The 69,285-nt window shown below is 54.6% G+C and overlaps 2 protein-coding genes and 3 long non-coding RNA genes across 8 annotated transcripts in view; 1 reads left to right on the top strand and 4 right to left on the bottom strand.

Moving 5' to 3' along the window:
* The window catches only part of LOC125148131 (basic proline-rich protein-like), an 18,256-nt gene extending 17,674 nt beyond the window's left edge, over positions 1–582 (bottom strand). The window contains exon 1 of the mRNA XM_047825903.1: positions 1–582. This exon is cut by the window's left edge and continues 762 nt beyond it. Within this exon, the coding sequence (XP_047681859.1) occupies positions 1–402 (402 nt within the window). The 5' untranslated portion in view covers positions 403–582.
* Positions 583–8,848: 8,266 nt separating this feature from the next.
* Positions 8,849–15,698, bottom strand: TLX1 (T cell leukemia homeobox 1). Of its 2 annotated transcripts, none has more exons than XM_047825581.1 (3): positions 14,377–15,698; positions 12,166–12,403; positions 8,849–9,968 (listed from the first exon to the last, which is right to left on the bottom strand). In XM_047825581.1, the coding sequence occupies exons 1-3, from the start codon at positions 14,957–14,959 to the stop codon at positions 9,746–9,748; spliced, it is 1,044 nt and encodes a 347-aa protein (XP_047681537.1). In that variant the 5' UTR covers positions 14,960–15,698; the 3' UTR covers positions 8,849–9,745. The 2 variants fall into 2 exon arrangements, with proteins under 2 accessions (XP_047681537.1, XP_047681538.1); XM_047825582.1 differs by having other exon boundaries at positions 12,166–12,367; positions 14,377–15,692.
* LOC125147986 (uncharacterized) lies at positions 15,596–35,755 on the top strand. Of its 3 annotated transcripts, XR_007145373.1 has the most exons (4): positions 15,627–15,747; positions 18,939–19,088; positions 33,072–33,202; positions 35,537–35,755. It is a non-coding gene; the product is annotated as an uncharacterized LOC125147986 (long non-coding RNA). The 3 variants fall into 3 exon arrangements; XR_007145374.1 differs by lacking the exon at positions 35,537–35,755 and having other exon boundaries at positions 15,596–15,717; positions 33,072–33,913; XR_007145372.1 differs by lacking the exon at positions 35,537–35,755 and having other exon boundaries at positions 33,072–33,913.
* LOC125147987 (uncharacterized) lies at positions 18,437–45,449 on the bottom strand. The gene is made up of 4 exons (XR_007145375.1): positions 45,319–45,449; positions 43,499–43,599; positions 33,048–33,215; positions 18,437–18,718 (listed from the first exon to the last, which is right to left on the bottom strand). It is a non-coding gene; the product is annotated as an uncharacterized LOC125147987 (long non-coding RNA).
* Positions 45,450–51,373: 5,924 nt separating this feature from the next.
* Positions 51,374–64,571, bottom strand: LOC125147988 (uncharacterized). Its single transcript, XR_007145376.1, has 4 exons — positions 64,508–64,571; positions 62,537–62,603; positions 61,520–61,661; positions 51,374–51,592 (listed from the first exon to the last, which is right to left on the bottom strand). It is a non-coding gene; the product is annotated as an uncharacterized LOC125147988 (long non-coding RNA).
* Between the last annotated feature and the right edge of the window lie 4,714 nt (positions 64,572–69,285).

The raw sequence follows: 69,285 nt of genomic DNA, 5'->3' as shown, positions 1-69,285 counted from the left end.
CTGAGTGTCCTTTGCCGTCCGGGCCCCCACAGTCCGGGTGCTTCTGAATCGTTTGACTACCCTTCCCCACCGAGCCTTCCGCGGAGCTTTGGGGCCGGGGCAAGTCTGAGGCCGCCCGCACGCCGGAAGTAGAGCTTTCCCCACGCCCCCCGGCTGTCGCGAGCGCACCGCGGGCCAGCTCAGCGCAGGTGGCCGCTCTCTGCGGTCCTGTGGACGGCTGGGAGCTGGGAGTGACGCCCCGCACAAGTGAGGGGGCCAGACTGCCGGGGGTGGGGGGGCAGTGGAACCCACTCCAGGGCGCCTCCTTCGAACTGAAGGTGCTGCTCGGTTTGTGCAGCCAAAGGGCCCAGGCCTCCCAAGGATCTGCTGTTTCAGCCGACCCCCGATGGAGAAACATCGCATCTCTCACACTCCGCCACCCCTCATTTTCTCTAATCGAGAAGGCTCTCCCGCCGCGTCTAGGCTGGCTCTGTCACCAGCGCTGTAAACCGCCCGTGGGGCGCCTGCGCGGGCCAGGGCCCTGCGTGCAGCGGCGGGACGGCACCTCACTCTAGCGAAGGGCAGTAGATAAAAACGCAGAGTTGACTTGGGACTTCTTTGGGGTTAATAAACTGTCTTCTCCCCCTCCTCCTGCCCACCCCTCCGCTGAATCCGCCCCAGTTCAGTAACGATGCCGCTCCGTGCTGACCTGAAAAAGCCCAATTTCTGGCCTGCGGTAAGAAAGGGAAAGAAGTCAAAGCTTGTGGATACAAAATGGGCTCAAGAGTATACGGCTGATAGGGCGCCTGGATGGCTCAGTCGGTTGAACGTCTGACTTTTGGTTTTGGCTCAGGTCATAATCTCAGGGTCGTGGGATCGAACCCTGCATCAGCGCCGTGCTGAGAGTGGAGGCTGCTTGGGATTCTCTCTCTCTCTCTCTCTCTCTCTCTCTCTCTCTCTGTGTGTGTGTGTGTGTGTGTGTCTGTGTGTGTGTGTGTCTGTCTCTCCCCTTCCCCCCCCCATCTCTCTCTAAAAAAAAATTAAAAAGTGTATGACTGAGCGTGAGCTCGCAGGCCCAGGCTCCTGAACAAGTGTGCCAGCGTGCTGGAGCTGGCTTTCCCCGATGACAAGTGAACTGGTGAAAGACCCTGCGAGGACCTCTTAAGCGTTCTATAAACTTGTGGCACCCACCCCTGATGGGCCACCTGGAAAGAGATGGGTGAATGCATGCCACTCTGCGTTTCCCTGGACTGGAGGCAAATGTGAGGGTGAGATCTGGGACTGCAGCCCGTGTGTAACCAAGACATCTGTGGGAACAAGGAGGTAAATGTCTAGACACGCAACAGGACTGTCGCCCTGTGCGGACACACGGTTTCAGCCTGACACCGACAGAGTGAAACTGTGCACACTTTCGGAGGGGTGTGTGAGGGGGCCGGTAAGCCCTGCTCTGCAACGACCCCACCTCTGCCGGGCGCCTGGGGGCCGGGAGGGCTCCAGGGTTGGGTGGGTCTTCACTGAGGTTCCCTCCCTAAGGTCTCCACCCAGCCTGGCAGGGTCAGTACCGGCTTTCTCCCCACCCGCCTGCCCCCCCCCGCCCCCCCCCCCCCCGACAGTTGGGCCCCGTGAAAGCCAGAACTCGCTCATTTGCTCCTTGCTGGGAGGAGGGGCGGGTAAAGCACCTAATACACAATAGCCTCCCTTCCCAGCGCCCAGGAGGGCCGCCACTCTACTTTCTCCAGCAAATCAAGGGTCTGGGAATGAGGTGGGGAGGGCGGGGCCCGCAGTTTGTAGGACCCGCCTCCTACCGCCTGCACCCTGCCGGGTGGGTAGAAAAAATCAGGTCAAGCCACTCTGGGGTGCCCTGCGCCATTCCAGGAGTACCTCCCAAGAGACGGGCGTTTTTATCTGCGTTATCTCCTTAATCCCTTTGGTAATCAGGGGAAGGGTTGGCCCTATAATTTGGGCTAGGAAACGGTAGGCTCCTAAAATTTAACTTGCCTGAGGTTAGAAAGCAGAGAAGTCGAGCTCAAAACCTAGGCTGATGTCCAAAGTCGCTTCAGCAGCCGCCTAGGTGTGAAAGAGGATTTTAGAAAGAGGGACAGGTGCAGATGGAGAGGAAATGGGGGCTCCGAGAGGCCCTAGTCAGTGACAGGGAAGGAGCAGGACACAGGATAACAGGGATGGGTTCGGCCTGTGGTATAGGGGAGAGTGTATTTTAAAACATATCAGAAGGGGCATCAACTGTGTCTACAGATTTCATTTCTTTTTTTTTTAAATTTTTTTAACGTTTATTTATTTATTTTACTTTATTTTTTAAATTTTTTTTTCAACGTTTATTTATTTTTGGGACAGAGAGAGAGACAGAGCATGAACGGGGGAGGGGCAGAGAGAGAGGGAGACACAGAATCGGAAGCAGGCTCCAGGCCTACGCGGGGCTCGAACTCACGGACCGCGAGATCGTAACCTGGCTGAAGTCGGACGCTTAAGCGACTGCGCCACCCAGGCGCCCCAGACGTTTATTTATTTTTGAGACAGATATCGCTTCTCGGCCTTTTGGCTAAGATCAAGTGTATTTTTGAGACAGAGAGAGAGAGCATGAACAGGGGAGGGTCAGAGAAAGAGGGAGACACAGAATCCGAAACAGGCTCCAGGCTCTGAGCTGTCAGCACAGAGCCTGACGCGGGGCTCGAACCCACAGACCGCGAGATCATGACCTGAGCCGAAGTCGGACACTTAACCGACTGAGCCACCCAGGCGCCCCCAGATTTCATTTCTTTAAATAAAGTGGAAAAATGCTCTTGGGCAATAAAATAAGGCTGCAGGCCATATGTCACAGGCAAGTTTGAAAACCCAGGATTAGATCTCAGACAAAGGGTGTAGTTTAGGATTTTGATCCTCTAAGCAACATCAGCAGCATATGAAGTTTGTTCTAAATTCGGGATCCAGACCCACCCCAGATGTAATAAATGAGAATCTGCGTTTTAACAAGATCCCCAGGTGATTCCAACATGTTCAAGTTTAAGACATTGGCAGGAGCTATTTATATACAAAGAAATATACCTTTGTATGTAAGTAAGTAAGTAAATAAATAAATTTATATTTTTTATATATAAAATATAAAAAAATTAAAAAAGAGAAGAAAGAAAGAAAGAAAGAAAGAAAGAAAGAAAGAAAGAAAGAAAGGGCCCTGGCTGTCTCAATAGTAGAGCATGCAACTCTTGATCTCAGGGTCATGGGTTCAAGCCCCAATGTCGAGCTTGGAACTTACTTTAAATGAATGCACCTTATAATGTATATAAAAGAGCATCCCCTGGGACACTCCCCCTACACTCCTCCCCACTCCACAACTCTGGAGGAGGCAGAGAAGAAGGGAAGGTTGCGTTCTCTTTTCATACTCTGTCTGAATGTCTAACTGGTGAAAATAACCCCCTCTCTGAACTTCAGGCTGCACCCTCCTACCCACCCCAGCCTGTTCCCCCACTCTCCAACCCAGAACTATAGGCTTTGCACAGAGCAGATGTAAAAAGAGAGGAGGAATTTTCCTTCCTGGTTCTCCATTCCTTTGTCTAATAAAGGGTGATTCATTTGCTTCTATTTTAAATTTTTTTACCTCTTTGAGTTCTCCCGCCCCCACTGGCTCAGACGAAGGGAGGGGGATAGAAGTGCCAAGAACCTCCTTCCAATCCCGGAGGGCTCCTGGAAGGTGGCAAGCCCAGGCTGGGAAGGCCCAGAGGGTGGATGCCGGCTAAGTGTGGGGAAGAAGGAGGAGAAGGTCTCACAGGTCTGGCAGTGCTCCAGGGTGGGTCCTAGAGGGGTGGAGGGGACAGTCAGAGATGGAGGGGGCCCAGCGGACCGGAGTGGATTGGAGGTGATATTTCCAGAGCCCTAGAAGGCAATGTCCCAGCGGATCTCTGGGCGAAGAGCTCCCTCCACCATACGAGAAATCCCTTGAGAAGGCTCGTGGGGGTCTCATCTCCAGTTCTCCTCAAATGCACCGCTCCCCTGGACTCAGCCATCCCTCCCGGAGACCCTGGCTCGGGTTAGACCCTGGGTTGGGATACCGGCCCCATTTAGCAACTTCGTGCTCTCAGGCAAGTTGCTTAACCTCTCTGGACCTTCATTGTCCTTGCCTATAAAGTGGGATGATATACCACGTAACTCATAGGGTAGTTGTTAGGGCTGTATTAGTACTTTTAAAAACTAGTTCAGTGCCCTGAACAGAGCAAGCACTCCACATGGTTGCTGATTAATATTATTATCGTTACACTATTATAACGGCGGGGGCAGGCGCCCCAGCACTCCCAAGGGTCCCTCAGACCACCGGCTGGCTTCCAGGGCCCTGGCTCAAAGCGCCTCTCCCCGCGCGGCCCCTAGAGGGCGCCCGGAACTCACTTGTCCTGTGTTTCCGTGTTGAGGCCTCTGGTCCCGCTCCCACTTCTGGGTGGTTGTTAAGTCGCCGCCGCCTCCAGCTTTCGGGTCTTGCGACTCCTCCCGAAGGAACGGAAGATACGTGGGCTCTGGGACTAAAGGGCTGAAAACCTGAAGGGGAAGGAGCAGCTTCCACCAAAGCCCTCCTTAGGGTGACACGCAGCAGTGGGGGGGCCTGCGCCCCCTTTGTCCCCCAGCCCTTAACAGCCGTCTTGCACACAAAGGGAGGCCGGATTTCCATAGGCTTCAGGGAGGCAGCGGCGACCGCTGGACCTTCTGAGCCTGGCTAGGGTCCTCGGCTGGAATCCCGGGCGGCCCGCGGGCCCCAAGCCCAGCCTCAGCGCTCGCTGGAGCCCGGGGGCGGGCGGCGGAAGCGCGGGCCTAGGAAATCCCCACCCCCAAGCCGCCGGCAGTCAAGTTAGGCCCTCCTCACTCCGGGCAGGGGGAGGGGGTGTGGGGAAGGGGAGTGCCCTCGACGAGGTGGGGTGGGGTGGTGGTAACCGCGGGTAGGAGCCTCTTGGGGTCGGGACCGCCGCGAGTTTGAGGGAACTAAGAATGCCAGCACTAGAGAGTGTGCGTGCCCAGCACCCGCACACCTGTAGCTCCCTGCCCTGGTGCCACATCGCACACCCCAGGGGTCGCGCAGAGGGTGGAGGTATGTGAGGTTGTCCACAGCGATGCAGGCTGTGACCGAGCAGATGAGTCCGTAGGCACCCCTCCCCAACACGACATGAGCACCCCACCGCCTCCTCCACTCACTCACCCACCACCACCCTCTCCATCGAACACACTATCTTAAGATTCTGCTCTGATTTCTTTGGAAAATCCGAACCGGATCTAGCCCTCGCTCAGCTTGTTTCATCGGGCTCCCCAGGATAAGGAGTCCAGGCGTGGGTGCAGGGGAGCGGTGCCAGGGGCCTCCCTGGGCTGGCATTGGGCAAAGAATTCGAGCCACGCGGGAAAAGCGGAAGTGGCTCGCGTTAGTTGCCAGGGCAGCGGCCTGGCCGTGAGGCTCCAAACTCTGAGCTGATTAGGGAGCAAGACTCCAAGGACTGCGTGGGAGTGAGAAGTGTGTGAAGATGGGCACGAGGGGGGAGCTTGAGAGAAGGGGTTTCCTCCCGCATCTGGTCTGAGGGGCCCTCAAGGCAGCCCCGGGGCCCCAGCTCTGCACCTCCCACGGCATTGCCTCCGATTCCCAACTGCTCCAGCTCTGCCCAGCCCGGAGGGAGGTCCCTCTTAGTAGTAGTCTCATACACCTGGAAACACCTTGCCCTCCTGCAAGCACACCATAAGCAGGATGCCCATCTGGGTCCTGGGCCCAGGGCAAACCCCACACCTGCCACCACAGTAGGGACGTCACAAGGCAGTGCTCAGGCCGTGCCCACACAGCCCCCAAGCGCAGATCGGCACAAAGCCGCTATTATAGTTAACAGGTTGAGCCAGATTCTCTGTGTACCACCGGCGGCACAACACAGGCCTCTAGGACCCCAGCCCTGCCTGGGTTTCTGGGCCCCACGGGCCACCACCCACTCAGCCACCCCGCTGGGCTGCGCCTGGTCTGAGCCGGAGCTCAGGGCTCACTCGCCGCGCAATTTGGTCCGGGCAGTGAGCTCACTCAAGCCAAGGAAGGAAGCCGATCTTTCTGCTCAGGCAGGTTCGTTAATTCCTCTTCTCTTTCCGCACCTCTCTTCACAGTTATTCGGACACTGAGTTCCATTTCAATTTCTGAACAGAGACGACCATTTCCGGCAGGCGCGGTGGCCAGCCGGGAGTTGTGAGCTTTCTGCTGCGGGTCTTTGGCCCTGACTGTGACCCTCGCAGCCCCCTCTCCACCAGCCTCCGCCCCGCCCCCCCACCAGGGGCCGGGGTGTGCGGGTTCAGCTGCCCCCGGCGGGCCCCCGAGCCATCCGGGCCTTTCCCCGCTGCCGCGGCCTCGGCCGATGCGGGATTCGCCGGAGATTCGGTCCCAACGAATTCCCGGTGGAGACGGGGGAGTCTTGCGCGGCCCCTGGGCTCCAAGAGCCTCGGTGCCCCTGGGAGTCGGGCACCCCAGGGACGTCTCCCCCGAGGGCCTGGGCGCGTGGGAGGGGCCCCTGGAGAGAGCGCGACCCTGGCCTCCCGCAGCCAGCCAGCGCCGAGAGCCAGCGCGTACCCGGGAGCCGGCGCGCACGGAGCCGGGCGACCTCCAGGGCCGGGAGCCCGGCATGCGGGATGCCCACTTCCACGCGAGTCCCCGACAAGCTGGACGGGGTCGGAGAGCGGTAGGGCGGAGGGGGCATACGCCTGCGTGGTTATGAGGGTGAACCCTAGCTGTTTGTGAAGATCAGGGAGGTAGAAGGTATTTCGGGGAGGGGTGTATAATGCCTAATTTTGCAGTTTGTTTTGTAAAAGGGGGCGAAGGGTTCTGGGGAAGAACCTGGATTGGAGCCTGCTGGGGAGGTTGTGTTTGTTCCGGGCAGAGGCTCCCCACTCCTGACTCAGCTGGACAGTCTGTGGCCAGAAAATATCCGGTAGCCTCTGGGGCTAGCAGCCTCTTGAGGGGGTCTCCAGGATTGGGAGGTGGGAGGAAGGCCCCAGTCTGCGCTGAAGTTCACAGACTCTGGAATCTGACGGGGGGGGGGGGGGGGGGGGGTGCACTGAAGGTGTGTCTTACAGACATAAATGGAGAAGATACCTCGCCAAACGGAGAAGGTATGGCCTGCCAGCTCCAGTCCCTGCAGGACAGGAGGGATCAGCTAGACCTGCCCAGGCAGAAGGAAATGAATTTGGTGGTTCCGGGAGGCCATTTCCGGATTTCTCCTGGCCAGGTCCTGGGTGTTTCAGACGGTGCAGGCGGGAGGGAGGCGGGCTGCAGACCCCGTGTTGTGGCCAGAACCTTCTCCCCAAGGCAAACTGCATGTCAGGGCCCTGCCTGGTCACCCAAAGGACTTGGGGGGCGGGGCGGGAGGGCCAGCCTTAGTCCTTTGGACCCAGAATCCTCTTCTCCTGAGGAGATCAGGCTCCAAGGGGGCCACGGAAGAGGGATGGATAAGCACGGCCCCACCCAGTCAAATTTATCCTTTGGGCCTACTAGGCTGGGAGGCTGGTGGGCTTTGTCCCCCACCCCCGTGGCATGGCAGGTCCAGGATGGCGGCCTGGGCAGGGATGAAGGAGAGTGTCTCCGAAGGTTTCTGTGACTCTGCACCCTCCCCCCAACATAGCTCTGTATACCTGAACAAGTCCCACGCCCACTCCCTTCTAGTTTCTAGCCACCAAGTTCTGTCACACTCCCATCCCAAAGAAAGAGCCTATCTCCCCCCCCCCCCACTTAATTCCCCCAGGATGGCATGTCCTCAGGGCCTCCACCACCTAGCTTCCTTCAGAAAAAAACAAGTCAGTTTTGTGCACCTGAGATTGGTCTCATAGGTAGGGGGACTGGATGTTACAGGGAGTGTTGGGTCCCATGGCTGCTGTCCTGGCTGGAGTGGGTGTGGGGCCCCCTGAAGGTCCCCAGGAAGTCACTTACTCAGATCTCTACTAGGCCAGACTAGTGCTGGGAGCCAGGAAATCCTACTAAGAGCACTACAGGATCCTGGCCCAATTACTGACTCACTGTGCTCCAACCTGTGGGGCTTACTGAGGAAGGGCCTAGAACCCTGGAACTCCTAGCAGATGTTGGTACCCACCCACCCCCGTGCATCACACACCCCCCACACCAGCAGTGCGCAACTACACCCACTCAATCACAACCAACCACACGCACTCACCGACAGGGACAGTCACCCACGACGATCCACACTACTTCATTCCCCCATTATATACTGTCACACACAAGTATATATAGTAAAATACACATCTCATATATGATTACATGTCACACATGATTACATATCACACACAAGTGTATTCACACCATTACGGGTGATTCACGATTACAAACATTCGCACATTTAACACAAAAATGGATTCACGAGGAGAAACTCACATGTACTCTCACACACACTGACACGGGAGTCATACACAGTCACAGATTTGGGTGGGTGGTCACCGGTACCCCCGGAAGACACAATCCCATTCGCACATGGTCACACAGACCACTGCAAGTTCGTATGTATGATGCTAGTTTCGATTTGCGACTTAAGCAGAGACAAGCACTTAACAATAGTTGCCAACACAATGACACGCTTAAACACTGTTACATTCACGATCGGTTACAGCCTGAAGGCCCATGCCATCACAAACACACAATGCACGCACGCGCAACCCTCACACCCAAAGACAGTGTATCTTCTCAAGCATCCGCGTCCCAGGAGAGCCTGTCACTCCTTCCTTTCCTCAGGTCTGTTTCTCTCTGTCCCCCTCCTTCCCTCTCTCCAGGACCTGCAGGTCCTGGCCCCCGGGTGTCCCTTATGCCCAGACAGCAGCAGCTGCCCCAGCGGCACCATTTCACACCAAACCCAAGTAGCTGCAAGGTGCTGGGCTCAGCAAGGAGCAGGTAGCCCTGACTCCGGATCCGGAGGGTTTTATTATTTTTTCACATAAATTACACAAGCACTTTATAAAATGGTTACACAGAAAACACCTTATAAGTGCATAACTTAAGCTCCCCGTATGAACAGGATCTGGAGAAGCAGGCTGAGTCTGTGTGAAAACCTGCCTGTGCGTACCTGGGTGCGGCTAGGATGTGTGATGGGGGCCTGGAGGGCCGTGACGCTGTCGTGTGTGGGGTAGTGTGTCACAGTGTGTCACAGTGTGAGAAGTGCCATGCTGTTCACAATGCAGCTGGGTCACCCCTAGCTTATGCCTGACAGTGAGAGCCAAGGGTGTGAAGGCGATGGCCCTATGTGTGCATGACACTCTGTCGTAGGTCCTCTGTGTTTGGCTCTGGGTGACACCACCAGAGACTGTGAAATCGCCTCTGTGTGGGCCTGCGGGCGTCCACGTGTGATGGGGAGTGGAATACAGAGGAGTTCTTCCCAGAGCAAGTTCAAATGACAGCCCCTGCTGTCCTCTGAGGACCCCAGAAACTTCTTCCCCAACGTCCTCTGCCTCTCTCAGTCCCACGTTAAAAATCAGAATAAAATAAAATAGACGTAAACCGAGAGGACTCTGAACAGTTCCAGGGGGGCGCGGGACCACTTAGGCGTCTGGAACGAGGTCGCGTGTCCCTGTCTCCCGCGCTTTTTTCCCCCCCACCAAAGAGAAAACAGCGTCGGCAGGAGCTCGGCCGAGCGCAGGGGGCACCGCGTTCCCCTCCCGCGCACAGTCTGAAGCAGGAGGGAGTGGGAGAGAGTCCCGGCTCTCAGCCTCCGCGACCCCTCGGCTGGACCCGGGCTCTCTCCGGGCAGAGCGGGCAGGCTCACTCGCAGGCGGACGCCACGGACGTGACGCTGGTGATCTTGGTGGAGTCGTCAGACCACGGCTGCAGATTCTGCAGGGCGAAGAGCGAAGAGTTGTGCACGCATAGCGGGTCGGCGGGCAAGGGCTGCGCCAGACTCTTCTGGAAGGCCTCTTGCTGCAGCTGCAGGAGAATGCGGTTCGCCTGCTGCCTCTCAGCCTCACGCTCCTCCGCGGTCTGCCGCCTGCACCGGGGACAAGCCGTTACCGACGTTACCGACGCTTCCAGCGCGCTCCCGGGAAACAGCCTGGACGAGCACTGCTTCCTTCACAGCCCCCAACTCCAGCTTGGGCCCCTTTAACACACACCCCAATCTTGAGGGTCCTGACTCCGAGACAGACTGGAAACCCCACAAGTAAATGGAGCGCAGGAACCCCGGGGGAGCTGTGGGGAAATCCGCCAGGCCCAAGCATCTGGAGCTTCCCGTGTCCCACTAGCCTCGGAGGGCGCAGCCAGGGGTAGGGTGGCATCTCGCCTCTCCCCAGCTCTGCGGTGCCAAGCCTGAGGCGCCTCACCCTCGCCACCAGTCCAGGGCAGAGGCGGGAGCCGGTGGATTGCCTTCGAGCTGCTTTGCCAGACCTCTCTTCTCTGCGAAACTCTCCCAGCCTTCCTACCTCCTGGGCCGAGCCCTGTGCCCTGCCGGGACTCCCGCCGGACCAGCGCCTTTCTCCGAGGCGGTCCAGGGAGGCGATGACTCACTTATTCCATTTAATGCCTCCCCTCCACCCCGTCAACTGAGATCAAACGTCTGTCTCTAAGGTGGACAGACCTAATGGGAGTCCCGGGGGCCTCCAGAAGCAATTTGTAGGCGATCGATGAAGCCGCGCGAAGCCGGCGAGGGCCTCTCCCAGCGGTGGACGCCGGCCTCCTGCCCGCCGCCCCTTCTTGCCTTTAGCTCCGCGCATCTTTCTGTGTCTCGCCTTCCCCTTCTTTCCTGCATTTCAAACTGCCTGAGCCTTTCTCTTCCTTTTCGGCTTTGTGTCCTTCTCTCTTGTTGTCTCTCACCCCACCCTCTTCGTTCTCTCAGAATAAGAGAATTTGTTTGAAACGAAAATGAAGCTTTAGTCATCCATTGCTTTCTTTTATTACCCTAAGACTTCTTCAAGCTGCCCGGTTTTTCCTTTTCTCCCTGGGGTGGGGTGTTTATCTTTGCCCCTTCCCTTCTCTTCGCCTGACACTCTCGGTGATCCCAGAGCCCCTTGTCTTCCAGGGACCGGCCTCGCTCCCTCCTCTCACCCAGGCTGCAGCCCTGGTGGGGCCTCGGGAACACTAGTGCCCACACCCCTACTCTGCCAGCCCTAGCTACCTCTTTAACTAGATCCCAGAGGTCTGAAGCCATATACTCCATTTCTTCCCCAACGACAGGAATGGGGTGGAGGCAGAGTCGTGGGGGCAGTGGCTTCCTGTGGAAGCCACGCCGGTGGAATCCCGGGCAGATCCCTCGCCTTCGTTCAGAAAAAGAGGAAACTCCAATTCCTTCCTCCAGCGCTAGGCCCACTGGGCCACGGCACCGCGGACGTCGCCCAGACTCTCCTGCGCTCTCCCCCCTGAGGCCTGAGCTAGTGAGAAACTTCTGGAACCAAACTTGTGGAACCAAGTATGCGGGCCAGATGTGCGGGAGGGGTGCGAGTGGGTACAGCTGGTGAAAGCGCCGGGGCTTGCGGTGAGTAAGGCTGCCTAGGAGTGTGGGATGTTGAGAGAGAGACAGAGAGAGAGAGATGTATGCGTGGGGGGGGGGATTTTAGTGTACTGGGTGTGTGACAGGAGAAGGGTAAATGTGTGTGTGGCGCGCGCCCGCACACACACAAACACACACACCCATCTGCTCCTAATTGATCCCCCTTTCAGTGGGACTCTCCAAAACCCCGCTGCAGCCGGTACGGATTGATTTTCCTCTTCCAGGGTGGGAGACCGGCTGCGTGAGGGCCTGGCTGAGTGTCCGGGGAGGAGGGAGTCAGAGGGGCCCAGGCTCCCGGTTTGGGGCCCGGCAGCTCCGCCAGGAGCCCTCTCTGGGGCGGCAGAAACGAGGCGCAGGCCATGTCTGTAAGCGCTACTTTGTGCAAACAAAAAGTCCCTCAGCGTTCACTGATTCCCAAAGCCCGGACTGCAAGGACTGACTGTGCTCTAACCCCGCAGGTTCCCCAAGCAGCGGCGGTGACCAGCCGCGTCTACACCAGCATTGAGCGTAACGGTCAGAAAGCCAAGAAGCCTCCGGTAAAACAGAGCGGGGGCTCTCCAGCCCCACCTCGGGCATCGGCCTCGGCTGCTCCCGGTTCCTGGCGAGCCTAGCAGGGAACCGATCGGAAGCCGGAGAGCGTAGGAGGTGAGCGCCCCAGGAGAGACCCCGGGGGCTGAGAACTGCCCGCCCCGCGCGCGCTCACCTCCACTTCGTCCGCCGGTTCTGGAACCAGGTTTTGACCTGCGCGTCGGTCATTTTGAGCGCCTTGGCCAGGGCGGCGCGCTCGGCCGAGGCCAGGTACTTCTGCCGGTGGAAGCGCTTCTCCAGCTCGCAGATCTGCAGGCGCGTGAAGGACGTGCGCGGCTTCTTCTTCTTGGGGGGCGTCCGGTTCTGATAGGGGTGACCTATACGGCGTGTTACAGTGAAGGGTGAGAGGGCCACTGGAGCGGGAGACAGACAGACGGCAGAGGCAAGCGGCAGAGCGTCAGGAGGCGTCCCAGGCCCGACTCCCCGCGATCAGCGAGCGCAGAGGCCAGACCCCAGGAACGGGGCCGCGATCCTCCCGTCAGCCCTCAGCTCCAAGCCCGCGGCGGGAAACGGCCCCCTCCCGCCCGCCAGGCGGACGCCGCCGCCGCCGCCGCCACGGAGGCCTCCCTAGCCCCGGGCTCCCTCGTACCCAAGCCAGTCTCCTTGAGGGGCTTGTCTGAGGCGAGCTAAAGGTCGAAGCCCCCCACTGCTCCAGGAAGCTGCCCAGCAGCTTGAAGCCGCACCTGATCAAGGCGGGGGTGGGGGTGGGGGTGGGGGAACCCTGGGTCCTGGCCTGAGCCGCCACCAACACAGCAACATACACAGACACATCACATACCAAGGGACAAATTGCCTATCTATACACCCGGCCTGACAGACAGGCACACAAGCAGACACATACAGGACACAGGGCAACACAAGGTGACAGTCATTCACTCCCTCAGAACCTTCTTGGGGCCTGAAGCCAGATTAGGGCGGCCGGTGGCTCCCCTAGGTAGGGCCTGTGTGGAACAGCTTTCACCAGAGACCTAAGACCAGTGGGTTCCAGGCTGAGGGTTCCATCAGGGCCCTTCAAGACTGGACTGGACTGGGTGGGCAGGGGGAATGGAATGGCCAGCAGGCTCTGCCTCCCCAGGCCTGAGAGGACTTAGGTTGGGGTCCTGGGGTCCCTTGAGTACAGGGTCCTTCCTGGAGGCCCAGGGCAGAATGGCTGTATTGCCTCTGCTGACCCCCTAACTCCTTTCCACCGTTGGGCCCTGGAGCCCGAGCCCCATGGGAGTCCCACCTCGCCATCGCCATCGGCAGCGGCCAGTACCTCCCACCGCCTCTAAGGCCCAGCCGGGAACCCAGGCTCAACTCGTGGCTACTTCTCAGCGGGCTTGGGAGCTGGGCTCGGCGGGAGGATCGAGGATCCTCGCCTCGGATCCCAGGAATGCTAAGGGGTAGCTGGAAGTGAGGCCGAAGCAAGGAGCCCGCGCGTGAGCGAGAGCTGAGTGCCGAGAGCGGAAGCGAGAGCGGAGGGAGCCGGAGCGAGCGGAGGAAGGCGCGGAGCAGGCAGCGGAGAGGGCGGCAGTCGGCCGCCGCGGAGTGCGTAATCGTCCCAGGAGTTGTCCTTGGGCCGCCGCGGATCGATCGCCGGTCAGGCCGGTGCATTATTCACACTGGAGGGAACACGGCTGGGCCCAGAGGGGAGGACGCCAGGCCGGGACCGAACGAAAATGAACCGGGAGGCTCAGCCTCACGCTGCCACCGACCTGGACGAAGCCCGCAGTCCCGGAAAGAGGGCCCACCAGCTCTGCTGCTTTACTCGGGCTTCGGGCCTCTGCCGGCCCGGCAAGCGCAACCGACACTGGAGCTCGGAGCGCGAAGTGAAGTGGGGTGTGTGGTGTGTTTGAGAGCGTGTGTGTTTGTGTGTGTGTAGGGGGGGACGAGAGGTGGGGAACCTGTTCTTTCCTAGCGTCTGATTCTGTGGCTCTTCGCCTCAGCCAGAGAACATTGGCCCGGACAGAAAAAAACAGTTTGTTCACATCGGGCCCCTTTCTCCAAGATTCCCGAGCCCCAAATGCCGGGGTGAAAGGTAGTCCCGAAGCTACATCCCCCTTCCCTCGGCGACACTGAACCCAGCGACTCCGAGAGGGGATCAGGGAGCGCTTTTCAGAGTAGGGGTCCTGCGGGAGGGACGGAGAGGGGCCCAGGACGGGAGAACTCTTCGAGCATGACGATTCCGCGAGCGTGGAAAGGTGGCAGGCGGCTGAACTCGGGGGAAGCACCGAGAGGAGCTGGGTAACCTGGTGCGTAGAGGGGGCTGCGGGGAGCCACCGGGCAGGGGAAAGGTAGCGCAGAGCCCGGGCCGCGGCCAGGCGGGGCGCGCGCCGGCCGGACTCACCTGTGAACCTGTCCTTTGTGTATCTGCGGTTACTCTCCATCCAGGGGAAGGTGAGCCCGGTGAGGTTGTTGACACCCGGCACAGCAGGCACGGAGGGAACGGTGGGCAAGCCGGTAGCCAGAGGCTGGGGGTGGGCCACCGCTCCAGCTAGCGGCCTATGAGCCGGCACCCGGATCACCCCTGCAGCGCTCAGCGCCCCCCCGCCGCCGCCGCCGCCGCCGCCCCCGCCGCCGCCGCCTCCCGGACCGGGGCCGCCCGCCAAGGCCATGTTCACGTTGTAGGAGCCAGCCAGCGGGCCCATGCTGCAGGCGCCGCCGCCGCCGCTAGTAGGGCCACCAGGGCCGCTCGGGCCGCCGGCACCATAGGCCCCCGCGCCCCCGGCCCCCGCCCCGGCCGCGGGGCCCCCGCCGCCGTAAGCGTAGGCTCCTCCAACCAAACAGCCAAGGCCGTATTCTCCGTCCTGGAGGCGCGAGGCGGGCCCCATGCAGCCGCCTTGGTCCGGGCTGTTGAGGATCTGGTCGATGCCGAAGCTGATGGGCTCCGCATGGCCGGGGTGGAGATGGTGCGGACCCAGGTGCTCCATGCTGGCCCCCGGCCCCGGCCCCGCGGGGGGGGCCTGGGCGGCGGCGATCGCTGTGTTTGGCTCCGGGGGCAGCGCGCAGGGGCGCGGAGGCGGCAGCCGCTCCCGGCTGCGCGGAGACTTGGAGGCGAAGTGCGCAGAGCGCTAAAGTAGGGGGGGAGGGGAAGGAGAGAGGGGGCGCCGTATTCTTCCCCTCTCAGGCTGCTCCTTCCCCTCTCCGTCTGCTAGCTCGATGTTGACTCTGGGACATCAATCACCGGGCGAAAAAGCCCGGTGCAAGCGAGCCTAGCCGTTTCGGCCGGGTCTCTCCATTGGCTGTGCGTGGAGAGGAGCGGGGTGAATGACAGCGCGGGGGAGGGGCGGAGAGGGGGAGAGGGAGGCCGGGAGCCGAGACTGATGCAGGAGCCAGAGACAGAGGGACGGAGACCGAGGCACCGAGAAGTAGTTCAGGAAGAGAGAGAAGAGATTCAGAGACTTAAAAGGAGAAAAGGAACAGGAGGCGGCCATTCCCAGAGACCGATAAACAGACGGACCCAAGGAGGTGGAGGATAGAGCCCTCTTCCCGGTCTGGCAGGAGTCTCCCCTCACTTTGAATGGGGCCAAAGAGGTCCAGCCCACTAGGCCTCTGGGGAAGGGTGTCCCTGCGCTACTGGAGAATCTCCCCAAGGGCTCAGCTGGGAAACACCTGTCCTTCAACAAGAGGATTTACTGCAAACTTCAAGTCTGGCTTGTTAGAAAGTAGAAGACTGTCTACTTCCCAGGTATGGAGCCCAGGCCCCTGGGGCAGGAAGGTGAGTTCAGGCTTGCCCTTTTTAAAAACACAGGCCTATGAACAACCGGCTGTAGGTTGCTGAAAAAATCAACAACCACCCCAACCCAGCCTATTTAGAGAAACTGAGGAAAGGAAGACTTCCTGAGAGGAAGGCAAAAGTCAAGAGAGGTGGCTTGGGGCTTGTTTCCAGGGGGCCCATGCCTCCAGATACCCCTTTCCTTTGAAATAAACATGCCCCAAAGAAGCAGTACCCACAGTATGCGAATGAATTCAATCAGATTGTTTTCACCTAGCAACTAGCACAGGGCTGGCTATTCCAAGCAAGAAACCTTTGGACTGTGGTGAGGAGAAGGAGTTACTTTCTTACTTTTGGAATCCTGGGAGGGAGGCCTGGGGACTTAAGGCAGTGGCGGGGGTGGGGGGGTGGGGGGGCTAGGGTTGGTGGGACCAAGATCAGGGAAGTGCATCTGGACAAATTTAGGCCTTTTAAAGTTTTGACTGTGGCTGACTGGCTTACAGCCCAGGAGAGAAGGAGGAAACTCCCTTTTTCTGCTTCCTCTCTTTCCCCTCTCCAGTAGGGAAAGGTTTGCTCCCTGCCAGGAGCCAAGCTCTGGGACCGGAGCACGTTGGATCACTTTGGATCTATTTCTGGTCTATTTCAGATTCAACAGGTCTTCAGGGAGGGACTGTCTCTATCAGGCAAGATGAAGGTGCACATTCTATTGATCAAGTCTCATTACAGTCTATTTGCTTTGGTCACGTCTGTTATTTCCACTTGAAGAGACCTCCTTGGAAGCAGGGAACTCATCTCAGTTTCCCTCCTGTGGAGTGTAGCCCCAAACCACAGGATATACTCATGTTGGGTGAAAAATGAATGAATGAACCTCCTTATTCAACAAATATTTATTGAATACCTACCATGTGTCAGGCATTGTTCTTGGCACTGGGAAAACAGCAGTAAACAAAACCAAGGTCCTGCCCTCATGGAGTTTACGTTCCATAGAGGGGGTTAGACAATAAACAAAGAAGCAAATACAAGAAGTCAGATCGTGGTAAGTATTATGGGGAATGCTATGAACTTCACCAACTCTTCAAGATGAGTATTATCTCTTTTATAGATATAGTAAGAAATTATACTATTTTATAGATGTAAGAAAGTCAAATTTCAGAGGCTAAGTGACTTGGTCAAGATGGAGAAGCTGGATTTGAGTTGCTTTTATGGATTAGCCTGGAAACCTGGAGAAAATCTTGTCTGGGCTCCAGGCAGGTGGACAAAGGCCCGCTCAAGGCAAGGCCATGTGTGAAATAGGTGGTGGTTTGTAAACACTGAGCAGAAACAGGCGAGAGCTCTATTCCCTTGCCAGTTCACTCCTCTTCACCCGCCCAATCCAGGTTCTACAACCTTACCCAGCAGTTGTTTGAACTTAAATTTGTCTCCTTCCTGCCTCTTATCTTAGAGGAACTAAATAAAGCAGAGATAAACCCAAGTGTTTTACGGAGAAGCTACTATGTGCCAGGCACCTCACCACACCGATGTCATTTAAGACTCGCAACTCTGTGAAGTTAATAGAAACACCTCCAAGTTTTAAGTTAAGTACGAAAATTAAATGAGTGTTCACTGCAGTATTATTTATAATGGCCAAAAAGTGGGAGCAACTCACATGTTCATCATCTGATGAATGGACAAACAAAATGTGGTGTATCCATACAACAGAATATCATTCATGCTACAACACGGAAGAACCTAGAAAACATGATGCTAAGTGAAAGAAGTCAGGCACAAAAGGCCACTTATCAAATGACTGCATCCATACGAACCATCCAGGATAGGCAAATCCATAAAGGCAGAAAGTAGATAATGGTTGCCAGAGGTTGGAGGAGGAAAGGTTGGAAGTGGCTGCAAGTGGATACGAAGTTTCCACTTGAAGTGATGAAAATATCCTGGAATTAGTGGCAATGGTTGCACAACTATGTGACTATATTAAAAACCACTCAATTGTATGATTTAAAGGGGTTATCATAGTAGATGAGTTATATTCATTTTTAAAAAGAAAAAACAAAAACCGAGACTTGGTCAGATGAACAAACTTGCCCAAAGTCCCACAGACAGAAGAAGGTTGATCTGGTTGCCCAAATCTGAATTGTTTTCCCTGTATGAGGCTGAGAAGTATGGAGAGGGGTGCTTCTGCTTCCTTTGAGGCTGGACTGCAGTGCCTTGATCCTTTTCGTGATTAACTACAGTTCTGTCTGCTGCAATTAAAACCCTCTTATCTTTAGGACAACTTACCTTTGCCACCCTCTCTGGCCCACGCAGGAACCTCCTGAGTGTTCCTGACACTCTCCCCGTTCCTCCCTCCTTCCTCCTCTGGCTGAATCTTTCCAACAACCTATGTCTTTCTGACCTTTCCTATTCCACCATTTAGGCATCTATCTTACTCACCTCTTGGACTCCTCAGATTGGCACCGGTTGGCCAGAGTCCCTGGCGGGAGACCTCACCAGCCGACGGTTGGCAGAGGTCACAGCTGCCTAGTGGCCTCTTCAGACTGTCAGGAGGCTCTTCTCATCAAAATCCTGCAACCCAGGGACATCTTGACTTTCCCTGGCCCTTACAGGTGTTTGCCTCACTGATCTTTTCCATACCCCCCTTCAGCCCCCCCCCCCAACCTATCAGAATCAACTTTTATCCCAACCCAGTTCTGCATGCTGGCCTTCCCCAAGATGGGGTTCTCTGTGTCCAACTTGTTTTCCAATAGGGTGGTTGTTTCCACCTTTGTTTTCCAATAGGGTAGTTGCTGAGGGCCAGGGTACCCTTTCAGTCCCTTCTTTTCCTAGGAAGTTGAGACAAGAGGGTCAGGAGTTGCTGGGTTCTGGCCCCCACCCCTCCCAGAAGCAGTGTCACCTGAGGTCAGAAAGTTTTCCGGAAGGGGGTGGGGAGGAGACATGAGGGACTTACCTTCGGTGCAGCTTTTGTGTTTCCCCAGTGTCGGCCCTGTTAGGAAAGAGGAGGAGAGAAACCAATTTGACTATAAATTGTATACACACACACACACACACACACACACACATACACACACAAGGAAAGAGGAGGGGAGGGAGAGAGAGTAGGAGCACACAGCGCAGTGATGTCCCGGCACCTTCAGTCACAGTTATTATCTCACGTCATCCTCCAATAACCCTGTGATGTGGCTTTTGTTATCTCCATTTCACAGATGAGAAGGCCGAGGCACTGAAAGCTGGGAAGGGACACAGACTGGACTCAAATGCTGTTTGTCTGACTCCATTCATTACGAGCTGATTTCTCAACACCAAACTCGGTAGCTGTGGCCCTCGCTTTGCAGGAGTATCTTGTATGTGTCTAGGTGAGTTCCGGCCCTAAGCCACCTGGTAACCACCCCCCAAGCGCCTTCCGCTCCCCTCTCCCCTGCCTCCCCTCTCCCCTGCCTCCCCACTCCCCTGCTTGCAGAATGAAGAAGTGCCTCCAATTAAAAGAGAAGCAGCTGGGGCTGGGGCTGGGGCTGGGGGAGGAGGAAAGGGAGGGCTCAGCCCTAGAGGGCGGCCCCTTTGGATCCCACACGGCTCCCTCCCCCCTCTGGGAGGGACCCCTGGGCCAGGGGTTGTACTTTAGCTTAGGGGTGTGTGTGTGATAACTTAATTACTTTGTGTTTGTGGGACTGTGTGTCCATGAGGGGAAAGCCAGATGTGAAAGTGTGCGTGACAGTGGGGGCATGATAGCCTGGGCATGTCTCTGAGGAATACTTTTTAAAATCTACCCAACAAATACGTATTGAGCGTCTATTATGTACCAGTGTTAGGCTGCTGGGATTCAAATGCAAGCAAAATGCATGTCTGTGAGGGGACTAGGGGACAGGAGGGGAGTCTAGGTCATTTTTACAACTGTATTTGCCTGTGATGCCAGTGAGTGTGTTTTTTGTAACAGATAAGAGTGTGTCCCTAACTGTTCCCGTATAACGGGGCACATATGATGGGGTGAGAGCATCCGTCAGCTACTGTGTGAAAGTGAGGGTGTGATAATGGTGTGTGTGTGTGTATGCATGCTCGTGAGTGTGTGTATCTGTGGGAGAGATGTCTTATTTTCTAGTGTAGTTGTCTGGGAAATGGCCATATTCGGGCCTGTGGGTGTGGAACAGGGGAGACAGGATATGCCCACTCGATAGTTCGCAGGGAAAGGGTAGAACAAAATGAGAAATATGTAAGGGGATGTGTAACATGGAGTAGTGGCAGTGGGGCCATTGGGATCTGGATTTCCAATACGGAAGTTTCTGCCTTGCTCACCTGCCTCACGGAAGTGGGGGGGGGAATGGAGGGGCAGGTGCAGCTGGTGACTTGAGGACTTAGAGACCCAGTAAAGCGCACTCCACCTCCAAGGTGTGTGGGAGGTTGTTATCTCTAGGTTAGGGAAGGAGGGAGTGAGCAGGTCAGGCTGGTTCCAGCTACACGACTCAGTGATTTCTCAGGGTTGGGGGGGGGGCGGTCTGGGGCCAGCCCCAGGTGTTCCTACCCAAGTCCTTACAGGAATAGGGACTGAGGATCTCTCCAACATGGAGGGACAAGCGTCCATTTATTCATCAGTGGAGGGACCACAGACAGATTGAAGACAGAGAAAGATAGACCTGTCCTGCTAGAAAACATACCTCAGCTGTCACCTGGGTTAGGAGCCAGCTCCTTACCCCAAAGCCTGCTTGAACAACGGGGTCTTAAGTCTAGGCCCTGCACTGTAGGGGTCCCCTTCTTGGCCTCTATACAAAGGCAGCTGTTGGCCCATCACCTCTGGGCATGGAGCTAGGACCTCAGGCCTCTCTCTGACCAACTTTCCCCCAAAGGAAGCCCAGAGACCCTCAGGTCCCACCATCCAGACCCATGCCCGTGGCAGAGCAGATCTTTGATGCTAAGTCTTCTCTCAGAATGCCAGGATAGGGAAAGGGTTGGGCAGGGTGTGGGCTGAGGTTCGGGGCAGAATAGCGCTCTGTGACCCTGCCATCCATTGACAGCTCCTGAAGGGCTCCCTGGGCACCAAGTTTAGCTTCCCACCACTGGACCCAGTAGAGCACCCCAGCCTGGGACCCAGGACCACAGGTACACCCCAGCATGCCGATCCTCGGCCTCCGTCCTTGGCCCTGCCCAGCCGACAAGTGGGTCCATGCTGTTCCGAGGAATTTTGGGAGGCAGAGGGTCCTAGCCAGTCCCTGGGTGTGCTGAGTGTGGTGTGGGGGAGGAAGAGGGAGCGGGGGAGTGCCAGCTTGCTGAATGGGAGGCCTGGGGGGGGCACCACCACCTCCTAGAAACCTACTCCCTGCACCCCAGGGCAGGGAGCAGAGGGGGACAGGGTGGGGTCTGGCAGGCTCTTCAGGATCGGTGGGCCAGACCTCTGGGTGTTCTGTCGCTCCAGCCCCTCAGTCAAGCTGAAAATGGCGGGGGGGGGGGGGGCTTTCCGGCTGGGCCACGAACCTGTAAGCGGTCAGATCTACCCAGATTTCTGGCCTCAGTTCAGGTCCTCAGCCCTCTTGGGGCATACATTTGGGCCGCAGAGGAAGGGCGGGTGGAGACCTCCCAGCTCCGGAAACCCGGCCCCCTAGAGGGGTTCAGTCCTGGGCTGCGGCGGGGAGGGTCTTGCGGTCACCCATAGGAGCTTGGGCCACCTCGGCTTGGACAGGTCTGGACATTTCCGCGGGCGCTCAGGGCACGTCGGAAGCTGCAGGTGCTCCCTGAGCCGCAGCCACACTGCGCTGCGAACGGAAAACCTGGCCAGTGACGACGCCGCTCCCGCTGAGAAGCCCTGGCCATGGCGCCTCTGCGCACCTCCGTCCGCACCTCTACCTCCGCGCTGCGGCTGCGCCCAGTGGGCGCCGCAGTGTCCTCCGCGTAAATGAGTTGAGCTGGAGTTGGGGTTTGAAAGGAACTGGCCAAGCTCCTCCTCCATCAGAAAACCCCGCTGCGGGAGGCAGGGGAACGGATTCCGCCTGGGAGACCCAGCTGCTGTCGAGGAAATGTGTTCCACGCTCTGTCCCGACTGCATATGGCCCCCGCATATACACGAATGGTCCCTGGCAGACACAACCAACACCCGAGGCCTTCCAGATTCAGCGTTGGAGCAGATCCAGCACCCTCTCTCTCAGGCTCACGCTCACAGGTCCACACTCACCCTTGCACACACACACACACACACACACACACACACACACTCCTGTGTGCAATTCTGGCAGCTGCTCGCAAGGCCTCCTTCACACGGCTCCACACTCAAGTACACATGGTTGTTACAAACACCGCCTTCCACCCAGACTCGGGGCTCAGATAAAAACCACCTCCCTCCCTTCGGGCGCGCACTCTGCCGGCCACCTTGGGCCCACAAGCAGCCACACAGCTTCCCAACTTTTCTGGGGAGGCCAAAGGCAGGGAGGGAGGGGGCGGGAGAGCCGCAGGTGCCAGGAGTTGGGGTGGGGGTGGCTAAGGGGGAGGGACTGTATCCATATGTATGGGTTCCGCGCACAAAGAGCAGCTGCCCTAAGCTGAGCCCCCGCGGGCCCAGAGTTGCTCCGAGGCGGCAGCGGCCCCGCTAATTGAATTAGACCGGCCAGGCCCTGCCACCCGCGCGCCACCCGCGTCCGCTCTGCCACACGTCCCTGGCCGCCGCAGGCGCTGGTTGGGTGCCGAGGGACGGGTTGAGGGAAGGAGGCACCGCCGCCTGAGCCCCTGCCCGAGGCGTCCTCTCCCCCCGGAAATAATCCCATTGTTCTTCGGGCTGCGTGTGGCACTGGGCGGCAGGGATCCCCAACTGGACTGCGACGACGCTGTGATTAATGGGACAGCGGGGAGGGAGCGGACGCGGAGGGGGGGCGAAGCCCTCCGCCCAGCCCACCCGTCTCCCTGGTTCTCAGCTGCCTTCTCACTCCCTGGTTTGAGGGCCCCTTCCCCACTGGAGTCTGGGGTCTGGGGAAGTGAGCGCAGAACCGGGAGGCAGGCCAACGGGGCCACCGGAAATTAGACCAGTTGGATGTCTTAGTGAGGGAGGCAAGGCGGTGTGGGCAGGCTCGGCTGCATGGGTGTGTAAGGGCATTGAGAGCTGTGAATCCCTCTGCACTGAATGGGGTGCTGGGGGGCGGTGTATGAATGTGGCTGAAGTGTTGAGTGTGGGGTTGTGAGATATGAAAGGGGTGTGCTGCTGCCTCTGGGGGCCATCCCAGCCCCAAGGCCAGGGAGCTGCGCTGAGCCTCTGGCATTTCCCAGGGTCCCCAGGAAGTGCTTAGCTGGGCACCTGCCTTCTCTCATAATGGATTTCCAGAAGCAGCCTCACCCGAGACCCCAGCCCCAGCCCCACCACCAGCAACTGATGGGGTGGCTCCTGATCGAGGCCTCCACCTCCCTGCCCCCACCTTTCTGGATAATGCCTTCCGAACACAGGCATCCTTTCGTTTCGCTCTTCTCCCACTCAACGTCCTCCGCACCTCCGCTGATCGGGTCTTTTGAGGTCTGGCTCATAGCGCCCTAACCACAGAAAGCTTCCCCACATGTGGCTGGGAAAGAACTCCACTGCCCAAGATGGCCCTCACATCCCTGAGGTAGGAAGCACGTCTGCGTGTCTGTCCTGCTCTAAACTGCAAGTGCCTGGAGGCGCACCAGAGTCCCAGCTTGTCCCCCAGCACTCATACACGCCCACGGGCGCTCTCAGTACCGGTGAGTCCTCCTGGTTGGTGAGCTCCGCCCAAGAGCTGTGGAGACCGGGGGGCACACGGCCATGCTTCTGAGGTCATGGCGAAGTTCACCTCCTTGCCTCCTTCACCCAGAAGCAGGACACACGGTCCTGGCCCCAAGTGGGTGTCGGGTGGGGGTGCCCTAGGGACCGAGCCATGGATTCCTAGGAGGGTGGAAGAGGACCCCCACCTCAGGGAACCGAGGGTTGCAGCAGGCTTTGGCCACCCAGTGATCGGCACTGATACTGAGACCCTGCCCCGGCAAGGACCTCTGGCCCTCAGGCTTCCTGCCTGATGTTGCCCTCCGCCTGCCCACTGAGCTCTGCCAAGCCACCCAGGTTATGCAGTCAAGGCAAGGTCCCCTAGAAATCCAACGAGGGTGGGAGCGGGCCAAAGCTGGGGCTTCAAGCTCACCGGAAGGGCTCAGTGCATCTGGCAGGGACCAGGACCCTCTGGAGGAGTAACACCAAGGACAGCGGTGTGGCTGGCGTCTCCACCCACACCCCTTTGCTCTGATCCTCAAGGCTCTGGAGAGGCGGTGGGGGTGGGGGCTCTGGGCCTGGCTGGGCATCCTGGTAGGTCACCCTGAGAGCGCTAGGCGCCAGCACTGCCCACCCTCTCAGGCCCAGGGCCAGGCCTCCGCGGCCCTTACTGTATTTCCCGGGACTTTTACTGCAGCGCCAAGATGAGCAGTGACATCCCCTCTCCCCTTTCATAAATATTGCATCTTTGCAATGCAATTACAGGAGACGGAGCGGCATGAGCATTTACTAAATAAGATTATGGGGTAATGCTAATGCAGTTTATGTCTGCGCTCTGACACCAGACAAACTCCCTATTAATAACCTCTCAATGAGGCGCGAGGCTCAGAAAGCAGAGCCTGGGGCTGCCCAGGGCTGTGCACTAGCTCGGCATGGTCACAGCATGGCCACTCCATGCTGGGGGCGGTGGGGGCTCCCGTGGCTCCCACCCTCCTCTCTGGGCCTCTTGGCTTGGAGTTCCTTCCACACTCCTTTGGAGGCAACCTTACTTACCCTCCACCCTCACGCCCCAGAGTCTTACTGCCACCCCAGCTTCCTCCACTTCCCTTCTTTTTCCTGGCTGGCACCTTACCCCTCTCTTTGGAATTCACCCTGCTGGAGAGGCCCAATCCCCCCCACCCCCTCACACCCTCACAAGGGACATGCAAGGCACATTCTTCTCTGGCTTAGAAACCACTCGCCATAGCCTATAGGAAAATCCAAGCCCTTTAGCCCACCATTCAAGGCCTTCGACTTGCGGCTTCATTGGTAGTACCCTCCCCCAATCCCCGGCTACCATTCACCATTTTGTATCAGTTGAGACAAATTCTCTCACACCTTTCCACTGACCGCCATCTCCTCAGTGCAATGCCCTGGCAACATCCATTTCTCTCCTATCCCAACCACACACACACACACACACACACACACACACACCCTACTCCCACTGTATGTTGGGTTCTGTGCTGGGCGTGCTGCCTGCTTAAGATTCTCTCTCTCCCTCTCCGTCTGCCCCTCCCTTGCTTACACATGCACATGTTCTCTCTCTCTCTCTTTCTAAAAAAAAATAAAATCCAAATCATACACATGCACATGTTCTCTCTCTCTCTCTTTCTAAAAAAAAAAAATAAAATCAAAATCAAAAATAAATGTGTAGCAGAACAGATCGACTAACTTCTCTGGCCCTTACTTTTTTTGTTTATAAAACGGGCCCAATGGGCTCTGCCTTCTACTTCAGCAAGCCATTGTCGGAATCTTCCTATCTCATTGGCTGTAGCTCTGCTTTACCATCTTTCTTACTGTATTAAAATTTGTGTAAAATGTTTCTCAGCCCTACTTGTCTGGGAGCTGTTGAAACTCAATGCTGTCGGCCCTGCTCAGCTACCCGAACCAGCCGATGAGCGCCTGGGACTAGGAGAAACCCTTCTCCTTGCCTCCTCAGTTTTCCTCCTCTTGGGGCCTCTTTAAGGTCCCGTTGAGAGGATAGGGCTAAAGCAGTAGAGACAAGTTCTGGAAAAATAGAACATCAGTGCAGCAGGAAAATGTAGGCAGGATTTCAAGGTCAAGGGAGCCAGTCCCCTGCCTCAGGCCCTGGTGCTGGCTGGTCATTAATGCAGCCCTGGGTTCTTTTTGGCCTTCAAATAAAAAGATATTTCATGCCCAAGGGCCTCAGTAATGAGGAACCAGGGAGGGGCTGGGTAGCCTGCAGGTTCAGCAAAACCTTCCCCACCTCAGAGGCCTCCCCCTCCTTCCTCCCTCCTCCTCTGTCTCTCTGAAGTCAGCGAAACCTTTCAGCAGCTTCGGGAGGAAGAAGGTTCCTTTGCCTTTGGAGCAGGGAGAGGGATGAAGGGTACCGGCACGGCCTAAAGAGGCCTCCTGGAGCCTCGCTCCTCTGCCTCCACCTCTCTACCAAGGACAAACCATCTTTACCTAGAGAGGCCAACCTTTGGGGAAAGGCTGGGGCCCAGGGCCTGGAGGATGGGAGCGGTGCAGTGCCTTACCATACTTTCCAGTCCCTCACCCCTGAGAACTGGGGCTAGCGCATACTTACCACTAACTCTAACCTGCCATTCCTGCCCTGGGCTACAAATGACTTTGCTGAGTGCTGCAAACCTGTCTGAATCTGTCTGGGGCATTTCGGACTTACCGCAACATCCCTTTGCTTATTTACGAAGCATTAGGCTTGACTCTTTTTTTCTGTTTTCCCTTTCTCTCTTACCTGTCCTGTCCAGTCTCCCTGCTGAGTGTTTTCTTAGTGCTCTTGGTCTGGGAAACTTCCTAACCAGCCCCTTTACCCAACTCGTAGGTTGTATGCACACAAACGCACATGCAAACTGAGAGGTGCGTGCAGACCTTTACTCTCAAAAACACACGAACAAAGTCCTGAGCGTAACATTAACCCCCCTCTCCCATGAAGTCCCGGATCCACCTGTGCAGACAGACATGCACCTGCGCTGTCCCCACTGAAATGCCGTCTCCCACTGTCTCCCATGCAGAGAAGTATACAGCCACATAGGTTAGCATGTTCATGCAAACACAAATACTCAACCAATCAACATGCCAAGCACAGTTTCTGAAGTTGGTGCTGCCATTGAATCTTCCAGAGTTTGCCGGGGATCAAACTCTGGAAGATTTGATATCTATTTCATTCTTTATTTTGTTAAGTTTATTTTTGAGAGAGAGAGAGAGAGAGAGAGAGAGAGAGAGAGCTCGAGTGAGCGAGGGGCAGCGAGAGAGGGAGAGAGAAAGAATCCCACGCAGGCTCCCAACTGTCAGTGCAGAGCCCAAAGTGGGACTCAAGCTCACCCGATAAGGGGCTTGGACTCACAAACCATGAGATCATGACCTGAGCCGAAGGTGGATGCTTAACCAACTGAGCCACCCAGGCACCCAGGAAGTGCCTTCTTTTATCCTGGGTGGGAACTCGGTATATCTAGGATAATATATGCTCAAGGGTATCTGGGGCTTGTAGAATTGTATGGCGGTATTGGTAAAAACCACTCCCCACAAGGTACCTGAGCTATGAGTCATTCCGGAGGACCTGAAAAAGTAGGAGGAGCACACATCTGAACAGAGGGATGTGGTCTACTCATTGGAATCCGAACCTGTCCATCATGTGCACTCTGTAAATCAGGTGCGGATCCTGAGACAGGAAGTCGGAAGGAACCCGGTGGGCGGGCTCCACAGGGCGTGGACTTTGAAACAGGAAAGGAAGGAGCTATCTGGGCCTCTCTCAGGGAGTGGCCCTGAGTTCCAAGAAGCACAAGGTAAAGCTAGCACTTATCTTGGGGGTGACTACTTAGGCCCTGGTGAAGCCAGGCCTCACCGTGGCCAGGAAAAGTAGTGGAGCTGTACCAAAAGGGTTTGTTTCCACCTCAGCGTACGTGAAGAAGGCCACTCGTGGCAAAGAAAAATGGACTAGGGTAAAAGGTGGGGGCTTCAGGAGGCTGGGGAGGAGGGAAGTATAATGGAAAGACCAAAGACACTGATGTTGGAACAGGATTCAAATTGTCCCCGTGCTCCACTAGCCGTGTGGTTTGGGGCAACATGTTTAGCCTCTCTGATCTTCGGTTTACTCCTCCATAAAGTGAAGATACGCCACCTACTTTGTTTGATTGTGGTGAAGAATAAAGGAGATGAAAATACCTAAAAGTGCTCAGCCCAATGGCTGGCACAGGGCAGGATCCAACGGATGGGGGCTGTATGTGAGAAGAAAGTAGTTAGAAGGCCAATGTAAGAAAGACTGAAACGCAGGACCAGAAGGTTTAGGGCCTTCCTTTCCTGAAGGGGATTGGGCTGCTGGGGCCAAGGCAGGACCCAGAAAAAGAAGGGTGGCTTCAAGTTGAAGTGCCTGTACCTGGTCAAGTGAGCAGAGCACAGTGGTTAATAATCCAATGCCAGACGGCCCGAGTTCAAGTTCTTCTAGCTATAAGACCTACAGCCAATTTCTTTATGGCTTGATTTCTTTATAAAACGAGCATCATAATAATAACAGGATCTAGCAGGGTGCCTGGGTGGCTCAGGTGGTTAAGCGTCTGACTCTCGATTTCTGTTCGGGTCACATCTCAGTTTTGTGAGATCGAGCCCCACATGGGGCTCTGCACTGACAGTGAGAAGCCTTGCTTGGGATTCTCTCCCTCCCTCCCTCCCTGACCCTCCCTCTGTTCACATATGCGTGTGTGCCTGCTCTCTCTCAAAACAAATAAATAAACGTTTAAAATAATAACAACAATAACAATAACACCTATCTTGTGAACTTGATCTGAGAAGTAAATGAGTTATTACTTGTAAAGTGCTTAGAATGGTACCTGACACAGAATAAATGCCCTACGAATGTATGCTCAGTCAATAGAAACAAACCAGGCTCACGTGCTGACGGGGAACCTGGTCCCGGGGACTCGGTGGGGCAGGCCACACACCAGAGGCAGCCTGCCTCTTTGGCTGCATGATCAGTGATCTTCAGAACCCTGTGCTTTCGAACTCCTGTTTTTGTCCTCCCGTGGCTGTGGTTTGTTTACTTTAGGAACAGGTTACCCTTTTAAGTTTTCAAGGTGCTTGAGGGTTTGTTAAGGGAAGAGTAGACATTTCTTTATATGTTGCTGGTGGTGCTGTAAATTAATCCCGTCCTCCTCGAGTGATGTAAAAACCATGATACTGTTCATATCCTTTGATCAGATAATCCCACTTTTGGGACCATATCCCAGGGAAATAAAAAAAGCAATTTGTACAAAGATGTTCATAGGAGCACCATTCATAACAGCTCAACCTTGGAAGCAGCCCAAACACCCAACACGAGGGTAATGGTTAAGCCAGCTAGAAAGCTGCTTCACAAAGGAATAGCACACAGCCATTAAACTGCTAACGAGGGCGCAGGTAAGGAGTGGGACGTGCCGTATTCCTAGGGGAAGATGCCAAACTGTAAAAATGTCAGAACTCCCTAAGAAAATGTACAGGCTCAATGTCCTACTAATCAAAAATCAAAGCAGACATTTTCTTATATTAAAAGAAAAAAAGATTCCGACATTCACATGAAAGAGTAAATAGGTGGACATATCAAATGTTTCTTTTTTTTTTGTTATTTTTTAGTGTTTATTTTTGAGAGACAGAGACAGAGCGTGAGCGGGGGAGGGGCAGAGAGAAGAGGGAGACACAGACTCTGAAGCAGCCTCCAGACTCTGAGCTGTCGGCACAGAGCCTGATGCGGGGCTCGAACCCGTGAACCGGGAGATCATGACCTGAGTCGAAGTCAGACGCTCAACCCACTGAGCCAGCCCCCCGGGTGCCCCATGAATACCTTCTGATCTGACTCCTGAACCTGGCCCTGCTGAACTTCCCTGCCTCCAAACCAGACTGAGACACCTCCTACCAACTCCCTAGAGGCCAGACTGCCTGGGTTCCAATTTCAGTTCTCCACTTAAAAACTGGGCGATCTTGGACCAGTAGCTTAACCTCTCTAGATCTCAGTTTTCTTATCTGGAAGGTGGAATAAGAGTAGTACTTATATAGAGAATTATTGCCCTGATTTAATCAGTCAACTTACGGAAACCCAGAGAACAGTGTCTGGCCTAGAGTAACATCTCAGTAACAGTTGGTCATTCTTTGGGTTGGGTTTGGGGGAACTCTAAAGGGAGGAGGCAGAAAACTGTTTAATTTCTCTGATGCTTATGTCTTCCGGGTCTCTGGTTGGTTGTGAAGCCTAGGGCACCTGGCTTTCTCCTTCATCTCAGCTGACGAAGCAAGAGAGTCTTAGCCAAGAGGGGGCCCTCTGTGCAGACCAAGAATCCAGTGCTGACACACAGGGCTCAGCTGCCTCAGATTCTTCCAGCCTGCGTGCCCTCCCTACCCCAGCCGGGGAGTTTAGCCCTGTCCTGCCCCCAGGGACTAAGACCAAGTCAAGTCTCTGTCATGGATTTGGGGAAAATGGGCTTTGTGCTTAGGGGATAAAGAAGGGCCAGGTTCTGAGCGCTTGGCTGCAGGCGATGTCTCACTGACCGGAGGGAACTCCCCCAGCCGAGGACTGGCCCCCATGCCGGCTCTGACCTCCTTTTGCTCAGCTTCCTCCACAGATCACTCCCTCCAACTGAAGACTGGAGCTCCCGCCAGAAGTTTCCAGGCTTGCAGGAAAATGGGGGTGCTTTTCTTGAACTCTCTCTGTGTATTTGTCTTGCTAAGTCAGGCCCAGATGGGGTGATAGGGCTGGGAGGTGGAGTGGGTCTATTTTCTGTCATCTTTCCCTATACGTCCCTCACACACAAACCTGGGAGTGTCCTCATCTTGTGGTGAAAATTTTGTTCATTGCCCTGTTTGACTACACTTGATCTTAGCCAAAAGGCCAAGAAGCAATGTTTATTGCTCTGTTTTCATGTTATCGTCACTTTTGTTGTAATTAGCCAAGGTGAGACTTCCCAGAATCGACTTAGTGGCCACTTAGTGGCCCCTAGGAGGAGCAAAGGAAGTGACTACTGGGTCTGTACAGGATAGAGAGACATGAGGGCAGGGATCTTTGAGAGCCAGATTGAAAAACACTTTCTTCTTCTAGGGACTAGACCAGGTGAACCTTTAGTAGCCAAGGTGGCTACAGAATGAAGTGAGTGTCAGCCCTAGGGAAGGGGGGTTGCCCAAAGGGTCAACTGCAAAGAGTAAACAAGGAGGAGGCCTGGAAAGGGCTGAGGATCCTTCCTGACTCCCCAGTGAGACCAGCCCCACGTATGTGCTCGAAGAGTTTTGAACCCACACAGAGTCGGGAGGTTGACTACCAAGAAACCTTCCTGCCTTCACCTAGCCATGCGTGTATTCACTTATCTATCCATGTAGCCCACTTCGCTGACCTTTGTTCTAAGCCAGGCACCGTGCCTGCTATGTGAGAGCTAGGCAGGCCCCTTGGGAAAGGGGTTGGGGGGCCTGGGGGGCAGGCCCAGCAAGTCCCTTACTTCTGTCAAAGCCAGAACCAACCACTTCTCAACCTTTCTGGGATTCCAGTGACTCTGTAGTTTGTCTGTGTTTGTTTGTTTTGTTTGTTTTTTGTTTCTGCTCATCCCTGTTTGCCTGTAGTTCCTGGTGATTAGAAAAACAAGCAGGGCAAAGCCTTAAACATGAGAAAGGGGACCTGTGCTTGTTTCAGAGTCCAGGAGCGGAAGAGGCCTGGGAGGGAGAACCCGAAGTCAGAGCCTTCTTCCCCATCCCACCCTCCCCAGTGTCCCCCACCCCACCTCCTTCCAGATCCCCGGTTCCTCTCTCTACACCCCTTTAAACATCCCCCGGCATCGCACAGTTTCTCATGTCCCCTCTCCCTCCCCCTCTGGAGTCTGGCTTTGAGCCTTGGGTGCTGGAGGACTTGGGCTGGGCCTGAGCACCACCCCCCCCCCCCCCCCATGATCATTCGTCCTGGGATGAGCCCTGGCCTCCAGGGGTCAAAGGTGGCAGCTTTATTTACTCCCAGTCAAGCTCTCACTGCTCGGGTGCTTTCATCATTTTGTTATAATGGAAACAGCCCGATGGCCACAGGCGCCTTGGGAGACCGTCAGCCACCTCCCTTCTCCCCCCAGCCTCCAGACACACAGACACTTGTATCCCTCCAATAAGGGCTCGGATTTCTCAGCAAAGTACAGCTTTGCTCTTACGACAGTTTTCAGCTGTCGGCGTGATCACATTCCTCTGTCTGTTTAGAGCCTGTGCCGGAGAGGCTGGGGGGCTGGCCCGCGTGTGAGAGTGGGCATGAGTGTGCGAAATGGGTACGGTGCGCGGGTCTGAGAGTGCGTGGCGTGAGTGTGTGTTTGTGTGTGAGAACTTGCACGAGTGTGTGGACGCGTGAGGTTCTGGGTGTATTTGTGTACACGTGTGTGTGTGTGTGTGTGTGTGTGTGTGTGTGACAGTCACGTAGGTGAGCCTAACGGGAATGCGCATATGTGCGTGAGAGCCCGGGCATGTCCGTGCTGTGCGTGTGCATGCTTGTAGCAGAACCTTATTCACATAAGCCGGCCCGTGTGCCAGCTCTTACAAGTGTGTGTGCATCTCCACGTGCAAATATCGTTTAAGGATGTGTCTGCACAACATGGATAGATCTCAGAACTATAATGCTGGGCAACAGAAGACAGACAAAGAAGGTAACATACTCTGTGATTCCATTCATATAAAGTGTAAAAACAGGAAAATCCATGTTTGGGGTAAGAAGCCGGAACAGAGTATTGTGCCTGGAAAGGGGGCCTGAGGGCATTCCTGGGTACTAATGATATTGTACTTTTTTTAAATTCATTTTTAAAAAAATATTTTTTAACGTTTATTTATTTTTGAGACAGAGAGAGACAGAGCATGAACGGGGGAGGGGCAGAGAGAGAGGGAGACACAGAATCCGAAACAGGCTCCAGGCTCTGAGCGGTCAGCACTGAGCCCGACGCGGGGCTCGAACTCACGGACCGCGAGATCACGACCTGAGCCGAAGTCGGACGCTTAACCGACTGAGCCACCCAGGCGCCCCTTTAAATTCATTTTTGAGAGAGACAGAGATAGCGTGAGTGGGGGAGAGGCAGAGAGAGGGAGAGAGAGAGAGAATCCCAAGCCGGCTCCACACTATCAGCCCAGAGTCCGACGATGGGCTCGAGCTCACGAAACCACGAGATCATGACCTGAGCCGAAACCAAGAGTGGGATGCTTAACCGACTGAGCCACCCAGGTGCCCCAATAATATTCTACTTTTTGATCGGGATGCTGTTTACATGTATACATGTATGTGTCCGCTTTGTGGAAATTCACTGACCCCTATACTCATATATAATGAGAAATCATAAAGTACATATATAATTTTACTGGCTGAATATGTTATAATTCAGTGAAACATTGGTCCAAGAATATCTAACCTGAAGACCGTCCCCTGCACACCCCCCCGGCGTCCCTCCCACATGCCTGCGTTGCTCACCTTCTCCAACTGGCCCCTCGGCCTGCTTTCCCCCCTCACCCCCCCCCCCCCCACTGGCCTGGCACACACACTGTCTGTTTGTGTAAGAGGCCTATGTCTCTGGGTTACCGAGATGCCTGCTCGGATCCCAGCTCACCTCTGGGCTTCTCCCCACAGCCCTCCTTTTCACTCCCATCTCACCTCTTGGTCTCTCCCCGAACTCAGTGACTCCCTTGGAAGGCAGTGTCCCTGAAGGCAGAGCGAAGATGACGGAAGATTTGGCTTCACCCTCCGGGAGCCCCCAAGCTGACGTTCTGGGTCTGGACAGGCCTCCAGCGTGCACACCAGTGTGGAAGGTCAGCCACGCTCCTGCAGGACAAACGACACATGGGAGGGAGTGGGTGACCGCAAGGCATTAGTTAAGGACGGCCTTTTATGAAGGAAAAACCTTGAAGGTCTCTCTCTGAAGACCCCAAAGGTGAGCCTTGGCTGCACTATTTAAGCTCCCAGAATCTGGCTCGTTAATCTGTAAAGGGAGAGAAAGCACTCTGGTTTCCAGCACCGTCCCTGTGATTATCTGTGCCTGAGTGTCTCTTTGTGTACAGGACTGTGTGCACATGCCCGCAGGTGAGGCGTGTGACTGTGGGTATGCTTGTGCCTGTGTCACCAGATGGGGTCCTGTAAGATTTCATAGGGAGTGTGCTCCTGTTCCATGCAGGAGGCAGGATAATCGCATTCCAAATCACTTTGCCCCGTGATTCTCACAAACACGTCCCTGCCACATGTCTCAATTTGGGGTTCAGAACTTCTGATAGAAATCAGAGCCGGGACATAGGGTCTACACTGGGAAGGGGGTTATGGCTCCAGAGAAGAGGGGGAGCCTGGCTCAACTCTCTCATCTTTCTCCAGGTTGGGTTTATTCACTCCCTCCCAAGCTGGCGCCTGGCATGGCACCCTGAGAAACCTGGCCCTGTCAGCTCCTTCCCTGGCCCAGGGCCCTCCCCCAAGTCAGAGCTCCTCCCACCCTCTCCCAAACCTGCTCAACCCGCCTGGCAGGCCAGCGTCTCCCAGAGGTGCCTCTGGTGCCCCCTGGGCGGGGGGGTGGGGGGGGCGGTGGGCAACAGGCATCCCACCATCATCAGGAGAGCCAGCAAGAGTAGCAGCAATGGGGTAGGTGGGAGGGTAGGCTGACCCCTTCGGGAGGGGTTGGGGAAATTAGGCTGCCAGAAATTGCCTCAATCCTTCTCCTGACCTGAGCTCGCTGCGCCCCCTCCCCCATGGTCCCTGGTCCCTCTTTCCTGCCGGCCAGAATTTTCCCGCTCTTCACCACCCACCCTCAAGGGCTCGGTCCTCCCTGCTGGCTCAGCTAACATCCAATCTGAATGACCCAGGGGGGCAAATGGGGCATTGGCCTGGAATGTCCTAGAAGCACAGAAAGCATGAGAGCTAGATGTGAGTCATCCCATCCCTCTCCAGGGCCCCCTTGAGGACAGGCCTGGGCTCTGGATCTCAGGATCAGCAAGCACCCTAGATCCCTGCAGTAGGTGTGTACAAACAGACCGGAAGGGGAGACCTACCCAGCCGTCCCCCCTTCCTTGATGGAAGACAGGCTGAGACGGTGGCTCTTCTTTTAAGAGGCTCTTCTTTTAAAGAACAATTTGTTGAACACTTACTATGTGCCAGGGGCTGTTCAAAGAGTTTTATAGAACTCAGCTCATTTTAACCTTCGTAGCAATCCTATAGAGCAGCTACATTCCTTATCCCCCTTTTAAAGATAGGAAGACTGAGGCATGGAGAGGTCGCATAACTTGGTCAAGATCGTATCTCCAGTAAACAGAGGATTTAAGATTCAAACTCAGGCAACAGGGCTGCTAAGCCTGTGCTGTTAACCATCCCCTTATAACATTTGCATAATTACCCTTAAGTATATACACACCCCCTCATACTTAGGCCGTCTCACATACATAATTGTGCATAGAAACATATCATTACCCAGACGCTAATCACACCTAACATCTATACAGCAATTTATTTACAAATCGCTTTTACACCTAGATACAATGCCCACTGAAAGAGGGATTGTTGCCCTCTTAACCGTTAACAGACGTCAATTAAGGCTGCCACTTACTGACTCAACTTACCACTAACTGGCTCGGTTATTTGGCTGGAAGCGGTTTATCCTCTCTTTCTTTCTTTCTTTCTTTTTTTTTTAATTTTTTTTAACGTTTATTTATTTTTGGGACAGAGAGAGACAGAGCATGAACGGGGGAGGGGCAGAGAGAGAGGGAGACACAGAGTCAGAAGCAGGCTCCAGGCTCCGAACCATCAGCCCAGAGCCTGACGCGGGGCTCGAACTCACGGACCGCGAGATCGTGACCTGAGCCGAAGTCGGACGCTTAACCGACTGCGCCACCCAGGCGCCCCTCTTTTTTTTTAAACCAAAGTAAAATAGGCTCAGTAGGAAAATTAAAACAGGGCAACGGGAATAACGCGAAAAGTAGAAGATCCCCCCCCCCCCTTTTCCTCCCGATATTTCTGTTTCCAGAGGTAACTGCTGCTGACAGTTTCTTTGTAACCCCTCTGGAAATGGTCAGTGCACATGTAAGTAAACAGTATTGGAGATTCTATTTGGCTTCAAATCCTTGCAACGTCTCACTTGCGAAGAAGCCCTGATTCTCCTCCTTTTACAGATGGAACTCGAAAGCAGGTGGCTCTCCGAAGTCACTCAGGTGTTGAGTGGAGAAGTTTGCTGCCCATCCAAGTTTTCCTGGTCTGGAACCTGATCCAGGTCTGGTGTCGTCACTGGTTCCTGGTTCCTGGTCTGGTGTCGTCATCGTCATCTTCTTTTCTCCTCCTCCTCCTTCTTTCTTCTTTCTTCTTCTTCTTCTCCTTCTCCTCCTCCTCCTTCTTCCTTTCCTTTTTTTTTTTTTAATGTTTATTTATTTTTGAGAAAGAGAGAGTGTGCATGCAGGCGAAAGGCAGAGAAAGAGGGGGCCAGAGGATCCAAAGTAGGCTCTGGGCTGACAGCAGACAGCCCAACGTGGGGCTTGATCTCATGAATGACACTATCATGACCTGAGCCAAAGTCAGATGTTTATCCGACTGAGGCACCCAGACGCCCTGGAACCTGTGTCTTCTACACCCTCTGCCCCAGGGTTCCTTGCCTCCTCCATCTCACGCTGGCACCGCGATGGGCCAGCTGAGGTGAGAGCCCCCTCATTCCCATGGGCAGGCCGGGACTCTGCTGCTCTGTGCTTTTAGGGCAGGGTGGCCCCCTCTGACGACTCAATCTAGGAGAGAACTTGCTGATGGGAAGGGCAAGGAGCAGGCCCAGGAACTTGACTGAGATGACCGTGGGGTCCACATCCGCGGAAGGGCCCATCCCAGGATGCCCTCTGGGGTCCGTATTGGGTTTCGCTGAGGCCTTGAGGGTTACAGAGAACTACAGGCCTCAGTGCCTGCAGGACCTCCCAGACAGGGACACAGGATCGGGGAGGAAAGTGGTCCGGGGCTCCCAGGGAGGAGAGGGACATTTAGATGAGAACTCCAGCCCTCCAGAGGGAAGAGGCCGAGCAGGAGCAAAGACAGTACTGTTGCTCCTGGCTGTGAGGAGAGGCTCTGGAAGGCCCTGCCCCCTGGGTAAGCTTTCAGAACGACTCCCAGACCCGTCCTCAAGTCCTCTTTTGTACAGAGACTTCAGGTTGGGGCCTTAGGAGATGTGAGTTGCCAAGGTCCAGCCATAGTCGCTGAGGCCTCGGAGGAGACTCTCCCAAGGGACTGGGTGCAGGGGGCATCTGACCCTGGCCGCCTGGGCTGTCCCTGCCTGGGCCTGCATGCCTCAGGCCTGCGTCCCAGTTCTCACACTCCCTATCCTCACACGGAGTGTAGACAATGGGCCAGGCTGGCACCTACCCCTTCCCAGTCCTCGTGGGACGCTCTTTGGGACAGGATCCTCAGTGAGGTGCTCCTTCCTATCTGTCCAAGACGGAGCTTATATCAGGGATCCCTGAGGCCAGTACTCGGAAGGGAGAGCAGTCTCGACGAGGCTTGTGAAAGCCCGAGGAGAGGCTGAAGGTGGACCCATCTCTCTGCAATTTCTGGGCCAGACTGACTCCAAGGGACCAGGTAAGCCTGCCCGAGGGCTCAACCCTCTCCCTCGGCACACGGCAGAGGTCCCCAGGTCCCTGTTACCCCCAGGAATCATGTCCACGTGCCTTAACGTGGACTTATTACTCGTGAAGTCCCACAGCTCTGATGTGTACCAGGTGGACATTTGTGGGACAGCCCGCTTCTATCTGTTGATAGTGACAGTGCTGGACTGGGGGTCTGAGGACATGGGTCTGTTCCCAGCTTGCCTTCTAACTGACTTAAGTGCCTGGGACAAGTCACTTCCCCACTCAGCCTCAGTTTGCCCATCTGTGAAATGTGAGAGCTGGACCGAGTTTGGAATCGTGGAAATCCGGGAATGAGCTGGCGTGAGTGGGGTTGGCAGGGGGAGTTCTGCTCGTCGAATTGAGGAGGATCTCTGTCTAGGGAGCTGGGGAGCACTGTGCAAGGTGGGGACCCCTAAAAGGATATTATTGGTCATGAGGAAAGAATGTACGTGTGTGTGCCATCGGTGTGTTTATAAGTGTGCATGCGATGTGCATATATGTACACCGGAGCATGAGTACATGTGTAGGCGAGCATGTGTTCGCGTGTGTACGTGTGTGTGTGTGTGTGTGTAGCAGCTAATTGATCCCTCCCTCCCAGCTGGGGTGGGGGAAGGGGCCAAGAAGGCACTCACTCATTAGGAGGCAGCTAATGGGCCCAAATGGCCGTGTCAGCAAAGGCTGAGCTCAGATGAGCTTCCTCCCGGAGGGGGGCAGGGGAGAGATGTGAAATAGGAAAGAGCGGGGAGAAGAAAGCAAAGAAGAGGGAGAGAAAGAAGGGGAAAGGATGAAGCTTGCTTTCCCAGGGGGAACTGTAACGTTTGCCGGGGGCCTCACTTGGGCCCCGTCAATAAATACTCCCACCTGCTTGGAGAAAACGCTCCAGTACCCGAGAAGGGGAGGGGGAGAAACGGGATAGGGGACGGTGGAGGAAAGCGCGCCTATGTTCCTGTGCCCCAGGCACAGTATGTTCACGGACCCGCCCATGCCTATCGTGCACGCCTATCCATGCACGCAGGAGCCACGTGCTCACCCAGGGACACACCCCTCGGGCACAAACTGAGCACACAAAAGGGCAGGTGCATGTGTGCATGAGGGTGTATATGCGCATTCACCCCAGGATGCTGGCTCTGTGTTAGGTGTGAGGGAGATCAAAGTGAAGAGGACAGGTCCCTGCCCCCTGGGGGCAGACATTTCAGTGGGGGTCCATGCTAATGAAACAGACCATCATGTGGTTTGACACAGGTACACAAAGGTGGACTTCTCAGGACCCCGGGGGGATCACCTGCCATTCCTTTGCCTGGGGCCATTTTCATACTGAGGGGTGGGAAAGGGGGAACCAAGGCCAAAGTCTGTACCTCAGTCAGCTAAGCCCTAGGAGGATGTGACCCTCGTGTCACATCCATTTCCCCCACACCCTTCCTTCACCACACCAGACCGTTGCCATTGCTTACAAAATCTCTCACTTTCAAATTGTGAAAACACTAGCTGCATGCATTGATAATAGCAAATCAGATTCATAGTCTGGATACCTGGCCGGGGAATTCTCTAAACTTGACTTTACAAGAGGATTATTTCTATCTTGCACCATTTACAAACTAGATTCCAGAGGAAATAAAAATCTGATTCTTAAAATGTTAGAAGACAATATGAGCTAAAATGAAATAATTTCACATTAGAGAAGGCTGTTTAAAATAAGACACAGGGGCGCCTCGGTGGCTCAGTCAGTTAAGCGTCAGACTTTGGCTCAGGTCATGATCTCGCGGTTCATGGGTTCAAGCCCCATGTCGGGCTCTGTGCTGACAGCTGAGAGCCTGGAGCCTGCTTCAAGTTCTGTGTCTCCGTCTCTCTCTGCAGCCTCCCTTGCTCGCCCTCTGTCTCTCTCTGTCTCTCTCAAAAATAAATAAACATTAAAGAAAATTTAAAATAAGACACAAACTATAACAGCCATCAAGAAAAGCATTGAAAAATATTCATCTAAATTTAAAACTGCTTTCTGATAAAATATTGAAAATGACATAGAGAGAAAAGCAACCAAAGCATAACAAATACTAATATGCAGCATAACGAATACTAATACACCAATAGGAAAAAGATTTTAAGAACCTACTTGAAAAATGGGCAAAGTATATGAACAGGCAGTTTATACAAGAAATACACAATATCCAATAAACTTAATAAAATATGTTCGACATTAGAGCGATGCAATCATAATTAGGAAAATGTAAATTAGAACAAAGATAAGATTTATTTCTGCTTGATCCATTAGATTAGCAAAACTCAGAAGACTGCTATTATCCAATACTGGAGAGAGTGTATGTAAAGTGGGTTGTCTCATCAGCAACTGGAAGCACCATAAATTGCTCCAGTCCAGTCTTTTGGGAAGGTACTTTGGCAGTTTCTATTAAAATTAACAAGGCCCATCTTTGTCTTAGCAGCTCTATTTCTAGATATCCATTATCCTAACGAAATACTCATGTCTGTCCACAGAACCACATACCAGGGAGTTCACTGAGCATTTTTAATAACAATGAAAAGCTGGAACTAACCTCCCGGTCCACTGGTGGGGCAATGGCTAAACTAAATAACAATGGCAACCTGTGCTATGGAATGCTTAGTATGTCGCAGTTAAAACTAATGAGGCAGATCTATAGGTATTGAGTCAGGACATCTCTGTGCCATATTTTTTTCCGAACCATATTTTTTTAAAAATAGAAACCTAGCTTATTTTTAGTGTTTATTTATGTGTGTGTGTGCGCGCGCGCGTGTGTGTGTGTGTGTGTGTGTGAGAGAGAGAGAGAGACAGACAGACAGAGACAGAGAGAGAGAGACAAGCGTGACCAAGGGAGGGGCAGAGAGAAAGGGAGACACAGGCTCCAGGCTCTGAGCTGTCAGCACAGAGTCTGACATGGGTTTGAACCCACGAACGGTGAGATCATGACCTGAGCCGAAGTTGGACGTTTAACTGACTGAGCCACCTGGGCGCCCCCCCCCTCCCAAGCCATATTTTTAACTAGAAAATCAAATTGCAGAAAAATAATGTGTACACAAAGCTAAAAACACACCCCAAAAATCTGTATGTTTTTTCATGTAAAATATTTACATATACATGTAAACTCATAGGAAATTGTCTAGAAGGATACCTAGTAAACTGACCACAGTAGTGATCTCTGGGGAGGGTTCTGGAATCTGAAAGGGTGCTTCATAGTTATTTCTTACAACAGGAATGTATCCAGGCCGCCTGGCTGGCTCAGTCACTAGAGCGTGCAACTCTTGATCTCGGGGTCTTGAGTTTGAGCCCCACATTGGGTATAGAGCTTATTTAATAAAAAAAATAAATAATGAATGGACAAAAGAATGCGTCCATGGCTTACTTTTGAAATTTAAAATAAAAAGTTAACTGAAGGCATTTTGAATGACTTCCTGAATGACGGGGGCAGCAGTGAGACCCGACATACACACGCGAGGAGGCACCAAGAGTTATTATCCATTGAATGAAGAGTGGAGATCCTCTCTGGAAGCCATGATGCCTTGGCAGATGTCACAAGGATTCACCTTCCATTCCACTCCTGGGATGTTAACATTGGGGAGCTGTCCAGACTGACTGGCTAGAACCCCTCATTTTACAGAGGTGAGAGAGATGGCCGGGGCCCTAGCCAGAGCTGCAGAAAGATCACAAAAGGTTAATGGAAGGCAGAGGGTGGCAATTTGACCGTACACCTGTTTGACTCGTCATTTGTTGTCTCCGAGACAGATCCAGGCCCGGGGGCTCCTGGATGTCGCCACAGGCACTGCCTTTTGTCCCAGCGATTCAAAACAAATATTGAGTGATGATTGGTGCTAACAGTCACTCCCAGCAGCCTTCTGCAGTTGATAGGATCTTGCCTTGCACATGTCCTCATTTGTTCTCGTCATGGCTCTGAAAGGTGGATAGCCCCAGATGCACCAGGGCTCTCTAGCTTAGCGAGCTTGAGCACATGCCTCAACATTTTTGCCTCTGTTTCTTCATCCATAAAATAGCAATAATATGAGAATCTCGCTTGAGGATGTGGCGAACATACACTGAGATAATACACAGAAAGGCCTTGGTTTGGGCCCCAGCATTTTCTTAGCTCTCACTAATACGCTGAAGGCGCTGATGGCACACATTTATGGTGGGATGGCCCTTCCGCCCAGGTAAGCACGACTTAATCTCGGGTTTAGTGCACACTTGCACTACAGAAGGAGCTACGTCAGAGAAAAGTGTGACGGCAGCCTGGGAACTCCGGAGGAGCACCTGAGGCCGGGAGAGGATGAGCCGGTCTCCAGCTGCCAACAGGGAGAAATAAACCCCCAAACAGGAAAACAAGCCCCGTGTCTTTAGAGTGGATGGTCTGAGAGGCAGTCAGAACTCATTGTCGGGGGAGGGCGAGGGGGAGGGCTGTGGTCAAGGGCAAGACGGGGCCAGTATGCCAAGCAAAGATGCCAGGAGGATGGCCGGGGACAGGTTTTAGGGGTACTTAGGATCCACAGTGAGAGTCAGCCAGATAGGATCCACAAGCCAGGGTGGGTCTGGATTTCCCTTCCTCGGGGCTTTTGGGTCTAGAAGGAGCCAGAGAGGGATAAAGTAGAGGGCCGAGGGACTCAGAAGGCTGAATACCCAAAGCAGTCTCCAAGTCTTCTTGGCAACGGCTGATAGGGGACATCCAGAGTCATCCAAGGTCAAGGAGAGGGGCTCTCTGAGACAGTTCCATAACATTTTCCAGGCTGCTTCCTGTTGCCTCTCCCCAACTCTTGTCCCACAGGAGCCTAAGGCCAAACAGTTACCAGACTGTGGGGGCAGCCAGTGTGGAAGGAAGCGGCCTAGCCCAGCTGAGGTGTGGGGCGCTCTCGTTCGCCAACTGCCCGTCCAGGGGCCGCTCTCGAGCTTCCTCCCCCTCCCCCTCCCTCCACATCCACCTGATCATGAAACCCTCCCTAGGATTTCTAACGTCTCCCTTCCTTCTCCCTGCTTTCCCTGCCCAGGCCACCACCTTCCGCCTGGACAGAGGCAATGGCCTCCTCGCTGCTGTCCCACCCTCCCATCCACCGCTCGTGGCCACAAGAATAATCCTCCTAAATTATCTATCTGAACAAACTACGCCTCTGATAAAATCAAAAACAACAATACCCTTCAGTGATTCCTCATTGCCCTGGAGGCCAAGTTCAAGTTCAAGGTCCTTATCAGGGTTGGTGAGGTCCCTGCTCTCCTCTGTGGTGTCATCGCTTATCATTCACCATCTCATAATTTATGCTCTGGCTGGATGGGACCGCGGGCTCTCACCTCAGGACCACTGAACCAGAATCTGCGTTGGAACCAGCTCCCTAGGTGATTCTCACGCACATCAAAGTCTGAGAAGACAGCTCTAGGCTCGTGTGTCCCAAATTCTCTGATAATTAGAATCTCCTGGGATGTTTATTAAAAATGCAAATCCCTGGGTCCCACCCTAGCCCAGCCAAATCAGAAGTTCCATGGGAGAGGCCTGGGAAGCTGTGTATTTAACAAGCCTCTCAAGTGACTCTCTTCGTCAGGGAAGTTTAGGAATCATTATCGGTGGTTCTCAATCTTGGCTGCACATGCGAATCACATGAGGGAGCTTTAAATCTATATAACCGATTGGGGGTTGTTTTCTGGGGTGCAGCCTGGCTGGGACCCAGAGCCTCCCTGTATGGGCTGTGGCCGTGGGATAACATCCCACTGCAGCTTGGAACCGACTGGGGTGAGAGCAGGGAGAGAGGCGGAGGGTGGAGAGAGCGCGCTGGCTTCCGAGGATCACAAACGGCACTGGAGCCTCAGGATTACTCCGGAAGAAGGTTTTCTCCCCACGTGCAGGTACAGAAACAGACTCAGAGAAGTCACGTGTCCATAGCCACAGAGCTGATCAATGGCAGAGCTTGGGCTCTGGGTCTTCTGGGATTTTCCCTCTGAGATACACAGGCAGTGACTGCCTTCCCCACTCACGTTTGCGCTGTCACACCCAAGCACAATCATTTACACTCAGAAGCACCCACACATGTACGCAGACACACGCCTACACACAGTCACACACATGCACACCGTCAGTCCTCCAGCATGCACACTCACGGACACGGACACAAATGCATCCATACCCGCTCTGATGAGCCCCTGGCGGCTCTCCCTCTTTCCCAGAGGCCGACTCTCTAATCTTCACCTGGACCTCATTCAAAGTGTGTATTGAGGGGTAGGTTTGGGCCTCAGAGGAGTGGCAGGGAAGCAGATGTCTGGCCCCAACAGCCCACCTCTCATCCCTCCGCCTTACGAATCGTGCCTCCAGCCCTGGGTCAAGGGGCTGACTGTGTTTGGGCACAAACACAGTTCATTCTTGAACGACCGAGAAGCCAGAATGGAGATCAGGATAGAAATCCACCATCAACCAGAGCCCCCTCAGGCCGTTCTGAGCCTGGAGCGAAATCCTGGGGCTCAGAAGTCAGACCGAATTGGGGTTTGAATCCTGTTCTTACCACTTCCTAGTGGCGTGGCTTCCAACAATTCACTTCCACGTCTCTAAGTCTCAGCTTCCTGGTCCGTAAAGCAGGGCTGTGAGTTCTGCCTTCTTGCAGCACTGATAGGAAAAGCAAATTGCAAGGGCGTCTGGCACAACACATGGAAAGCATTCCATCCATTGAAGCTGTTTTTCACTATCCTTGCTATTATCGTCATCAAATATCATCATTATTACAAACGCCCCCGCGGGTGGCCCGTTGAGGAGATCAGCCAACGGGCAGATGGGCTGAGGTGGCCTTTCCAGGGCAGAGCAGAAGGGCAAGGGTAGGGGTAAAACAGGTCGTGGGGCAGAAGCTAGAGAGGGCCGTGAGGGGGCTCCTTCCGGGCGGGAGCAGGTACAGCCGGAGAGGGTGTCGAGCATGGACCCAGCTGTGTCCCCCGGTTCATAGGGCACTTCCTGCCCTATCAGAGAGGCAGAAGGGAGCTGGGGGCCCTTCCCTAGGCTTCAGTGCCTGGTATCCCATCCCTCTGAAGCTCTAGATAGAAACCAGGGTCTACCCATCAGCAGTGGGTATCCTCCTCTTTATCTCTGCTATCAGTGCCTCGAGCCAGCACCACCTCCTGCTTACCATTGCTCCCCGAGAAGCTTCGCTGCATTCTCCAGGCACCCCGGGGAGGCTTAGAGGGTCAGGAGTTTTCTCCTTCACGGAGAGTCAGACTGGGAAGCATTTTCTGCTAATTGACCTTGAGGTGGGAAATTGAGACACAGGACCCCAATCCGAGCCACAGGGAGAATTCAAAAAAGCTGGGGCTGGAATCCTTGACTTTTACTTCCTCCCCCAGACAGTGACCGCCAGGGCTGGGAGGGGATAAAAAGGTCACCCCGGGCCGGCCTGAACTGAAGGGTCAAGATCTCCATCTTCTGGAGGTAAGGCCAGATTTAGCCAGTAGCTGGGGAGCGGCAAGACTTTTCCAAGGCACCCCCAGGCCTCTGCCAAATAAGACGGAAGGGAAGCCGAGATGGGTTGGAGGGGGGGGGGGGTATTGCACTGAGACCGGTACTGCCCTCTCTGTGGCCGGAGCCCAGCCGAGGAGGCCAATTACCCACGAGCCCCTGCTCCCCAGGGCCCCATCACCAGGAGCTCTCATCACCTCCAGGCCCAAGCGGATCCCCCTTTATCAGCCCCCCTGGCACCAGCCTGTCTGAGCCTCCCGCACCTCTGACGCCCAGGACATTTGTTTTGGTATCTGTGGTGACTGTGGTCAGAACATAATTGGAGCTGAAACACCCACTCGGACCCCCTGAAGGATAAACAAGCTAGGCTGGGGCAGCCCTGGAACCGACGTGAAGACAGACATAAAGACAGTGGGCTGAGGAAGCCAGGCAAGCTGGGTGTGGAAGGCCAGGCGGGGAAGGGAGAGGGCCCAGGTGGGGAGACAGCCATGGGCCTGCATGCATCCAGGGCAGGGAAGTCAGGGCCCAGGTGCACCTGCGAAAGCCTCCCCACCCCCAGCCCGCCCGGGTCCGTGGCTGATCCTCAGGAAACTCTGGGCCTAACCAGGGTTTCCCCAGCCTCCAAGGAAGTCCGCTGTGCAGACTAGAAGCTAGCTAACAGTTCCGTTCCCTGGACCCTGTCCCCACAGCCTGCAGCTCAGTGGGTCTTCAGGCCCAGGAGTCACGCTTGGAAAAACACTGGCCTTCATTGAGGGGGACGTCTTGACCTTCCCTTCAGGGAACCTGAGAGCAGGAGACTGGGCCCTGCCTGGGGCTGGGAGTTCCCAGCCAGACCCAAAGGCCCCACAGCCACGAGGGGCACTCCAGGATCCCAGCTAATACCTGCAGAGAGCTGGGGGGAGGAGATGACGGCAAGGACAGCTAGGCAAGATCTGCCAAGGAGACGGATGGTTCCAGCTGTTTTCCTGGGGCTCTAGTTGAGGCAGCTGGGGCTAAAGGAGGCCTGGCTGTCCTTCAGAGTCCGGCTCTGCCAGCTCCACCCTTGGGGCTCAAGGCATTTAAAGGGCCAGAGCCCTGCGTCTCTGGGGGAAACAGCTTGTTGGCTAGGTGGTGATGCAATGCCACGCGTGCTATGCACACCATCATACCGCAGCTCTGCCCGGCCTCGGGAGAGGCCAGAAGACCATACCCTTGCGTGGGATGTGGGGGTTGAGGGGCTTGGAGAAGGGTCAGGCTGGGGGCCTCTGGCAAGCCCGTTGTTGAAGCCACAAGTCTCCTGAATCTTACGACTCATTTGTGTCTCTGGGCACCTCACTATTTACATGGAGGAGGGAGAGGGAGGAGGGGGCGGGTCTGTGGGGGGCCAGGGGTCCTTGAGTGGAAAGGGTCCACGCAGCTCACAGGCCCGTGTGTCTGAACGATCCTTTTGAGGGCCAGCGAGCCCTCCAGATGCTGAGGATGGGCTTGGACCTGGGAAGGAGAGCCTTAAGAGCCTGGCCACATTTCAGGGGAGCTCGGCCCCAGCCAGTGATGTTGGGACTGGCCACGTCCTCCCCGGCTCGGGTCCCGTTGCTCACACACGCCTTCTGGGACCCCCGACTCTTCTGAGACGATCCCATTGGAGGATGGCACCGGGTGTGGTCTCATGTGTGAGATGGGTCCTGTCTTTTGGTCCCACTGAGGCTCGGGGCTCTTTCCCTCAGCAAGACTCACATCTCCACCTATCCCCCCCCACCCCCCCACCCCCCCACGCGTCTGTCTCCTGCCCAGCCCACCTTTTCCAAAGGCATTTCCTCCAGCGCTGCTGTCCTGGGTTTTAGGTCTGCCCTCTGGTGGACACTGCCATAACTACTGCCACCATCTTCTGAGGCTTTGGCCTTCTCAGAGGTGTGGCCAGAGAGAGCGGCACCGACCCCAGAGAGACAGGGCCCTGGGGGAGGCAGGCAGGACTCCACGTCCATCCTCCATCCGTCCGGTGAGCACGCCCACATCCTGCTTCCTGGGACGGGGCGCTCCCAAGAGTTGGGCTTCTTTGGCAGCCGAGGCTCTTAGGTGCTGGGCAGGAACCTCCCAGGAAAGTCTCCCTCTGCTCCACCCACAACGGCCTCAGGAAGCCCAAGGGGCCAACCACGGGCCTCTCATTCTGCCCCGTTTCTCCTGGCCAGGACTAGAAAGGTCCCGGAGGCCACAGCCCCATTTCCTAGAGCTGAGAAGTTCCTGTGCGTGTTCGCAGGCGGAGCAGACACTCACTTGCTAATGGGGCACTTCTCCCTACTATCCCCTCAATCCCTTTGCCTGGGGCTCCTTGCCTGGGCCAGACCAGTGAACACCCACAGTCCTGTAGAGCTGCTATGAGGACCCAGAGGTCCAATGATCCACCTCACAGACGCAGACGGAAGGACGGAAGCCCTCATCACAGGATTCCTCCACGCACCCCAGCAACGGTGAATAATTTATGTACAAGGCGGAGAAGACAATAAATCAGCAGCAATGATTAACATGAGCTATTTTATGTGTGAGAAAGATCTATGGCAGGAGGCTGCCAGGTTGCTGGTGATTAATGCTGCTGTTTGCACTGGCTTCTGGGCCTTTATATTCAATTATGGGCCTGGAGTATGTGGGGGGTCCTGGGAATGGCATGGGGGAGACCAGGAAACAAGGGTGGAATAGTTGTTGCCTAGGACCGAGGTTGAGATGACAACAGGTGGCAGCCTAGCCCCGTGGACACCTTTACCGATGAAAAGGCTGTTAGTGGGACAGAGAAGTGGCTATTTCTGTGATGGGAGTCACTTTGCCCCTGGGATCCCCTGTAACTACTGGTGAAAAGGGTGCCCCGGCAAGGGGGCACAGATGGAAGGAAGTATCCTTGGGCAAATCTGACCCTTCTAGAGTCCAATGTTGGATTTCTGAGTCAGGAATGGAGTAACATCAGCCAGTCAGCTTGGGGTTGGGGTCAGCGGTTAATGCTGGGAAAAGCTCCCTGTCAGCAACAGAGCCAGGGAACCAGGGCCTAATTTCACATCCTAGACGTGGATGGCGGCAGGGGGACAGGCCGGGGAAGAACTCTCCGGGTGCCCTCGTCCCAGCTGACCCAGGAAGCCCTGGGAGGCCCCCTCCCTGCATTCCCACACTCGGCCTCTCTTTCTCAGCCGGCTCCAGCTGGCCCCTGTCAGTGCTGGGAGGCGGGGGGCGGGTTGGGGGGGGGGTCCAAAGAACAGTGGCGGCTTTGGGGTTAAATGATTTCCCCCTGCCCACCCCCTCCCAGCCCTGGCTCCTATCAGCTCCTTCCTCCTCTTCCTCCTCCTCCTCCGCTCCAGTGACCTCTGTGCAGTATGGCCCTGCCTCCCCTTAGAACCCAAGGCTTGTCATGAAGGGTGGGGGTGGGGAGTCTTCTGGGGGCTGGGCTGACAGCTGAGCACTGGGACCCTTTGGAGGACCCGGACGTGCAGGAAGAGCTCCCTCCCTCCCCCCAGCCTGGCGTGGAGACTTCTGTAAGTCATTCTATCCACAGGCCAATGCTTCAGAATCGCAGGTCTGGGGTGGGAGGAGGCTTGAGGGAAAAGGAAAAGGGAACATCATCACCCTGGTAGGGGATGGGACGGGGCACCAGAGGAGGCTGGTTTCGGCAGGCCAGAGTTTCTGGCTGGAGAGAGAGCTGTGGCTCATCTCCCCCAAGCCCCCGCCCCTTGCACACCCTGCAACTTCGTGGGAAGTGGTCCTAAGTCATAATGCTGTATGTCTGTGTGTGTGAGCCTATGTGGGTATGAAATTCTGTGTGTCTGCCTCTAGAAGTCTCTGGGAAGCGTCTGGGTCCGTGGCCGCGTGTGCCTGTGTTTCTGAGCACCTGTTGTGGCTGTACGAGGGCCCGTGTGGGGAGCACATGAACACACACGCTTGAGGCTGACCCCAGCCCGGGCCTCGCTCACAGCCCCATCTGACCCACCATTCCCCGACAACTGTCTTCCTCGGCCCCTAATCCCCTGCTTGCCCAGCTCATCCCCTGGACTCCTTGGGACTCCATTAATGAGCCCCGGCCGCCCCAGGACAAGCTCCAAATTAACCCCACTGCTGACCCCGACATGGACACCTGTAATTAGGCCAGGAGTGGCTGAGGCAGAGAAGGCCCTGGGGCTGAGGGGGGTGAGGGTAAGGCTGGGCTGGGACAGGGAGCCTAATGCCCAGGAATGCTCTAAAAGCTGCGCCTGGCTCCAGGGCCCGCCGCCTGGCTCATCTCTAATACCTCACAAAGCCTCCCAGACGGGGCTCCGGGGGGATTACCCCCCAGAGAGGCCCTGGAAGTGGGCAGGGCTGCTCAGTGCGCCCACCCTGCTGGCTCTGGGCTGGGGAGGCCTTACGGGAGGGGAAAGCCGCCCCCGCCCCCGTGGCCTCAGAGCCCAGCAGCTAGCCCCCAGGGTTTCGGCAGCCCAGAGCCTGTGTTCGTGAAGGCAGCCGCCCAGGGGAGAGCCAAGTCCGGGCTGGCTGGTGCACCCCCCACCCCAGGGCCAGCCCCTCCCTCCCCCAACTTGTTTTGTTTGCTCTGTGTGGCGTGTCCGGTAGCCCCACCTGCATTAACCCCTGACCCCAACCGTAACTCTTCCTCCACGGTCTGACAACTGTTTATCCAGTTCCCCTTCGAGCCTTTCCCCTCCTGCCGGGCCTCTCCCAGGGAAAGCTGCATCCACCCTGGGACTCCCCCGATCCTGGGAGCTGCGGGAAGAACCGTTGCCCGTGAGTGTGCCTGAGAGCAAAGGCGCACAACTGATGTGGCTGCTGCTGAGGGCCTGGCAGGCAGCACGCGCGCGGGCTTGGGAGATCACCTTGATGTGCAATCTGGCAATATCTATCAGGCGTTTTCAATGAACATATCATTTGGCCGAGCAATTCTACATCCAGGAATTTGTCTATCCGCGTCCCGCGTGTGTGCTCGGGCAAATATATATCGTCAGTATTTATGGTCGTGTTGTAAGAGCTAAAGACAGGAAGCATTCTAGGTGTCTACCCAGACGCTGGCTGATAATGAAGCCACAGCCACACAATGGAATACTCCGCAGCCATTCAAAAGAGTAGCCACATACTCCCATCATCAATGATCTTCAAGATATAAGGGTAGCAAGGTGCAGACAGAAGGCAAGATGCAGAGCAGAGTAGGGTATATGCCACCATTTGGGGAGGGTGCGGAAGAAGAGGAAATATGCACATAAGCATTCACCAGTTTTTGAAAATCTATAGTTTTAAATCTTCAAGAAGTAACAGTGATGGCACTGAGGACCAGGAGGGGAACTGAGGTCAGGAGTTTCACTCCTTTGTACTTTATGATTTTTTTTTTTTGAACTTTGTATATGCTTTACCTTTCAAAAACAAACACGTTTATTATAACACAAAAATAAAATACATATCTCTTGGGGCCCAACTATTCAATTTCCAGAAATCTAGCCTACAGAAATAAACAACTACACAAAGACAATACAAGGATGGTCTGCTGTTTAAATGTCACACACTGGGGGCGCCTGGGTGGCTCAGTCAGTTAAGTGCACGATTTTGGCCCAGGTCATGATCTCACGGTTTGAGGGTTTGAGCTCCGTGTCCGGCTCTGTGCTGACAGCTCGGAGCCTGGAGCCTGCTTCGGATTCTGTGTCTCCCTCCCTCTCTGCCCCTCCCCCGCTTACACTCTGTCTCTGTCTCTCAAAAAACTAAATAAATGTTTACAAAAATTGTTAAATGTCATACACTGGAAACAACTTACATGCTCATGAATAGGTTAACTGTTTAAATAAATGATGGTATATCTGAACAATAGAATATGAGTGGCCATATAAAAATGAGGTAGATCTCCACGTACTGGCATGGGAACACTACAAAGACAAATGTAAGAGGAAAAAGTAAATTGCAAGCCAATTCAAAAATATTCCATGTGTCAAAAAAGAGAAGGAGCAAGAGGAAGAAGGAAGGAAGGAAGGAAGGAAGAATGGATGGATGGAAGGAAGGAAGGAAGGAAGGAAGACAACTATATATTTCTCTATGTACATATATATGACATAAATGTATCCCCAAAACTCTAGAAAGATAAACACCAAATGGATGGGAGAGGGAAAATGGGAAGAGGATGTCACGTATGCTTCTGCATCTATGACAAGACTTTAGGGGCACCTGGGTGGCTCGGTCAGTTAAGTGGCCGACTTCGGCTCAGGTCATGATCTTGTGGTTCCGAGAGTTCGGGCCCCGTGTCGGGCTCTGTGCTTACCGCTCAGAGCCTGGAGCCTGCTTGGGATTCTGTGTCTCCCTCTCTCTCTGCCCCTCCAGCTCACTTCTGTCTGTCTCTCTCTCAAAAATAAATAAACGTTAAAAAAAATTATAAGACTTTAAGTACTTCTTGTATAATTAAAAAATCAAATAAATAAAAGCTCCAAAGATAACGACAGCGCCAGTCACTCATCTGGTTTCCTCCCACCACATCAGCTTCTGAAACTGGCGTGAACAGCGCCATTATTATCCTTCTGTTATGGAGGGGGAAACGGAGACTGAGAGAGGTTATACAACCTCCCCAAGGTCACACAGCACACCCGAGCTGGAGCCAGGCCCCGAAGCTCATAGCTCGTCCATACCATCTCTCCTTGGAGGTGCCATTTCTTCTGTGTTCTGAGCCTCCTCAAGGGTATGGACATCTGGGTTGGGGTTAATAATTTCCCCCTGCTCTTATGTACAGCATATCATGGACGCCCTTCCCTTCCTGTCCACCTCATCCCCTCCAGCTCCCAGAGGACCTGCTGGTGAGCCCAGCCCGGGGTGCAGCTCCTGGCCTTGGCATGGCTGCCAGCTTCCCCATCACCTGCTCCTGTTCTGGCTCCTTCTACCAGCAAGACTTATGTACCCGTTCCCCGCCAACACCCCCCACCCTGCCACAGAGCACCCCCTTAATTACAGTTAATGGCAAAGACCATAAGAGCTTTATTAACTTTATTATGGACCCAATTAGCAGCTAATGCCCCATGACTACTATCCCCCCCAATAATCCCATTAAACATAATGAAGCAGTCTTCTCCCTCCCCTGCTGGGTTGGGGCTGAGGGGACCGGGGAAATCCATCTTCCTGGGCCTGATTCTGCCCCCTCAGGCCCATTGGACACCAGTGAAGGCCTGGAGCTTCTAGGGGACCAGGGCTGGGTACGAGAAGACAGAGATTAATCAGCAAGTATTTTGATGTCAGCCATTGAGCCTAGACACACACATACACACACACACACACACACACACACACACACACACACACTCACATATACCACCTGGCTGATGTCCAAACAATTCCATTCTTGAAACAGGGATGTGGAATCACACCCAGTCCTCGAGTACATCCCTGTCCGGCACACAGACATTCTCCCAGCCTTGTCCAAGAGCTCTTCAGAGTGGGGCGTCCAAGTCCAAGGCCTCTGCCTGGGCTTGTGACCGGGTAAGGGATCAGGAGCCAGGAGGTAAGGAAGGCAGAGGGCGAGAAAGAGTCATTCTCCCCTAAAGCCCACACCTCCACCACACCCCTAGCTCTTGCCCTGCTCTGGCTGATGGTTTTGATATTTATTCAGCACCCACAATGTGCCAGACACAGTGCGAGACCCTCTCTGCCATCTCACTTGAGCACCGCCACAAGCCACGGAAGTAGGCATTACTTGTCCCGTTTTACAGATGAAGAAACTGAGGCTTTGAGAGACAGCCAGGTTTTGAAAGAGATGTTCTACATGATTTGCCTTAGAAGATCTCTCCTCTCTCCTTCCCCAACAACCCACCTTTCCCCCTCCTAAGGCAGAAGAGGGAGAGATCATGGAGGCAGTTCCCTATTACCTAGATGGGGAGCTAAGGCATAGAGAAGATTCGAGGGGCCATCATGGTGCTCATGACAAGACAGCTCATTCTACTGTCTTGAGAATGAGAATGGGTCTCATTCTACTCCCGCCTTGATGGGGTGAGAAAGCTACAAACCAGAGAACGCTGCCCCCGCCCCCAACACTACTGCCACAAGAGGCCCCTGAACTGTTAAAGCCCAGGCCTCAATGTAGGATCTGGCATGAAGGAGAAGGTGGGAGGGGACAGGAGTGTGCGAGGGTAGCCACAACAGGTTAAATCCCCAGCTACCCCCATGATCAAAGCCTTCAGACTTGGGGATTCTTCTGGTCCCTGAGGGTCTATGCCAGGGGACCTCGTCCATCCCCACCCGAAGTACAAGAACGACCTCCAGATGGGCTGGGGGTGGCACGTACTCTCCTTCCCTTGGCCCCGGATAAAGAATAAGGAGTAGACGCTGAGACTGACAGCGTGGAATCAATGGCTGCCCTGAGCAAGGGGGCAGGGGCTCAGGAAGGGAGACCCTTGAACCTTGGCTTGGAAGCAGTCTCCCTGTTCCCGCTCCCCCTCCCTCTGGCTGGCCCAGCCTGGAAGCAGCCACTTGAAATGGGTCCCAGGGAGCCTGGGAGAGGGGCTGGCCTGGCTGCCTCCCCAGTCAGACCCACTCCCCCACCCCAACCCCGACCCAGCCCCAGCTGGGGTCAGGCAAGAGAGCGAGAGCTTTCTCTCTAGATCCATCCAAGTCAGGATCCCTCCCTGCCACACACACCCAGCATGGCATCCCTCCAATTGTTCCATCCCTGGGGAGGGGGCGGATGTGGGTAAGTCAGCACCCTCTCCTTTCCCACAAGGCCATGGGGCCTGGGGAGGGGGCAATCCTACTCCCTGGGGTTACTCTAGGGCACTGAGTAGCCTCCCCGGGCGGGGCCCTATTCTCCTCTTTGCCCTGGATGAGTGTTCTCTGACACCCAGCCCCCCCCACCCCACCCTCTGAACAAACAGCACCACCCTCCCCACCCTCCTCACACCCAGAGGGATCCGGTGCCCAGGGAACCTCAGCTGGAGATATCCAGAATCAGCCAATAGGGGATGCTGCGGAGGGGCCACGGTGGAGTGCAAGTGAATTTGGGGGCCTTGGGCAAAGTCAGCCTGTACTGAGGCGCTGGGCAGCGCAACTATTGGCTTTACCATTTCCTGGCAAGGCCAGCTTAAGCAAGTACCCAAACCCTTCTGAACCTCAAGTGTTCTTCTGTAAAATGCGACTGAAAATTGAAGCTACTCTGTAGAGCTTTTTGTGAACATTAAAGTTGTAACATATATAAAACGCTTAGCGAGAATCTAGAAATACTTAGAACACAATAAATGAGAATTGTATTGTTGTCTGCAGGGTGGGGTGGTCCCTAGATTGGCAATAATAATCACAACATAATAATAGATAACGTTGTTAGAGCACTAGAGGGACCATGGCCCCTCAAGTAACTATGCCTGGTTCTTACTAAGAAAGGAGGAGAGGACTTCTGTCTCCTCACCTTGACCGTCCAAGGCCTCCACTACTTACAGTACACCCTGGCCTGAGGATTTCAGAGGGCTGACTCAGTCCTGGCTCACTTCCCTCATACCCTAAAGGTATCTTTTTACATGCCCGCATCACACCTTTATACACGGCCCCCCAAAACTACACACACACACACACACACACACACACACACACACACACACACACTGTGCCTTCTTCCCCCTTCCTTTCCCCGGAGCAAGGAAGAAAGAGATATCAGAGTTTGAAGGATGTGAAAATTAGCCGGAACTGAGAGAGGCGTCAACTTCAAGGCAGTATCCCCCCCCACCCCACACACACACCCCTTCTCTGCCCAAGGGATGGTGTTTCCACAAGTCTCTGCAGGGAGACCCCCACCCCACCCCAGGTGCGGACTGACACTGTCGGGCAAGGAGAGGGAGCAGGAAAGGTGGCTTGCCAGCAAGAACAGGGCCCCAGCCCAAGGCCGGGGCGGGGCCTCCAAGCAGCCCACTCAGCACTCAGAGCTGTGCTCAGGGTGGGCAGAGGCCAGAGGAGGAGACAGCTGGAGCCCAGCTTCCTCAGCCAGAGCTGAAAGTGCCACGGGTTTGTGCCCCCTCGTTGGGGGACAGCTCCTTCCCTGGGAAGCAAGAGGGATCTAGGACAGTGTCCTTATCTCCAAGTGCCTTCCCAACCCCACCTCTGGCCCGTCTGAAGGTCTTGTTGGAGTCCCTGCCTCGATTTCCCCACCTCTCAAGGAGGGCCACCGGCTGTTACTTGCTCTGCCTTCTGGTCACACTGAGCGGCGGGCGGGAGTTCCCGGAGAGAAGGCCCTGGCAGAAGAGCCTGTCTCTGTCATCGTTAACAGCCACAATTATTATTATTTGGAGAGACAGGCCAGAGGTGGTCAGGGACGTGGTTGGGGTGAATGAAATGAAGAAGTCCTCGGTATGTGCCGTCTCGCCAGGTTAATACTCCTGCCTGTCGGCCTGACAGCTGCAAGATTGATTACCCAGGCCTCCCGCTCTTTATAACTCGATCAGTCGAATTAATCTCTGGCTGTCGGCCCATCTGATGCCTGAATCACAAATTTAATTTGGAGGTGCACGGCTCCTCCCCCATCCCGTCTCCTCCTTTCCTGCCAGCCCCCTTCCTCCTCAGTCCCTCCCTCCTCCTCCTCCTCTTTCCTCCCTACACCTCTGCTTCTCCCCACTTCTTCCTGTTCCTCCTGCTCCTGCTTCCCTGGGCCTCTAGGGCCTCTCAGCGGGCGGTGGGCGGAGGAGGAGGGAGAGGGGGGTGGGTGGCCCTGAGTCAGCAGACCCTCTGCCCAGGCCACGGGAGGGGTCATGGTCACCCGCCCACCGGGCAAGGCGCCCATCCCACCGTGCTCCACCCCAAACGGAGAAAGAGGCTTAGCTGACACTAAGTAAGACATATTAATGTACTAAAGACTTAATGAAGTTGGGGGGGGGGTGTGGGGTGGAAAGTGCTTGCTTTATTAGTTTATGGCCGATTAATGGGGACGCCATTACTGTGATGGAGATGAATCGCTGCTGTCAGCAGCCTGGGCCGAGGGCCGGCCCTGGCTCTTCCTTGGTGGTGGGTGCCCTGAACAGAGTCAGGGAGAACTGCATTAGAAGCGCCTATAGGATCCCACCCCGGGAGGCCCTGAGGCCAAGCTGGAGGGGTCGGAGAAGGGCTCAGCTCTAGGCTTTGGGAGGAGGGGTGCAAGAGGTCAGGGCTGGGCGCCAATGTCAGTTGGGAACGCAACCAAAGGCAGCAGGGCAGGGAGGTGGCCTGGCTCTGGACCTGCACACAGCAGGGGCTCAATAATGTCACCTGGGGGAAACGGAGGGGGAATCTAAAAGGCCAGAATAACCAGCACCCACTTGATTCGCCTGAGACCCTTCCCAGAGTGAAGAGCAAGGGAGGCGAGCCGGATCTCTTCCATCCTTCCTCTGAGGGTGGTGGCGCACAAAGACCCCAGGTCCGCTGGCCCAGAGGACTGGGCGTCTCATCACCAGCAGCAGGCGGCCCTACCGCTGGGATCCCCAGCACCGGAGCCAGACACGTCACCCCACACTCTGCAAAAGCCTTGCCTCAACTAGCTGGCAGCTACTGACTGCCCAGGCAGCGAGGTGGAGAACAGGGCAGGTGGACTTGGGGGACAGCCATGGGGAAACAGGAATGATGCCACCCGACCTCTAGGCTTTCTCAGGCCTGGGGGACAGGCTATCCCAGTCAGCGGGTGAGCTGATCCAGACACACCCTTGGTGGCTTCCCCCTCCCCTCAGCTCCTTCTTACCTCCATGACCCCAGCCCCACCTTGCCTTCTATGAAGAGGGAGAAGTAAGGACTGAACCTAACACAGCCCTGCTCCCAAGGGCCACTCTATTTGGAAGACTCCAGAGGCCCCCATCTCTCAAGAGTATATGACATCTTGACACGGACATTTTGATGCAGGAACATTAAACTCTCCGATTTTTTAAATTATTATCAAGTGATGTTCTTCTATCCTTCCCTAAGCCCCACGCTGCCCTAAGCCCCTCCCAACCCCGACACAGCCCTGAGAGGAATCGGGGATGAAAAGAGATTCTAGAAGGACTAGATGGACTCAGAATCAGTCTGTTGGCCACAGTACACGGTACTAAAAATACATTTTGACATTTTGACACAAGTTAGGCCAAGCAGCTGTGGCCAAACGACAGAGCAAAAGTGCCCTGTTTGGTCTTTTTGCCCTTCTTGCTACGTGCATGGTTTACATGACGCTGTGGGTGCGCGCGCGCGTCCCCGCCTCCACCGGCGACCACGTGTGTGAGAGCCAGCCCCTGGGTCTGAGCGTGCTCCACGAGGGCCTGCATCTGTGTGTGTCGAGCGTCTGTCTGCATCACGGGGCGGACACTCCCTCCTGCGGCACCGAGGTTGCCACTCTGAGTGCTCAGGCCGGGGGGCCAACCATTGGTTCAGGGGTCACCACCCAGGCTCACTCCCCAAGGTAGGAGCTACCTGCTCAGCCTAACTGGGAAATAAATACCCTGTTTCTGAGAGTAATTTAATTATTGGCTCCTGCGGACGAGTGGGTAATTAAATTCCGCAGCTCCCAAAGTAATTAATTGCTATGCAAATAGTAATGCCCTCTGCTTTGGAGAGAAGGATCTCGGCCTGGGTTTGCCCTGCAATTAGAAGCTAATAATTACCCTGTCAGTTCCCAGCCTCTGCCCGGTAATTACCTGCTGCAGCCCCACCGGTCACCAAGGGCCGGGACGGTCATCTGCTGCCGCAGCTCTGGCTGCGGTGGCCCCAACTGCCAGGGCAGGGCATCTCCGGAGCACTGGTTGATCTTGAGGTCCTCCCCATGATGTGCCATATCCACACACCTCAGGAGCCCCACAGAGACACCCTCGCTTCTGACCAAAGACAACTATGGCCGGAACCTCTTCTGGTCCCCTCTGTTAAGAGAAGCAGAGCCTCAGCTCCTTGGTGCGTAAATTCCCGAGCGAGTCCCAGCTGTCGGGAAACTGTCCCAAAGAGTATCTAATAGTTAATCTCCATAAAAATCATTTTTGCCGTGTGATTTCCTTTGACGGGTCAACCAGGCTACACTCTCTTGGAGAACGGGAGAGAGGGCGGCCGCCACTTTGTAGCAAACACACACCCTCTCCCTGTTATTCAAGCAAACACTGATCTAGGGCCTGCTGCAAAGGGATTTGAAGGATGTAATTAAAGTCCCTAATTAGTCAACTTTAGGGAGAATATCCCCTGTGAGCCTGGCCTAAGCAGGCAAGCCCTTGAAAGGGACACACTTCCTGATGAAGGACACTCCGGCTGCCCTACCCCCGCTAGACTCCTCTTCCTGATGGGCTGTGGACAATGGCCTTACCACTGCCCCGGGGTCCAACTTGTTCCTGAGCTATTCTCTTTCCTTCCTGATTGCATGACCTACAGATTTTGTACTTGCCTAGCCAACCTCCACAGTTGCATAAACCAGTTCCTTGAAATAGATCTCCTGCATATAAAATATGCATATATTATGATAACGCACGCTCCGCCCCACTCAGGCCCACCCCCTTAGAAGGAGTCAGAGCATCAAGAACCCAGGATGCCACTCAGGATGCCAACCCCCACAATCACATCATGCCAATTCCTTGTAATAAATCTCTGTCCTGGGTTCTCAGCCTAACTTTTACAGATAAAGAAACAAGAGTCAGATACACAGCAGTGGCTGACCAAAGATGCCATGGCTAGGAAGGGTGAAAACAGAGTTTGAAGCCAGGCCCCTGACCGTATTGCCACTTCCCATTCAGCAGCAGGATGTGGCTCCAGGTCCCATGTCCCAGGTAGGTTACATCTGTGCTGGAATGAGAGGGTATTTACGGATCCCCACACCCCAGAACTCTCAGGTATCCCTGTGGTTCGCCTGCTTATTCATTTCTTATCTGGATCTCGTCCCCTCTGTCAGCTCCCTCTGCCCCAGGTCTCTGATCCCCACCTGAGGTCATGGCCCTGGGAGCAGCAGCACCACGTGCCTTCTTGCCACCAGGTGCTCCCTTTGAGGAATACCCAGATCCCACCCTCTCTGGATCCTTCTCCTCTGGGTCCTACGTCTTTCAACTGAATCCCTGGGGGAAAGTGTCCCCAGAGTTGGGAAGTCTCTGGGGAAGCTGGATGCTGGGCAGGGTGTGGCTAGTGGAGGAGGACCTCTTGAGGAGACTGGACTGAAGGGCCCTGAGCCAAGAAGCGGTCCCACAAGTCTGGGAGAAAAGAGGTGTGAGGAGCAGGAGGGGCCAATAAGGGTGACGGTCCCCATCCTGCCCCACACTTGGGCATTTCCCCCTTACCCTTCAGGTCTCCATTTCAGTGTGCTTGGTCCAGAAAGTTCTCCCTCACCCCTAGGGGAAGGTGGGCCACATGCTCCATTCTCTCCCTCCCCTACTTTTGTCCTGGGCCAGGTGAGCAGAAGGGCAGAGGAGACAGGGGATGCAGGTGACAGTTCTCCTCAGCCCATAGGACTGTCTAGGATTGAAGGTGGCAGGAAGCGCTACAGACTTTGAGGCCACAGTCTAGCCCTTGAATGCCTTGCCCTTGGGTCAGACACACTCTGGGATGAGTTTGTGCCACCTGAGGCAACACACCCACCAACACTACCAGGGAGGATAGGAGAAAAATGGCAGACATAGAGTGGCACCAGGGGAAGCCAGTGGAGATCAACAAATAGGTTTTCCGAACTTCAAGTGGGGATGTGGGCAGGTACCACAGGGAAACAGTCAAGATTCTCAATGCCAGAAGGCGAAAGTCACTTGACACCAATGAGAGTCTCATCTGTTTGGGAGAGGCCAACCTTGGAGATGTCCCTTGCCCTTCTCCCTGGCTTCCCCTGGCCCAGTTCCCCCCATGGGAGAAGGGAAGTAATGGTGTTCCTTAGTCTGGAGTCTGCAGCTTGCCTTCTGTGCCCAACTTCTGCCGCTGATTTGCTGTAGGGACTGGGAGGCGTCATGCTCTTACCTCTGCCTTCACGAGGAGGTAATTTCTTGCTTCTTGCTAGAGATTTTGGGACAAAGATGTCTGTCACGTATAAGTTAGCACTCTTCGGAGAGCAGTCTAGAAAGTGGGGGCCACTTCTCTCCCCATTAGACTGGGGGTTCCCTACAAGCAAGGGATGATGCGTCTCCCCTCTAAACAGGGACGCCCAAAGGCAGTTGATATTTCCCTATCTTCCCCCTTGGTGCCTGGCCCCCAGGCCTGTAAACAGTGATTCTCAAAGCAAAAACACAAGCAAAAACTATGAAGTAGCCTCATAGGACCAGGGGTCCCGGGGCATGGCCAGGGGCTGCCAGGCCCCCTCTGCACAATCTGGCCTCCTGTCTCGGCGGGTGCAGTTACTGCTCCAGTGACAGCTCTTTAGAATCCATTCAGAGCTTTGGCCCTGCTGTAATCTCTGGGTGATGAATATTTCCCCTAATGAACGGATGGGAATTGGATTAGGCTGGAATGCCCGTGTGCTTAGACTCCAGCTGATTAAACCCCCATCTGTGCAAGTACTGCCTGTGAACAGCTCGTTACATATAATTTTTTGAAGGAGGGTAAAAATGATGTTGGTATTTGGGCTTTGCAAAGGAGGGGAGGGAAAGTAGAAGCAAAATGTCTGTCCAGAATTTGGTAGGGTTTAGTTGCTTTAAGTCTGACCAGGCCGGCGCTCCCCACACTAGGGCACCCCCACTTTCCTCCACTCAGGCCAAGGGTCCCCAGGGCTCGGATGCCTGCACTCTTAACCAGGAGCCCTACCCAGGGTTCTCTGGGCCCACACCTATCTGTCCCCTGCAAGGAGCATTGACTGGACAGGGGGTTGCTTTGAAAAAGGCAGGAGAGGGAGATGGAGTAAGAGTGGGAGGGGTCAGATCTGTGCATTCAGTTCTCACCAGATGAGCTCCAGAGCTTTGTTCCTACTCTAAAAATCCTTCAGTCCCTTTCAAAGGATATTGTAGGGAGTTGGGAGGACCATCCAAGACAGGGACTCTGGGATATTCCTGGGACCTTTGTCAGTCAGGACCAAGGATAGCACCTATGCCAAGGATCTCCAAACTTCCAGGCCCCTCCACCCATCCCTCTTTCTTCCCTGCTGAACGTGTTTCTCTACTCTTTAACACTCCTTCCTTTTCCTCCTCCTGCCCTTCCTTTTAACCCTCCCTCTCTCCCTCCTTCTCCTCTCTCTCCTCGCTCCTTCTCCTTCTTAATCCCAGGGACAGAGCTTGGCCCTGGTTCTTCACCACATACTTCATCCCAGGAATTCCTCAAGAAAAGTTATTTGAGTACCTCAAGAAGCCTGTCTTATGTAACCTCTGTTAAAAAGCCTTATCCCCAGGATTGTTGCTCGCCCACAGCATACAAGAACACACACACACACACAGACACACACGCACACGCACACACACACACGCTGAAACACGGTATCTAGCAGGAAGGAAGGTCAGAGTGATTGTGTTTCAGACTGGCTGGCCAGCTCTCCCCATCTCCAGTGGGGTCAGGGATCGGCCCATCTGCCTGAAGGACTCCCAACATAACTACAAACTCTAACTCCACAGCCCTCCCTCATCTCTCCTTCCCTCTCCTCCCACCCTTTCCCGCCTCCTCCCTTCCCTTTCATGCCTCTCCTCTGCGTCTCTTTGAAAAGTGGCAGCAGCTGCTAGAGAAGGCATACCCTTCAATGAACATCAGCAATTGTAGTGACTGAGTGTCCCAGCCTTCTTTCCTGGTTAATCTAACTTGGGAAGAGTTGAGGTGCGCTCTGGCTTTGCTGCCCATGAAAGGCAGAGAATAAATAACAAGCCAGAGGCATAAACAGATGTGCAGATATATGCAGCTGGCGCTTTCCTGCCAAATTACCATGGACGGAACACTGGCGGGGGGCCAGGATGCCTCCCCCTTTGTTTGGAATTTGGCCACCAGGATCTATCCAGGCTCACCATCCATTTGGCAACATCTGAGTGAAGGGAGGGGATGCCGGGGAAGGGAGTGGAAAGGCTGCAGGTGCCCTTAGATTTGGTGAAGAGGTCTGGAGGCTTATCATAAAGACTCAGGTGGGTGGGGGTTAACGTGGTGGGGGAGGAAGAGGGAGTTCTGACTAAGGTTCCCTTAGTTTCCCTAGAATAGTTCCCCCAGGCTGTGGCTTGAAGCATTTGAAGGCTGACTCTAACAATACCACATATGCATACAACGGGCTCTATGTTGCCACCCTTACTCTTACCCAAGGATTGGGTGTTCCTGTGATCCTTGATCCTGTAGAATGCTGCTCCCAGTTGGCCTGGAGTGCAGCAGGCAGGCAGCAGCTGGATGAGAGCCAACCAGAAATGGCCAAACATGAAAAGAGGTCCCTGAGGACTCCAGCCCTGGAACAAGAAATGGAGGAAAACTGGCTGGAATTTTGTGAAACCAGGGGAAAAAGCAGGTGAGCGGTGGGGAGAAAACGTGAGCTGGGGGGGTTGTTGCCCAAGGAGACCTCTCTCTATGGACACCCCCAGATCTGAATTCAGAGAGACACCAAGCCACTTGCCAGGATTCATTCAGACCACATGAAATCTTTTCTCTTCATCAATTATTAATTTGTCTTCCTCTTGCCAGGCCATCTCATGCAGATCTAGGGGGCATGGAACAATTTTTCCAGTGCCTGATTACTAGCCCTTCTCCAGATAATGCGATACAGATTCCTGGCCTGTCGGATGGGTGTATGTTCTCTGGACAGCTATGGCATAAGATGGGTCTAGAGTGGACTCCGTCTTGTAGGCAATGGGAAGCAGGAGAGTAGTAAGATAAAAGTCATGGCCTAAATAGACAAGACTGGTGGTGAGGTCTAAGGATGAGTTGAACAGAGGAGAAATACAGAGCAGGGAGGCTAGTTTAAGAGCCTGTCATCACCGAAGGCTAACGATGTGGGTGGGACTTACTGATGGGTTGAACAGGAATCAGAGATGAGGAGGAATAGCGTGACCATATAATTTATGGTCCAATCCAGAATGGTTTTGAGGATGAAAAGAGTACTATCGGTCATTTTACCAAGACAGTAGACACACACTGAACAATCCTGGGCAAATCTGGACACGCAGACACCTTGGTCAAAGATGACCCAAGGTGTGGCACGTGGGTGACAAGATCTATAGGGTGATGCTGACCAACGTAGTCTGGGAGGCAGAGTAGCAGGATGGAAGGGAGGGAATAATGAGCTTGGAACAGGACTTACTGAGTTTGAAGTGTTGGAGACATTTACCTGGAAATAACCAGATCACCATCTTGGAAGCATCCACGGGCACTTGCTTGGAAATGTCGGTTTCAAGCTTAAAGGAAAAATCCCAGTTAGATATACAGCGAGTGTCTTTGGGCCCAGTGATGCCGTTTTTAGAAATCTGAACCTCATAAATACTCATTCCTTTTAAAACAATTTTTAATGTTTATTTATTTTTGAGAAAGAGACAGAGCATGAGCAGGGGAGGGAGACACAGAATCCGAAGCGGGCTCCAGGCTCTGAGCTGTCAGCACAGAGCCCAACGTGGGGCTCGAACCCAAGAACCGTGAGATCATGACCTGAGCCAAAGTCAGACGCTTAACCAACTGAGCCACCCGGGCGCCCCAGAATCACTCATTCTTGTACAAAATGACATACATTTAAGAAGGCTTACCGTGGCATTGTTTGTAAAAGAACGACTTGGGAATAATAAAAAGGCCCACCAATAAGGAATTGGTGAAATCTCTTATGGAGTGCCGTGTGAAACATCTATATGTGTTGAGGTGTATCCTTATGTGTTGGCCTGGAAAATATCTCTGATAGTTTTTAAGTGAAAAGAACAAATAATAAGATAGTAGTATGGCATGATAAATCTATATAGTAATTGTTTTTCAATCTAATTTGTTTAAAAATTTTTTTTCAACGTTTTTTATGTATTTTTGGGACAGAGAGAGACAGAGCATGAACGGGGGAGGGGCAGAGAGAGAGGGAGACACAGAATCCGAAGCAGGCTCCAGGCTCTGAGCCATCAGCCCAGAGCCCGACGCGGGGCTCGAACTCTCGGACCGCGAGATCGTGACCTGGCTGAAGTCGGACGCTTAACCGACTGCGCCACCCAGGCGCCCCTCAATCTAATTTGTGTGCGCGTCTGTCCCACTGTACATGTATGGTAGATATGTAAAAGATCTAGAAGAATACACACCAAATTGTTCAGAGCAGTAACTTACAGAGAAGAGAATAAGATTAGCGGGAAAGAGGAAAGAGGGGCTTTTCCTTCTTACTCTACGCACTTCTGGATCGTTTGAAATTCCTCTAATCCTATATTCATGTACTAGATTGTAAAAATAAAAACGATTAAAAGGATTCCTAGAGACAGACGCAGAGTCTGTCACCTTAGGAAGGTGATGGATGGGTGACATGATGGGGGAAGCTCTGGGGGTGACAGTCAGGACTGGGGCCAGAACATGAGGTTTATACCAACTGAAGAGGCGCTAGGAGAAAGGAGGCAGGGCCAGAGAAGAACCCCCAGAGTGCGCCTGAAGAAAGTGGGACTCATTTCTGACCCCCCCCCCCCCCCAGGGCTGAGAGAGAGAGACTCTCCGCTCCACAAATGAGGCTGCCTGAAACCACTCCCTCCCAACTCCAAGCCTCCCCTTCAGCAGGACCGAGTTTAAACAAGAGGCCAGTTTTTTTCCAGGGCCCCTGACGGGGCCTAGGTGGCCTACTGCTGTCCCAGGCCCCATGCTGTTAGAGCAAAAACCCCTTCTTCCTTAAGTACCGTGCTTGTCTAGAAGACCAGCTCAGTCCAAGGCACCACACTGCCCTGGGTCACTCAGCGCCCCGCCACCCCCCGCCCTAGGCAGTCCTGACTTCTGCTTCTCTCCTCTCCCCTTATGCTGCCAAAATGCCCAGCACTTCTCCAGGTGAAGAAAATAAGAGCCCGAAATTAATTCCCTTCTGGAGCAGAGCTGTGCGCTTGGGGGGGTGGGGAGTGAAATCCAGGGGACCGACGGCAGCAGTGACTCACAGGGGCTCCTCCCCTGGGGAGATGGAACTGACAGACCAGGGTGTGGGATGCTTCGAGGTGATTTCCTGACAAGGCTGTCAGCGCGTTTCACTCCTCACTCTCCGCGTGAGTCCCCTGCAGCTGAGCTGCGCCTTCTCTTTCTCTCTCTTCACCTTTCCTGGCTCTCTTCCGTTCCCAATGCTCCCTCTCCCCATTTGGCAAGTCCTTACCAGTGCTAACTTTGTGCCTTGGTGCCCCGCTCTCCAGCTCTGCTAGGCTTTTCTTCTTTTTTTCTGTTAACAGAAATACACAGAGTCAGCTTTTCTGTTGGGGTGCCCTGGCCCCAGGCTCCTTCCCAACCACAGCAAATTTTATGGATGATTGGGAGTCCAGGGATGCACAGTACATGGGGCAAGGAGGCTGTGTGTGTGTGTGTGTGTGTGTGTGTGTGTGTGTGTGTGAGTGAGGGGGGGGAGGGGAAGAGGGAGAGAGAGCAGAAAGCGAGCCTCTTTGGAGTTGCATCTGTGCTGCTCAGGCGGGAGGCTTCAGAGCACAGCATGAGTAAGGGGAGGGGGACACGGCTGAGGCTGTCAATGCTCCTCAGGTCTTAGAAGATCATAGGACACCAGTAGCAGCGGTATCTCTAGTTTGTCGCATCAGCCCTCCCCGCTCCCCTCCCCCTTTACAAATGAGAAAGCTGAGGTCCAGAGAGGTTAAATGACTTCTCTTCATTCCCGCAGCTAGCTAAAACTGGTTCTGTCGGCAGAACCAGGATGAGAACCGGGGATCCTGACATGTGGACAATGAATGCCGGGTCCACAAGTCTATCAGAGACTTTGGAGGAAAGGTCCCATTTCTCAGATGCTGTCGATGACAGATTTGACTAACAACTTCTCAAAGAGATGGAAAATGCTAGAATCCCCTGGCTTTCAGGCTGCTCAGGGGACAGGCTGGGCCCTGTCTCTGTGCCCCCAGCAGCCCCAGCAATGACAGCAACAGTTCTCTTCCCCTCTGGCTGCTTCCCAGCTCCTTCCTGGGTATATCCCGGACACACAGCAGTCCTCCTGGGAATGCTCTATATCCAAGTCCATCCCCTTAGCTACAGGCAAGTCTTGTCTGACCCTGAATCCTGCCTGCTTCATCCAAGGACCTAGCCCAAGACAAATTCGTCTTCTTTTCATCTAAGCTCTGATTCCAGCCACTCCCTCCGCAAAGGCTTTTTTTTTTTTTTTCCTTTTTCAAAGTGTCCTCTGTCTCCCACCCCAAACCTGGAGAGCTTTTAATCCAGGGTCCCTTGGCATTGGAGTCACTTGCCTCCCCAGAAATAACATATGACCCCTCCCCCTTCACTGATTGAAAGAAAAATTAATCCTTAACACAGGCTCCAGTCATTTGTCCTAAATGGGAGATATCGGCATGGCGTCCCCACGGAGGCTACATGGTCCAAAGCCCTCTCCTCTTCCTGCAGGTCCCCGTGCTAAGCTAGTATGCGGACAACCTCCCCCCTACCCCACTGTTCCCCAGATCCGCCCCCAGGACTTCCAGAGGGGCCCGAACTCCCGGATGTGAGGGGAAGCGGTGAGTTCTGAGCACACAATGCTTTCTTGTACTCTCCTCGCCTCTCGAAACTGCCCGCCATTCCCCAGGAAGAGAGAGTGGAAAGAGCGCGTGGACAGGAGGTTGGCAGGGCAATAAAAATGTCAGGGCCTTTCCTCTCCGCTCCCTTCCTCCCAATCGTCTCCGGCTCTCTCCTTCGCCCCTCTCCATCTCCTCCCTTCCCTCCCTCCTTCTCTCCCGCAGACCCTGCTGCAGCCGGGCCGAGGCGGCGGTATTTGGGGTATGAGACGGGAGAGGTTAATTATTGCTCCCCCGCCCCCACGCCCCCCCCCCACAAGATGTATCTGACTGTCAGAAGGGGTGACAGATGAAGACAAAGTACAGGTACGGCTCCCGCAAACCCAGCCCTCCATGTACCAGCCAGAGGTGGGAGTGGAGGGGGGCGCGCTACCGAAGTTTTAACCCCTCCGACGCCGCCATCCACACAGCCAGGCAGGGCGGGGCGAGTGGGGGAAGCCGGGGTTAGAACCTGGGTCCCAGCCAGCGCGGGCTGAGCCTGGGAGACCTGTTGGCCTGCTCCGGCCCTCCACCAGCGGCCAGGTGGGAGGGAGGGAGGCATCAGCTCTGTCCCAGAGGCTGCAGAATCAAGGTCACAAGCAGGCCTCCCAAGATCGTTACAGGTGCAGAGAAAGGGACTCCTGGAGTGGCCTGGGGGATAGATAGATTTGGGGGCCCAGGAATCCCAATGAGACAGAGGTCCACTACTCCTCCACCTTCTCCACGACAATGTCCCCCCTCACCCAAATCTGTCCCCAGGCATCCTTGGCAGGGTGTGCATGGGGTGTGAGACTGAGAGTTGTGTGTTTGAACCCGGGTGTGCTTGTGATGAAGTACCTCAATAGGCTCAGAAGGACTTGAATATGGTGTGGGGTGTGGGGGGGGGGCTGTGCACACGTAAACCACAGTGCTCGGAAGGGTCATTTGCAGGTATCCGCAAGAGGGCCTATACTGCACTCCCAGCACAATGTGTTGGGAGTGTTTGTGCCCGAGAGAGAGAGAGAGAGAGAGAGAGAGAGAGAGAGAGAGGGAGAGCGAGAGCTTTTGCCTGGAAGCATGGCTGTGGGGAAGAAGTGTGTCTTCAGGAGAGTGTAGACGTGTGCTTCCAAGAGGTGAGGTGTCTGTGTTTGGGAAGATGTGGACAAGGCATGTCGTTCTGTGGCTACACAGTGTGTGCCGATGTGAGGGCATATGTGTAGACATTGCTGTTGGTATGAACATGGGTGTGATTGTGTGTGTGTGTGTGTGTGTGTGCGCGTGCACACGTGCCTGCTTGCACACGTGCCGGTCCAAAGCTGCCAGCATCTTCCTCTTACTGGCATCCCTCCCTTTCCTGACTCTCCCTTCTCCGTAAGCAAACGAGGTGAAATAATTACTTTTCCATTTAAATGCCCCATGTTCAAGCCAGAATGAAAACAAAGTGATTTAATAAAATTGTCTTTAAAAGGGAAAAGAGGAAAATAAACGTCTGTTCCGTTCCTCTCCCTGGTGTTCAGGGAGGCCCCAAGCCCTTCAGAGTTAATTAAAACAGGAACTAAAATCGCAGAATAGCTTACCAACCCTTTTCCCATCTCCACCTTAAAGGTAAGGCGGCCCCCAAAAGCCCTGCCTTTGGCCGGGAACTTGAGGCCCTCCTGTTCTCAGGCTCAGCTTTACCCTGAGAGGAACCCTCATCCCTGGCAGGCAGGCCATCCCTGGCCTTCCTGCAGCCCCACCTAGGGGAGGAAACTCTGCTCCTTTTCTCCTCCCAAAGAGTCATGAAAGGCCTTGTCTGCACATTTGAAAGCCTTGATGGACACTGGCCCCCATCAGGAGCTTCCGGCCCTTGCCTCCTCCCAGGACACAGCCTGCCCTAAGCCCCTCCTGCCCCTCCCCATGCGTCCCCTGAGTCCCCAGCTGCTCTGAGCTTTATCTGTCTTCACTGACCCCCTGGCCTGGTCCTCAGCTCCAGCACGGCACAGTTCCGGCTGTTTCCGCCTGGTCTGTATCTGTTCCCCATCAGAGGCCCCATTGGAGCTCCGGCCCTTCAGCAGCCCAGATAAAAGAGATGGATGGAGGTGAGTTTGGGGGAACGCCCCTCCCTGCAAGCTCAGAGCTAGAGCCCTGGGTTGTGACAGGGGCTCCCTGAGGAGGCCTGAAGGTGAGGCTAAAGACTGCCAAGTTCTCCGGAGGCCCAGTTGCTACCCATCCCCACCCTGCCTTAGCCCTTTCCCTCCTCCAAAGGCCCAATTCCTAAGGCCCCCTCCAGGCAGGCACTAAGACTGCAGTCACCCCCTCTTCTAACACACACACTTCAGCAGGAAGCTCTGTACTAGGTACCCGACCCCCATCTCCATGCAACTCATCAGCCCACAAATAGTAGTAGTAAAATTGACCATTTACTATTGTGTTCCAGACACATTACTTATAAGATCTCTAATGTCATCACAACCCCCTACGGAGCAAGTTTTATACTATTTTTCAGAGGAGGACACAGAAGAAGGGAAGCTAAGAAAATTGCCCAGGTATGCACTTAAAAAGCAGTAGAACTGACATTCAAACCCGTTCTGCAAAACCCCATGTGCCCTTGCCAGGCTATCCTTGACCTCTGAGGTCTAGTTCTACTCGCAAAGACCCATCATTGCCCTTCAGAGACCACTGGCATTGAGACTGCCCCCCCCAACTACTACCCCCCAATTCAAACCCTTCTAACACTGATTCACATTGCAGAGGAGGGGGAGCTGGGAAACCAGAGTTGAAACCTGGGTCTCTTGAGGGTCAGGGGAGTCCAGGAGGCCTGTGGGGCCTTCTCCAGCCCTGCTTCAGTGATCTGGGATGAGGGTGGGGTGGGAGGTAGGAAGTGTTTGTCCCTGAGTCTCAGCTCTCATCCCGGGAGACCCTCTCTCTTCTCACAAAGACTCCATCTTTTCTCCCAGGGAACTCCAGACCCCACTTCTGCACCCTCAAGGTCGTGCTGCCTCCCAAGGGGACAAGGTGAGACTTGACTGTGGGGTAACATTTGTCACCCAAGCTGGCTTTCGTAACTGTCCACCCTGTTCAGAGAGCCTTCGGCCACTCGCTTGGCAGAGAAAATGTCAAAAATAAATTCAGGCCGGGATTTATAAATAAATAAAGCCAGCCTCTGTGTTCAGCCCCTCCCCCTGTACACACCAGGGATCTAAGATCTCAACCCTGGGAAGAAAAGAGAGACTGAAGGAAGGGAAGAGAGGCAACGAAGGGACAGAAGCCCTGGTTTTAGGGGGAAATAGTTGGGCTTGAGGTGTTGCCACAGACCAAGGGGCACCTGAAGGCTTCTGGCCTTGACTGCATCTGGAAAACATCTAGCAAAGGAGGGAAAGAAGGAAGAAATCATTCAGAAGCACCTTTCCTAATTCAGTCCCAGGAATGTGTGGGT

The sequence above is a fragment of the Prionailurus viverrinus genome, chromosome D2, assembly GCF_022837055.1.
Source record: "Prionailurus viverrinus isolate Anna chromosome D2, UM_Priviv_1.0, whole genome shotgun sequence".
Lineage (NCBI taxonomy): Eukaryota > Metazoa > Chordata > Mammalia > Carnivora > Felidae > Prionailurus > Prionailurus viverrinus.
The sequence above is the reverse complement of the archived record's forward strand: the minus strand, read 5'-3'. Positions and strand labels throughout refer to the sequence as shown.

Coding starts and splice junctions, on each gene's coding strand:
- TLX1 (XM_047825581.1), bottom strand. CDS start 14,959: ATGGAGCACCTGGGTCCGCACCATCTCCACCCCGGCCATGCGGAGCCC. Junction 12,404..14,376: donor CACAAAGGACAGGTTCACAG/GTGAGTCCGGCC, acceptor CTCCCGCTCCAG/TGGCCCTCTCACCCTTCACT. Junction 9,969..12,165: donor AACCGGCGGACGAAGTGGAG/GTGAGCGCGCGC, acceptor TCCCCGGTGCAG/GCGGCAGACCGCGGAGGAGC.